The sequence below is a fragment of the Varanus komodoensis genome, unplaced genomic scaffold, assembly GCF_004798865.1.
Source record: "Varanus komodoensis strain SLA01 unplaced genomic scaffold, ASM479886v1 scaffold12, whole genome shotgun sequence".
In the NCBI taxonomy this organism is placed as follows: Eukaryota; Metazoa; Chordata; class Lepidosauria; order Squamata; family Varanidae; genus Varanus; species Varanus komodoensis.
In genome coordinates, this window is record NW_025335349.1 from 24,837,891 (window position 1) to 24,909,174 (window position 71,284).

The 71,284-nt window shown below is 42.8% G+C and overlaps 3 protein-coding genes and 1 non-coding gene across 16 annotated transcripts in view; 2 read left to right on the forward strand and 2 right to left on the reverse strand.

Moving 5' to 3' along the window:
• Nucleotides 1-1,638, forward strand: part of LOC123019233 (myosin light polypeptide 6) — a 15,062-nt gene extending 13,424 nt beyond the window's left edge. Inside the window, exon 6 of one of the 2 annotated variants that reach the window (XM_044421948.1) lies at nt 1,333-1,638. In XM_044421948.1, coding sequence (XP_044277883.1) covers nt 1,333-1,361 — 29 coding nt within the window. In that variant the 3' untranslated portion in view covers nt 1,362-1,638. The remainder of the gene's footprint in view (nt 1-1,332) is intronic. The other variant, XM_044421949.1, reaches the window with a different exon arrangement.
• A 4,568-nt stretch (nt 1,639-6,206) lies between these two features.
• Nucleotides 6,207-39,228, reverse strand: SMARCC2 (SWI/SNF related, matrix associated, actin dependent regulator of chromatin subfamily c member 2). 5 transcript variants are annotated; one of them, XM_044421902.1, is made up of 29 exons: nt 39,064-39,228; nt 34,604-34,723; nt 32,387-32,472; nt 32,152-32,233; nt 31,967-32,059; nt 30,165-30,234; nt 28,741-28,810; nt 25,147-25,222; nt 24,781-24,912; nt 24,196-24,311; nt 23,477-23,601; nt 22,940-22,999; nt 20,935-20,972; nt 20,219-20,349; nt 20,058-20,129; nt 19,687-19,800; nt 19,202-19,355; nt 18,696-18,788; nt 17,969-18,088; nt 17,826-17,888; nt 15,802-16,060; nt 14,623-14,784; nt 13,930-13,985; nt 12,991-13,120; nt 12,387-12,553; nt 11,444-11,578; nt 10,627-11,005; nt 8,093-8,461; nt 6,207-6,696 (listed from the first exon to the last, which is right to left on the reverse strand). In XM_044421902.1, exons 1-29 carry the CDS (start codon nt 39,172-39,174, stop codon nt 6,620-6,622), a joined length of 3,660 nt encoding a protein of 1,219 aa, XP_044277837.1. In that variant the 5' UTR covers nt 39,175-39,228; the 3' UTR covers nt 6,207-6,619. The 5 variants fall into 5 exon arrangements, with proteins under 5 accessions (XP_044277837.1, XP_044277838.1, XP_044277836.1 ...); XM_044421903.1 differs by having other exon boundaries at nt 8,378-8,461; nt 13,930-13,988; XM_044421901.1 differs by having other exon boundaries at nt 13,930-13,988.
• Nucleotides 39,229-44,705: 5,477 nt separating this feature from the next.
• On the forward strand, nt 44,706-44,787 carry TRNAS-CGA. Its single transcript has one exon. It is a non-coding gene; the product is annotated as a tRNA-Ser (tRNA).
• Nucleotides 44,788-54,102: 9,315 nt separating this feature from the next.
• RNF41 (ring finger protein 41) overlaps nt 54,103-71,284 on the reverse strand; it is a 32,997-nt gene continuing 15,815 nt past the window's right edge. For 4 of the 8 annotated variants that reach the window (XM_044421931.1, XM_044421927.1, XM_044421929.1 and 1 more), the window contains 5 exons: nt 68,442-68,554; nt 59,394-59,665; nt 58,850-58,985; nt 57,487-57,590; nt 54,103-55,696 (listed from right to left, as the gene is read on the reverse strand). In XM_044421931.1, coding sequence (XP_044277866.1) covers nt 55,345-55,696; nt 57,487-57,590; nt 58,850-58,985; nt 59,394-59,665; nt 68,442-68,531 — 954 coding nt within the window. In that variant the 5' untranslated portion in view covers nt 68,532-68,554 and the 3' untranslated portion in view covers nt 54,103-55,344. Of the gene's footprint in view, nt 55,697-57,486; nt 57,591-58,849; nt 58,986-59,393; nt 59,666-61,346; nt 61,478-68,441; nt 68,555-70,703; nt 70,846-71,284 lie in introns of those variants that run through there. The other 4 variants (XM_044421930.1, XM_044421928.1, XM_044421933.1 and 1 more) reach the window with 3 other exon arrangements.

Sequence of the window (71,284 nt, forward strand, 5' to 3'; positions counted from 1 at the left end):
GGAAAACCATTGTGCAATTGCTTGTTTTTCTCCTTATACTTAACCTAGAGTCATTTGAGTGCATGCATTCAAAGTAGTTTGCAGTAGGATTAAGATACCAGAGGTGAAAAGGGGGGAATTCATGCAGAAACTGGTATACAAATCAAATATTAGGTGAGCAAGTAGAAGGAAGCCAGAGACCCTTTCCATTATATAACTTCTCCCTTTCTTGCAACAGGAATTTCTAGCATTTTGGTTTCTAAACCTTCAGACTTTCCAGATGCAAAGTCTGTCAGAATATAAGTTACCTTCAACAGAAACACACTTTTTCCCTGACAATGTTAATGTTAAAACAGAATTGGTTCTGTGCCATGCCACAACAAGTTGCAGTGAAAGTTTTGAGACTGGAATCCAATAGCTGCTGGCAAAGCTGCTGAGGAATATAGGGAAGATGGCAACAGGCCAGGTCTCATAGCCCTCATCCTGTCATCCACTGAACTATTCTACCTGAACTGAAGGTTAATCAGACAGTCTTTCTTTAGGGCCTGTGCTATGGCTGCTGCCTGCCTGCCTTCCCCCTTCCCTTCTCTTTACTAGGTAGGCTCAGTTGAAGAGCTGAGTCCCTTCTTTGCTGTAGCTGAGTGTCTCTCCAACTACTTTTCTTCTCTGCAAAAAGCAGAGCATCTTCATAGGATCAGCTCCAGAACTTTAATGCCTGGCAATTAGTATAGAAACAGCCATAATCCCTTCTGCCAATTTTGCATTCTTACTTCCTTGTTGCTTTAGTTTTGACTTGTGCTATGTTGGAGGGTATGTTTTTTTGTTTTAAATGGATGTGGTTGGGACGTCTGTGGGTGGGGGTTGTAGGTAGAACCCCTTGGATACTGGTGGAGGGCGACATGCTATGTGATCTGTAGCACTGGATTTGAGAGGCTACGGCTTAATCCTACCTATTGGGGCAGTGGGGAGAATAAGCTTTTAGTTTTGGTTGGCCATTCTTTTGGGAACCAAAGGCACTCTTCTGCACTCAAAGATTTTGTAATGTTTTGGCACTGATTGGCATTGGAACAGTGCTATGTTGCCTACAGCACAGCCAGTAGGAAAAAAAAATGAGACTTGGGTTCTGTTCCTCCATAGCGCTTGTCTACAATGCAGTAGATTACTATAGAAGTAATTACACAATGATGCTGCTTTTGGGCAGTCAAGACCACCCACTGTCAAAACATAAGTCTCTTGCTCACCCTGATTTCCCATGTTCTGGGCAGGTCCTGTTTCCCCCAAGCAGAATTAGCCTGGCTGAAGGGGTTGGACCCTGACACTGGCTCTTCTCACCCATCTTTCTTCTCTCCACAGAGTTGGTGCGGATGGTTCTGAGCGGCTGAAGATCATTTCTAGCTTCTCTTGTGAAAACCTCTTCCAGTTTATCCTTAAAATGTTTGTGCCTTTTTTATCTGTGTATGAAATGACTTTTGATTCCCTCTTTTCCTTGGAGGACGAGGAAGAGAAAAATTGGCAAAGGGTGCACCTGAATTTAAGTAGTAACTGAGGGGAGCCAACCTATGGCTAGCTGGCTTGCTTGTCTCACCTCACTTTATTTTCAGAAGTGTTCATTCAGCTCTTTCTCCCTCTCAACTGCTTTAATAAACTGTTTGAAAAGTATCTTGCTAGTGCTGTGTGGTTTCTTTTCTTCAAACTTTTAAATTATTTTAAATTTCTTTAAAAACCAGCAAGCTTTCTGGCATTGAGATAGCTATAGGGATTATTCTTGTGGCCATATACCAGCAAATAAGTGATTCATTTTAATCATTGCTGAGGAAAGATGTAAAGGATGTCTTGGGCACTAAATGAATGTTGTACAAGTATGAAAGGTGTCATGCTAGTTGTGTCTATACAACTGGCTTAGGAGCTACATATTTTACTATTACCATCCATTAAAAGTGGTACCTGATTCATATAATCAAACTTTTTCCTTAGTGTAGTATTCACAGTTTCAGATATGCAGCCTAACTTATTACTACAGTACTATATTTTTCACTGTATTTATGCCTCAGTCTTACACTGTTTCTCCTTAGGAACAATTCTGCAGGACTACAATCCAAACTCTTTGTGAATTGCCAGAACAGGGCTCCTATTTAAGATGTTACGAGTACATAGGCGTGAGAATTAGGAGTGGATTAGTGAGGGTAAAGAAGGGGTTATTATGGTTGAAAAAAATAACTATCAAGAGTGGAATATTTTTGCCTTTTTACAGTAGTGTTGCAATACTAATGCAAGTTTCAATTAAGGAAAATCCCTGACACAACTTAATCACATCAGTTGAATGGAATAGTTGGCTGGAAAGGGCATTTAAATTAACACAATTGTTTAAATGTCAAAACAACTGCAAAACTAGGAAATGTGTTAACCCTAACCCTTATAAATTGGTTACAAAGATTGTTATGTTGAAGCCAATAGGATTGGAGTTTCGGTGTTTGTAGACACTAATATGCATGTGGACAGCGCTTAATGCCTCCTTGGCTCTTTGCCCATCCAATTTTTAAAAATGTTTGCCTTCTAGGAAATTGATGTTTTGCGATCACCCAGGCCCACTATGGAAGTCCATTTATGAATGGACAGACAACACTGCCTACCCCTGTGATTGCCATTTTGCTGATGGCACATACACAAATATGTCCACCACAGAAAAAAGCTGGGGGCCCTGCCATAGGCCTACTTGTAATAATCTCTAGATCAGGCTTCCCTCATTCAGGGCCAATGATTGATGATTAGTAAACTGCTAAAAGCCATCCAGAGGAGGAGCTGTGGTTTTATAATTCCAAGTTAGTATTACTTGAGCTTGTGCAACAGAAATTTCCTTCTTGTCCCTCTTGCATGACCCATAAGATGTGCTCTAGAGGATCCCCTAGCCCTCTGGAGCAGGTTCAGAGGGCCGCACTATGGAAGTGAAAGTAACTATCTACTGGCTACTGCTGAGAAAAGAGCACTCTTGAATACAACCAATATTAATGTCAAGACAAAACAAAAATGATCACTCCACACAGAAACTTGAGTCTCTGCAAAGCAGCTTTCCCAGTTTTCCTTCTGCCACTCAGCAAGTCTTGTGAGCAGCTGCTTGTTGGAGTAGATGGAGCATTCAGCCATGGCCTGGCCTGTGCAGACTGTCCAAACTGGTTCATTCACAGCGGAGGGCCCTGCTTGTGAAAACTGAATGTTACATCACATGTGGGTTAAAGAAAATGCCGTTGTATCAATACTCCTATTTAAGTATATTCTCCTTCTCTTTTGATGCTTTCAGAACTTGTGAAAATAATCATATTTGATTTTCTTCAGAAAATAATAAACTGTTAGTTTTTACATTAACAGTTCCTTGGAGCACAGTGTTGAACCCACAGGAGATTCCCTGTGTCAGTAAAAATAGTACATGAGGGCTCTTTCCGTACCAGAGGGGAACCCCAAAACCTCACTCACCTTTCATGGAAAGTGTGCTTTTTCTCCCTCTCCCCAAATAGATTCTTTTTTAAATAGTTTGACAAGAATGCAAAAGAGGTCTGGAGGTTTTTATAACCCTTTCTAGATTAGGCCTCACTGTCAAAACGTACCTGTGTATTCTTCAGGAGCAACTGAAAAGTGCACTTCTATATAGGGTCTATAATCAGTCTAATATGCAAGAGAAAACATGACAATTCAACTGTCACACAACAGTGTTTAGTAAATATGGGGATGGGTTTAGTAATTTGAAAGAAAAAAACCTGCAAATTCCACTGCCCAATAACCGTAATTGCGGCCCTGTGCTGTTCAGACTGCATTCTGGGGCTCCACATCCTAATGTATTATTGTAAGCTGCCTTGAGACTATGGTAGTAGGCGGCATATAAATGAACGTATATATAAATAAATAAATGGCTGGCAGGCCTCCCTGACAGGGTGGCTTGTCTACCCCAGAGGTAAAGTGTATGAGGTAGTGGTACAGTCTGGAGAGCACTCTGTGAAAATAGAAGCGAGCAATAGTCATACTTTATTTTCTTCAATATTCTTTTAGGCCATAGTAATATTAAAGTAGAACCGTTTCAGGGCACACAGAAAAACTGAAATTAAGGCCAATTCCATTTTCAAAAAATAGGTATATACGCTTGACCCCTGCATGGACTTTTGAAGCAGCAGTTGTGCAGAGCACATCACAATTCCAGCTTCCAGTTATTGTGGTGACAAGCAACTGAAAACTCTGCAGCTGATTCCAGCCATAACAGTGCAACTGACATGCAAGTTTCAGGCTCAACACTATTTTTCTGAGTGCTAATTTGCTGTATCGTTAATTCAAAGACTACATCCCAGCTTCCATAGCTTTAATTTTATTATATGTAATAGTAGAATACCAAGTATGTAAATATTTAGCAATTATCTAGTTCATTTCCTAGAAGGAAACATATTCCAGCTATGACTTCATAAAGTTGGTACAACTTTTTTCAGTAACTTCCAAGTAGGCATTCCATCAAACTGTAAGTTCTTCCATGTTAACAATTGCTCCAATTGCCCTTCCCAGGCAGCATCTAGGAGGCAATAGGACTCTTCTGAGCCCTGGTTCAAAGGATAGAGGCAGAGCTCCAACCTTGGATCTGGTTATCCCACTCGGATCCCTCTCGCAGCTGATGTGAGGAGAGCTCCTGCTTTCTCCTTGGGAAAGTAACCTCAGGGAATGGGGAAAGGGGTGGTGGGAGGGGAAGAGGCCAGAGCCATCATGTGGCACTCCAGTCTCTTTCTCTTCCTGCCGGATGCACCACGGCTACTTGGCCAAAATCAGCCATCCAGCCAACCTGCAGAATGTGAGAGTAGAGGGCAGGCAGCATCTCCTCCACCTCCCCCACACTTTGGAGGATGCATATTCAGAGGCATGTGAGTGTTGAGGCTGCCACCTTAACTGTAGGGATTGTGCCCTAAAGTACTCTTGAGACTAACAAGGTGATTACAGCATAAGCACTGTGGTGGTCAAGGAACGTCGCATTCTGATATAGAGCAACACTGCCATCTATAGCAGCCATGGGGAGGCTGGGCAGCCAGCCAGGTACGAGGGACATCCAGTCCACCAACTTTCTCTCCAGGCAGGGCAGCCTCTTTCCCCAGGCAATAGCCAATTGGAGATTTTCCTCTGCTGCTGTCCTCCCTATGCTGAATTCAGGCTTTAAAAGAATTGATGGCAATAGAGCCTTAAAAAAAATCCAAGCATTGCACTGAGGGAATTTTTAGGAGGGTCTGCTACTTCTTCCTCAAATTAGATACACCCAGGTATTAATCATGCCTAATTACCATGGGGAAGGCATCTTTTGGAGAGGTGGTGGTCATTGTGTGTGTGTGTAAATGAATGAGATTGGCACTATGTCAGGGGCCACATACCTCCAATGGGGTAGCACCATGCTTTGCTGGCATTCAGCCCCATATGTTTGTGTGGAGCCAATTCAACCCTTGGGCCAAAAAAAAGATTTCCTCCTCTGCAACTGAACATTTGAGATTCCAGCACCTTGAAGACCACTGTGTACAATAAAGATCCTTGGGTTTATTTCCAATTCAAGTTCTCATTTTAATTCCCCCTTTTTAAAAGCATCACTCAATTTCATCTGGACTGGCTAGCTGTTTTATTCTGGAAGTCCAGACTGTTAGTTGAAAATATGCCCTAAACTGGTGACTATTTTTTATTAATACTTACAAATTCTTAGACCACCTACACTAAAGATGGAACTTATTTCACCATTGGTTCAAACTACACTTAATATAAAGGAGCCAGTCACCTTGCAGTGGTCTTACTCTCTCCTAAATATGTGGTCTTGGTCTCCCTTTGGGGCTTTGCAAATCAGGGGACCAGAGATGCTCTGCAATGGACTAATGCTCCTTCAGCCCATCTTTTCTACAAGGAACTTGAGCCATACTCTAAGTTCCAAGACTCTACACAGGTAGGCAAAATATAACAGTTATGCTGTGCAACTAATGCCATACTTTGCACTTTTCAAAAGGAGGAACCTGCCCTCAGCTGTGCTCCTGCCTATTTTGAAGTAATTAGGATCTAGCTGCAAACAAGGTTTATCTCTGTCTTTTTTGGAAGGTATATAGAAGTATTTTTTCCTGAATAAGCAGCAACATACAAAAAATCCTCAAGCACAACACTACAACATTGTCCACACAGGCTGCAATACCTTCTTTTCTCTAACACCCCCACCCCCACCTGAGAGACAGGAAACATTTGTTGTAGTTTTTCTTTATTGTTTTAAAAAAAAGAGCGAGACAGACACATACAAGGGGGAGTTAAACTCCTTTTCAACCAGGTTTAAAATCAAAGCCCTCTATAAATAGCAGTGGCTGTTTGGAGACAGATTCTTGTCTACCCGCCTCCACCAATTAGAAACACCTTTAAATAAAAAGTCTTGGTACGACTGGATACAAAAAAAAAGCATTGGGGGACATGGGATGCAGCAGAGAAACACAGGGGAAGGGAGTCAATAGAGCCAAATCTTCTTCCGCCTTTGATCACTGTTTTTAAGCCTTTTAAAAACCCACCCAAACAGAATCCATGTTTAACACGATTTGGGGTTGCTTGTCCTTCCTAGTGGTGAGGGCTCATTCCAGAGGCAACAAGAAGAGCAGCTCACAGCTTCTCACTGTGTAGGTGGGACTGGTGTGGCCGTGTTGGGGCTAGGAGTGATAGGATCCGACTGCAGTGAAGGTCCTTGATCTGAGTTGAAGGAAAGACAAATGGGAGAGGTTAGAGTAGGTTTGGGTAGAATACTGGACCTTACTGTCATTATTTTTCTTTGTGTGATCAATATAGGCATTCTGATATAGTTCTGATGTTTTGGGCTGCTTTATTAACAAGACTGAGAGAAAAGCCTGTGAAAAGGATTGTGGTCAACAGCAGCCTTTGTGCTGGAAGGACAGAAAAGTAGGCTCCCCTCTTAAATGCCTAGTGGAATACAAATGGAAAGGAAGGGAAAGCATGGCTCACCATCATGGTGTCTATGGCTCTAGTGAATTTAACTGAACAAATCAAGTTGGCTCAAACAAGCAAGTCATCCCACACAATACACAGCAGTGGGATTTTCAAGTACCAGCTCACTGATCTCAACTTTGTGTGTCTGATGCTTCAGGGGAAATAGCTTTTTAAGAACCCTTATTGAACAGGCCTTCTATGTACACAATATGAAATACTGAAAATCTACTATAAATCTCAGAATATCATCATCATCATCATCATCATCATCAGAAAACCAAATTTCTACTTGCCGAGATTATGGAGAAAAATGTATTATTTACACAGTACCATCAATGCACATAGCAGCCTAGAATTTCATGGGGAGTTCCCTGACACCCTGAAAATTAGGAAACTTCTGTTAAAAGCTTAGGAAAGCAAATAGGTAATTTCAGTATTTTGCAGGTAAGACTTCTTCCTGTCCTATGACCCCTAAGCATCATTCCTCCCAATCCAGCTGCAAGGGGCCCCTCTGACAGGTGCTTGGCCTAAGGAAGAACACAACATTCCAAGTCCAGGGAACAGTCTTGCAACTGCCACTGTTAAAGTGCCCAAATGAAGTTAGTTGCACAGAGATTTGCCTATCACGCATTCATCCCAACTGCGCAAGACAGATGGAGTGGGAGGAACAACCCATGCCTGGATCTGAACCAGATGCATGGCTAACTATGTGCTTTTAAATGCAAAGGGTGCCTGAATATGCTTGAATACAAAATAAGCTGGGGCCCCTACTCTTTCCTAAGGAAGCTTGTGATGGGGACAGGGGCTGCCTTTCAGTTCACATAGCCACTTTATCAATTCATAGCTTATGTGTAGTTTGCTGCTGATGTACAACAGGCTGGAAGGCCTCTTCACACATGACATTTCTCCAGCAAAGGCAATATCTCCAGGTTTGGGAAGAACAAATCAGTGTAGACCATCCATTTGTGAAGAATCATGCACTGACTGTGCCATGAAGCCCAGGCTGTACTGCCTCTGTGACATGTCCACAGAGGCAGCCCTGAGACCACGGATCCCACATGGCATCTGGGCAATGAACGGGCAATGTGAAACAATGCTTCTCCCTCTCCCACCCCACCACCAACTCTGGGTCAATTCTCACCTGATCCAAGACCAGCATTTGGAAGGAGGCTGCCCTGCATTGCAGCCACAATAGCTGGGCTCTGGGCAGCTGCGGAACCATGCGGCAGTGGGGCGGCAGCAGGGTGCAGGGTGCTAGAGACGTTGATGATGGGCGGATTAGCCATGCTGCACGCAAGGTTACCATGCACTGGATGGATGGGCATGTTAGCAGGGAAGTTAATGCCGATGGAGTCTGTTACGTTACTAGCCATGCTAAGTGGGATGGAGGCAGGCATTCCAAAAGGCAGAGTCGAGGGGATATTACCAGCCATGGCCGGGTGAACGGTTGCTGGGACTGCCCCGGGAAGAATCTGGGATGATGGCTGCTGGCTAGGGAACGGAGGCTGGGCTTCAGAGAGAAAGAGAAAGACAAAGAGCTGAGTGTGACAGCTATTTAGGCAAGCAAAGACTTAACATAACTTATCAGCATTTACTGGTGTTTTAAAATTTCACAGCTTTGGGCTCCTCAGCATGTGATCACTAAATGAGTTCCCCACACTTCCTCTTTTAGAAACACAGAACAGACAACAGGTGGATGAAAATCAGAAGGATTTTCATAATTCAGCCCCCCAGATCCCACCGGGTTTGTACGGAATCACTATGATGAGAGTCTAGCTAGCTAATGGGTTCTGTCTTAAAGACAGGCCACAATTTCTGCATTTGAAAAAAGCTAAGGAAAATTGCAGAAATCATATGAATGGCAGCTGTAGAGAAATCTGTCAAACTCAAGAAATCTGGATTTCCCAGCTTCAACACAGAACCTCTGATACATCCAGCTTTATGCTAAGTTGGGAACAGCATCTAATGCTTCAAAGCCACGTGTGTGATTCACAAAAGATTTACTGATGCATGGTATCTCATCTGATCTGACAGCATCATCCTAACATCTACTGTAGCGACTTTCCACCAGAATGCAAAACGTTGGACCTCATAAAAATGTGGAAGCTTTCTGAAGAAATGAAAATGTCTAGTTTTATAAGGAGGCTGCAACTTACAGAATTCTTGCTACCTCCACATTTTAAATACCCACTTCAACATACAGCTCAGGCCTAACTTATGCATTAAATGCTTAGAGGTATTTTAATTAATTGGTATATAAATATTATTTCTCATAGAGTATTAATAATTCATACACTACTGAAGAAACAAGATGAGGCAGATATCCAGCAAAATTTGTACTGAACAAATTGTTTCATTCTTATGCAAATACAACGTGGGAACAGGCCATGAGGAGGTATGAACTGGGCCTTAAACTTCCATATTAATCCCCATGATCTTCTGGGAGGTGGGGTGCCTAGCATTATGCTCGTATTGCAGACAGACTGAAAGACACAGATGCTCAGCATTATCAGGCCAACATGGTGCAACCCATCCTTCTCCCACTTCTTCCAGAGCAAAGGTTTTTCTTCTGCCCTTTAGAGAAGAGCCACATAATTTACTTGTTTGTGCAGTCACTAAAGCTGTATCCATACTAACACTATCCTCAAATACCTACACTTAAGCAATACATGGATGGGAATGGAATAGTGCCAATTGTACCCAACCACATCCTTGATGTCCATGTATTCAGTAGGAAGCCTTAAAGCAGGAAAAGCAATTATGGGTTGAGCTGGCTCTGTCTTTGTAGGGAGCCATTGTGATGCAGAGGTTAACAGTGTTCGTCTGTGACTCTAGCAGTTTGGGTTCTAGTCCCCGCTCAGCCATGGAGCCAACTGCGTGACTCTGGGCTCAGTCACAGACTCAGCCCAACCTACCTCACAGGGCTGTTGTGGGAATAAGAATGAGAACAGGAGGAAGAGAATGCTGTATACTGCTTTGAGTTCTCAAAAAAAAAAGAAAGAAAAAAGGCGGGATATAATAGATAATCTAATAGATACATAAATAAAATTGTAGGGATTCTGTTCCCCCCTCTCAGAAGCAGACATGATCTGCTGCCAGGATAGCAGCCTATGTGAAGGTGGAATCAGAAGTGAAGAGGGGGGTACAAGACACCTCCAGTCAGAGGCCTGGAGATAAGGTTCCTGGCATAACCAAGTAGAGCCTTCATGGCCATCCTCAAATTCTTCTCTTCCCAGGAAGAATTTCAAAAGAGAGCCCTGGAAGTTCTATGGCAGGGGAGAGGGGATCTCCTGCAGCTGTCATGCCGAGCCACAATCTTGACAGCATTGTGTTCTTTATACACAAGCTCAGTGATGTTTCATCATTTTTGCTGTTCCTAAGGCAGGAAACATCACAAAAGGCATGTTCTGTTAGGCATTCACTCATGGGCAGTTTCAAAATCAATGTACCTATGAAGCTAACTTAGACGGAGTCCCATTTTGAGTCTCTCTGCCCCAGTACTGTCTATTCTGGCTGGCCTGGTTCTCCGAGGCCTTTCAGCTCATGCTTCCCAGCCCTGCTTCGTAAAGAACCAAGAGACTGATCATGGATCCTTCAGCATGGAACACACAGGCCCTAGCACTGCGCTGGAGTCTCCGTCCTCTGCAGGCCATGGGGACAGCTGCTCTGACTTACCATGGGAACCTGTGGGTGGCTGTCCAGTTTGGCCCGGGCCAGTTGGTGGTGCTCCAGCTGCTGTCTGCTGTGGCTGCACTGCCACGGGCTGCCCAATCTGCTCTGTCTGAGCCATACTGCTGGGCTGTCCTATGGTACTGGCAGCTGGCACCGATGTCTGGCTGATGGGAATGGAGTGAGCAGCTGATGCCAGGGGAGCCCCTGAAGAAGGGAGAGGCTGGGAGCCCCCAGGGAGAGAGGGTGGTGGCGGCGGCGGCGGCTGCTGCTGCTGGTGCATCTGCTGGAAATGCTGCTGGCGAGCTCGCATCTCGGCGTACTTGAGCTGCTCCATGTGGAAAGCCTGACGGTCAGCCAGGAGCTGCTGCCTCTGGTACTCAAGCTAAAGAGAGGTCAACAAAGAGTTGTGCAAGGCAGTTTTTCCTCACTCAAAACTCCTCAACACGTTTCCTGCTCTTTTCTTTCTGAACAGAACCACTGGAGCCCAAATTCTTGTGCCATTGCTTCATTAAATCTAAATAAGGATCAGGTTCCCAAGCACTGATCAGGCCCAATCCTAGTTAGATTTATCATGAAATGGCAGTATATGCCTTCGGACCTTTCTCTGGGTCTGCAACAGGAACTGCTACTGGCTACAGGTGAGACAAACTGTCAGATGGTCAGATTGCATAGTTGGACTGAGGTGGCCCTAGGTTCAAGTAAGAGTTCCCATAATAACCAATTAGAAAGAGAAATAAGACACAAACACACAAAATTACACCTCAGCACAAGGATCATCAAGTCAGTGATATGAACGTGGAAATGACACAACTGTACTCACTGCCTCACGTTCCCGATCCATGATGGTCTCTAGCTCCTCAAAGTGCCGTAACTTAATCTCAAGCTTCTTCATCTGTGTTTCCACCAACAAGGCAACCAGTGACTTGATTTTACGCTCTTCCACTGCAGCCAAGTGCTGAAAAGAAAATGCAGGAGAGCAATTCTCTTAAAAGCTAATGCAAATGCTTTGCTGGGTGCTTAAAGTGTCTCACACTATCTCATTAGCACCTTGTAACTCAAGGCACATCTATATTGTTTTGTTCATAATGCAGATGAAGGGCTGAGGTGGAAAGCGTCATTGGGTGGGTTTGACTGCAGTGGGAAAGTAATCTATGGTGGCTTGTCTTTCCTCCCTGCACAAGTCAGCTGTGAGCTATGCAATTATCTTCACTGGGCACGGGTTGTTGTGATATCTGAAGCAGAAGATGTGGATGGCGTACTGACAACATATCAGGATAGTCTATCAACTACAATAGCTACCTACCCTCACCAGGCATGACATCCTGCACCTGGCAAGGGTAATTATGCATGCCAGCTTGCAAACAAGCCACCAAGACTTATTTTCCCTCAGAGATGGTGCAAACTTAGGCAATAACTTCCCTAAAGAGATGGCATGAACTCATGACTAAGGATGTAAAACTGGGGACCTCCTGATTCAAACCAGTTTACATCAGGCATCAAGATTTCAGAAATCTTCATGTTATTTATTTTCATTATATTAATTTTGAGCTTCATTATTTTGGTTTCAGTGCCTGTTTTTGAATTATGCTGTTGGAACCTTGTGAGCCACTATAAGAAAGCAGTCTACTAGTTAAAACAACAACAACAAGTGATTTACTTGCCCTGTTCTTTTCAGGAAAAAACCCAAACTAGAGCTCCAGTGCTGCACTCTTCCACCTGCCCTATAAATACAGCAGAACCCAGTGACTCCACTGACCACTCACCTTTGCTTTCACTGCTGCAGCAGCCAAAGCAGCAGCAGCTGCAGTGGAGAGGTTACCTTCGCCGATGTCTCTCTCCACCTTGGTCTTTCGCTCACCCTCCGTCTCTGCAAGGTCCTTGGGTCCCTCCTCCTGACCATCCTTGGGTTCCTTTTCCTTTTCTCCATCAGCTGAGACACAGGAGGACACATTACAAGAAGGGAAACAGTCTCTTGTGCTATTGTTGCTTGAAGGTGATAGAATATGCACCAGTGCTCAGAGTTTATAATTTCATATTTGTTCACATATGCAGAGGCTGACTGTACTCCAAAGGGAAGGTTGGCCAGAAACTTATAAAGTTTCTCTCTCAGCATCGACGAAGACAGCTGCCCTGTTAATTCTCTCCCAAGGATCTACATACCCACCAGTGAAACTGATTTCAGGATCTAATTCTGGGGTGGGTAGAGTGCTGTAATCTCTAAGAGGCAAGCAGTCTACTACACATCCCTGCAGTCCAGAATATCACTAACGGAGACTTTAGGGTGATGTAGTCACAGCATCCCAACTCAGCCTCCTAGTTAACTAGTCACAGCATGAGCTGTGCAATTTCCAGGAAGAAGGTGCTCACCCATCGTGTCCCCATCACTTTTGTCCATCTCCTTCTCGCCATCAGCCTCTTTGTTTTTGTCTTCCTCCTTCCTAGGCACCTCTCCAAGTTTCTCCTTCACTTCCTCCTCCAGGGATCCTTCTCTTTGTTCCTACATTGAAAAAAGGACTTGCTAGAACCTCTGAATGATTCTTCCCGCAGTCCAGTATCAACAGCTTGGAGCTATAGCAGACCTAGCTGGAAAACTTTCAGAACTTAGGCATAGATATTCTGGTGGCCAGGACAGTACACCAGGAAATAATTTACTAGAAGTGATCAAATTTGAAGAAAATGTAAGAAGTTAGAGGATAGTGTTTCTATCACTCTGTTTAGACCTGGGCACTCCTCTTTAAGGAGGATATCGACAAGTTGAAGCAAGTTACAGATGAAGAACCAGGATGATGAGAGGTTGGGAAAGTAAGTCCTGGGAGGAACAGTTGAAAGAGACAATTATGTTTGGCTTGGAGAAGAGAAGTTTAAGGAGATAGCTTAAAGGCTGCCATGTAGAAAATGAAGCAGACACGCTCTCTGATGCTCCAGAGGGCAGGGCTAAAACTAGTGGGTGGAAATTGCAGGAAAGCAGATTTCAGCTAAAGAAGATCAGAAACCTCTGAAGAATGAGAGCTGTTCTTCACTAGAGGTATTTAAGCAGAAACTGGATGACTATCTCTCCAAGATGTAGCTGCACCCTGCACTGCAATGCCTACAGTGAGTATGGGGTTGGACTAAATTATCTCTGAGGCACCTTCCAGTTCTATTATTCAATGGTGCAATCTGATTCCTCACATATGGCCAGTTTCCTGTGAGGAAATCCCTCGGTCCCCCCACCCATCTATGTATCCCCCCAAAACCCTGCTTCAGAGCTTGAATTAGACTCATTGCTGCAGAATGGTTTATCCAGCCCCAGCCCTCACTTTTTACCTCTTTCTTCTCCTCAGATGGAGGTGGTTCTGCCCGGTTTTCATCTGTGCAGCTTTCTTCTAAGTAAGGAGCGGAAATATAGGACAAGGCAAGAAAGAGCAATATTAGCATCTCCATGTAAGGCTCCCACCCACACCCTAAAGCAGAAAAAGTGTTGAAATAATGAATTAGGGTGGGGAATGCATTAAAAAGCCAAGATTTGAGGAATTCTGTCTCAAGCACTATTACAAAGAATGAATGCTTCAGGACAAACTGGACTGAGGCACTTACAAGCTCTTTTGAGATTGCTGGATTTCAAGAACTGAGGAGGGATCAGGACTGGGGCCCTTCAGAGAGAAGATAATCCCACTGCCAGTCTCTACTTTCCCTCATCACTTACGTTTAAAAGCAGAGGTTCTCTGAGAGGGAAGGCCCCAGAACCCATTCTCTAACTCACTGGAAAGCCAATATCCTTGGCCACCTACCCCAACCCTCATACAACCCAGTCTGACAGGGTTGCGGGTGGTTAGTCAGAGTAACCTTGGGGATCCCTTATGCAGCACCAGGTGACTGAGTGAAAAGTCCAGGTCAGAAACAGCCAGCTCTGGTCTCCTGTGCCTCGCACCCTTCTTAGTCACCACCACATGCTGACTGCAGTTCAGTGAGGACACACTGCAGACTGAAGCATGGAAGGAACCCCATTCGCCCCCTCACCTATTCTCTCCAGCTCATCAGAGGTGGTCCCTGCAATTCCACTGCTCTCCAGACCAAATGCTGGGTCTGCCTTGCCTGTCACCTTGGCAGCTTCCTCCACCTTGCGAACATGCGCTTCAACCAAGGCTGTGGGCACCTCCTCCTTCATCTTGGAGAACTCCTCTAGAGAAGACAACCTCAGAATCAGACAAAAGGCTCTGTTCACAGCAATGGATGACAAATTGGTGTGGGCAACATGAATATAGACAAAGGGATGGAATGGGTATACAGAAGATGCTGCAGCCAGAGGGAGCTGAGAGAGACCAAAGCTGCAGGTGGGCAGGGGACTCCTGAAGACTCAGAAACAACAGAATTGTAGAAGCTGTGGCAATTAAATGAACACCCATCACATCTTAACTGGGCCCAATGACTTAAGTGCCAGTGGATGCACCTTCCAAGTTTCTCCATTGGGACAACCTACATTAAGCTGCACCATATATTCAGATTTTAAAACTCCCACGCTAAAATATTATCATATAATATTTGCAAGCAAGCATTTTGATAGGAATGCATGCTTGCATGGAGCTTCTGATCGACAATTTGAAGAGCAGCGGCTAGGCTTTGACAAAGTCAAAAACTTGAGAAACATCCAACCAAATGTTTATGGTAAGGGAGGCTTATGATAAAGCCAAACAACCAGAGTATGCTTTGGAGTCTCTGATCTCAGTTCAGTCCGTGCAATAACTTCCTATATAACAGCAGAAAATTCTTACTAGTTCCCTGGATGCTGGCTCAGAATGTGGCATCCTGAGATCCCCAGCTTTCATTTTTAAAAACTCCAAGATTTTAGTCCTTACAGTTGTAAAGAAAAGCTTAGTAACACACAGACATTGCACTATGAAGTATCAGAAGATGCAAAGAATTTCCAGAAGTGATACGATACCCTGCATCTTGTACTTTTTCCCATGGTGGCTGGAACCTGCCCAATAATTCTATCCATTCTGTATTAAAATCCTTCCCTCCCCAAAGTCATTAACCCCCCGCCAAAAAAAAAAAGACTATGATTCTGCAAAAGCCATAATCTTGGAAAGAGAATAAATGGCTTAATTTATGTAAAATAACATGCTTACAAAATCAAGCTCCAATCTATGAGTGGTGGGGGAAGCATACAGCCCACTCCTGGGAGTCCCTGTTAATTACCTAGAGCTGACTTGGCTGCTGCGGATGCTACACGGGGGTCCACCACAGAAGCCAGGAAGGCCACAGTGCTCATAACAGGATTGCCCGACTGGCTGAAGGGAATGGGTTGGTAGGCTAGGGGTCCAAGTGAGGCCTCAGAGTCCTCCAGGTAGGGGTCCTCAATGGGAAGACGCAAGAAGTGCAGAATGCACTCATCCTGGGTGCGGCTGCCAACATGCTCAGAAACCTTGTTCCAATCGTCTTTGTACATCTCCAGTGCCTAGAAGACAGTTTGGAAAATACTGACATGTACATGTCTAAAGCTATTAGGGACTTGGCCTCAGCATCCTCTTCTGAGGTGCTTGGTCTAGCCTACTATGTCCAACTTTAGAGCACTTCTAAATCAATTTAGTCTAAATTTTGAATATCTGACATTTGTTTGCATTTGTGAACTACAGTTTCAGAAAGAATACAGTGAGGTATGCAATGCCTTATTTCATGAGGTATGGCAGGAAAGACACATCCAAACATGCCCACAGCCCTGAAGGCACTTCAACCCCTCAACTCACTATACTGTTTTAGGAATTTTTATGGAAAAACTGGTCAAATTTCAAACGACAGCAACTCTCAGCTCTGCTCTCCAGCTGACTATAACCTGCAGAGCTGAAGCATGCATATTAGCAAGTGAGGACAAGCAGGAGGGAGAGGAGGATGGAGCCAGAAGGTTGCTGGAAGGGACTAAAAGGAGTGTTTATTAGAAGCTATCAGTGGCAAGACTGTACAAAAGATGGAAAAAATATCCAAGACCATTTCCCTTTGAATAACCAGGTCAGGGTAGACATAACAGTTACTTAAAACTAGCTTTCACTGTGGTTTGATTCCATAACCCTGCTGAAGATTCTATAGGCAAATAATGCTTGAGCTTCCAAGACTTGATCTTGGAGAGCATGTATTGTGAAATACCTGTGAGGACCACTGGTCACCTTGCAAGCAGGGAGGCTGGAAACTAACACACTTTGTTCAGTACAAATACTAACCCTCAATTATGGCTAGTGCAAACCATGGTTTCAAGCTCTCTTTAACCCACGGATTAACATGTTGGGTTGTGGCAAGTCATCGGAACAAAGAAGTTGTCTTGTGCCAAATCAGATGACTGCCTATCTAGCTCAGCACTGCCTGCACAAAAGGTGGGCAAACACTGGGCTGCCAGGATCTTTGCCTTTTACAAGAGCCCTGAAATCCATTTACGGATGCCAGGTGCAAAACGGGGACTGAAAACATGGTCCAAGAACATGGTACCTCTGAGCTTATGTTCAGCCTAGGAATCTGTTTTCAGTACCATACCTAAGCTCACAGTCCCATCTCACAGAAGTCTGCTCCTGGCTTGCTCTGCAGGTCTCTTTCATCTCAGGAGGGGATGGGGTGCAGAAGGTAGGGGTGCTGGGGAGCAGAAAGCCTGCTGATGATTCTGCGAGTTAGAAACCCAGTAATATACCAGCAGACCCCCATCCACTTTCTGCCCATTCCTGGCCTCTACTGACTTGAAGCAGCTCTCCAGGATTAGGAGAAGCAGCCTTTTCTAGTCCTGTCTAGATAAATGTACATATAAAGCATGTGGTCTACCCACTAAGCCACATGCAATGTGACCCTTAACCATGTTCTGTTTTCAATAACCACAGTTAAGGGGTCTGTCGGCAGAGACCCTCAGTGTCCAAGCTGAGACTTTTCCGAAAAAAACAGCACAGAACTCTAGATACAAACACTGTTATCTGGATGCTGGTGCTATACACATTCAGGTGTGATGGCTTGAGAAGCCAGAAACCTACCAACTCACTATTTTTATTCAATAAATACATTCCATATAGTAGTGACAAAAACTTGATTCCAAGGAAGGTTTAGCTGACAAAAATGGAAACAAGTTGGGGATTTCATAGTAAAATGCATGAAAGGTAGGCATCCCTAAACCAAAAAAAAAAAAAAAACTCACAAATGAGAGAAGCCAATTTAGTATCTACCATTAATCAAGAGCTTCTCTGTCCACTCACCTCCAGCAATAACAATGTCTCCTGCTCTGTCCACTCACGGGTAGCACTCGCAGCAGCTTTGCTCTGTATGGAGAGATCAGACATTAGAACTGATACCTCCTGAATGAACTTGTAAAAAAATCCACCCTGTCCCCAACCTTTACCTTGGAAGGAGCATTTTTCTTAGTGTACATGTCAGTGCGAAGTCCAAAGTTTTGCATATCTGGTGGTTTTTCTTTGCTCTTGTCAGGGAAGTTCAGCATCTGCTGAGAAGCTGTGGTTTGCTGCAAATGGAGAACAGACTTCATGTGATGCAAAGAAAGCCGTAAACTCAAATCCTCTGAAGTACAACTTGAAAGTTCACAGCCATCTGTAATATACATACCCACAAAACTCTGGCTCTTATTTGTGACCAATTTGGAGCATAGCAACCTTACAGATGTGGTGTTGTTGTTGCTATAAGCTGTCAAGTCATCTCTGACTTATGGCAGCCCTATGTATTAAAGCTCTATGGATGTAATATAGAGGTACTGTGAAGCTATATAGACCAAACATCTGAGGTAGTATGCTGTTCATGTTCTGGTTTGGTCTAAATTGTCCATGACAGGTATCTGCAGACGTCTGCCTTAAGCTTTGTTTAAATACTAACCATGAAGCCACACAGTGTTACACAGGTTATGATGACATGATATTCAGTAACATCTAACAAACCTCTAATGAAGTGGGAGATGTGACAACTCCCCTCCCCTCTAAGAAGCTCAACAGGCTGGCCTAGACCACCTCTGGCTGCATGGAGTTCCACAGTTTTCCATAAGCAGCAGCCCAGGTAGGTCTCCTCTTCTGGGAGCCACAAGCAGTGACAATTTACATTCCCCACAGCAGCTTTCCTACCATCTCTGGTTTCCCCTTCACTGTGTCTGTGACGAGATCTTCAATCTCCTTGCTCTTCCGTCCAGTTTTGGTGTCACTATCACTCTGACGACCCTAAAGAGTAAGAAAGTTACTTCAAGTTTGCATCCATTTAGATCAACATTTTTAATTGGGGAAAACACAAGAATAAAGCATTTTCCATGAACACAGAAACAACGTGAAGATAACAAAAAGATCCTAGCATGCACAACTGTAGAATTCTTCCTGATTTTAAAACTCCAGGCCAAGGTAGCTGTTCCCTAGGTTTTAAGATTGTCCCCAATACAATTTAATCCCATTTCTGCGGCTTGAAGTAATGCGCGACTAATTCAGTTTTATCAAGTATTTTTAAATCTTTTGAATGTTTTTATGTTACTTTCAGTATGTTTGGTAAGCGACCCCTTGAAGATATTGAGTGATAAAGATGTGAATAAATGAAATATGTCACTTTATTTTTCTGAGGTTGTTAAAAAAAAATCCTGTTCTACCTGGGGAGTTTTGGGTTGCAATGGCACCAATCCTGAAGGAGTGTCAGCCAAAACATGGAAATGTGATGTAGGTGGTGGTCCCATTGGGGTTGGCCGGCTCTCTGCATCCACCTGGTAGTTAATCAGTCCCCACTGCTCCAGAAAGGCATGGACTCTGTAAAAGAGGATCAGAGTTGGATCTGGAGCACAAAATCAATTTCAAGAACTTGACAAATTGTCTGCTTTTGAGGGAGGATACAGCTTTGGACAAAATACACAATTTTCTGTTGATTAGCTATATTACAGAAGACCGATTTTTTCAAGCCAGATGATGCACAATCCACAATTTTTGTTCTTTGATGTTGTTTGTCTACACTGACTCTAGTGCCAACTAAGAAACAAGACAGATTTCCTGTTGCTGTTTAACAAAATAAAAGTGCAGCAGCCAGACTCTGTCCCATAGAAATTCCTTCTGTTTTGCTCAACAATTCCGTCCCTCTGCACACCTCATGATGGCACAGACATCCCCTGCCAGATTCCGGCGGCAAGCAGTTGAGGTTAGATACTCCTGTGGATTCAGTCGGTAGGTATCAATCATGAAATTGCGGTATGCCAAGTATCTAGAATATGGCCAAGAGAAAAAAGAAATACTCAGAACCATGCATTTCACACTATCAAGCATTCCCATGTGATCAAGTCTATTCTTTGTCACCAGTAAGATGCCCACAAGGTCCAGTTCCCAAGCTTTATTTCTATTCAGTGTGAGCATGTGACTAAGTAGCAAAGAAGAACGCCCAACTCTCTTCTTACCAGGAGACAAAGGATTCCACATTTGCTATCCCAGAACAGATGCCACTATTCATAAGAGCAGTCTTACATTTCCGGAGTCTTTGACTTGTTTTTGCCATTGAAAAACTCAGGCAGGGCTCTCCGCTCGATGGCGTGGACGCTGGGGAGGAAGCACAGCGACGCATTAGAACAGGCTGGGAGGAGAGAGGAGCCGAGGAGAGAAGTGCCACCCCTCCCCCCCTGCAGTACCTGTTATAGTCAAACCAGGCTGCATAGCTGGGGATGATAATGTGGTGAGTCTGCTCTGTCACATTGTCCTCGTGCAGATCTGGGTTTTTTGTCTGCTCCCCTTTGTTCCCAGCATTGTTCTCCTCTTCATCCTGAAACCAGAAGTTTCTTGAGAAGTCAGTACAGATGTCCATGACTTTCTTATGCCTGTTGTTCCTGAAGTACATTTTAAGAGAAGGCTATGATGAAATTGCTCATTCAGGGGGCTTTCAAAAAACCTGAGTATTTTAACTGACGAGCTCACAGTCCAGTCTATATACAGCTCAAGAGGATGCTGGACATGCTAATTACTCAAAGATGAGGGAAGAATCAAGGTAGATTTGCAATATGAGAGAGCAGCTAATGCATATGGTGATCCTCAATGGGTGAATTCACGCATCTGCCTAACCCACCCCATGAATAGTGGTGAGCAGTCTGCTTGTTGAACAATCCACAGTGTACCTGGCAGATTACTCTGTTGTGTACTGTCTCCCTCAACCTTCTCCCTTGGTCCTGTACACCAACAACAAGTGGGCCACAAAATGCGCTGTGGGTTAAACTGGGTGTGCAGAAGGTAGCCCTCCGGATAGCAGGAATGCCAGGCTGAAGCCCAGTGCATCTGGAGACCCACAATCTCCCTGCTCCTGAGATAAGAGAATGACAAAATTCAATGGAGTGCAACTATCCTGCCTACTCACTTTGCCTGTTGTCTCCATGCTCTCATCCTCTGGCTCATCTGGAAAACAAAACAAAACAAAAAGGACAGATAACGCCAGTCAGAAAAAGAAACTGCTGTGCTCACCATTTGCCCATTAATGCCCATCCAACAGAAGACAGTGAGAACAAAGTTAGGTTGAGCTGTGTATTTATGAGATTACTATCCAAGTGCCCACTTAAATGAGTATCAAGTCCATTATGGTGGAAGAGAAATACAAAAGATTGGGTTTTATTTGTTCTCTACTGTAAAACATGTAGTCTGTTTTTATTTATTATTGATATCCTTTTCTCTGAGTCCTTCTATTAATTAATGGGAACTTGAACCCCTGAAAATATGCTGGTTAAAAGATAACTTTGACTAAAATACTACACCCCATTCTAAGCATATGGCTTAGAAGGGAGTTATAAATATGTGTACAAATATACCTAAATGCTAAAAACTCTGATATCCTCCTTTTTTATATATTGCTATCTATTTTGTACACTGCAACAAGTATTTTTAAACAAGGTATGCAACTAATAAATTTATATAGTAAATTAATAAAATGAACCTAAATGCTGAATTCCAAATGGACACAAGTGGCTTGCACCATCACAACATTTTTTCCCTTCCTTAAATAGAACAGCAGAGGTTAAAGGGGCCAGGGGGGCACTGGGTTCAAGGCCCTGATCAGTGCAGGACACCAACTTAAACCATCCCTCTCAAATGTCTGTCCTGCTGCATCTTGAATTCCTCCACTGTGGGAGAGCCCAGAATCTTCCTAAGTAACTGGTTCCATTGCCATACTGCTCCAACAGTCAGGAAGTTCTTCCTGATGTTCAGCTGGCTCAAAAATAGTTGATACCATCGCACAGGAGGCTGTCATTTGAGGAAAAACAATTCTTAAAGCCTCCTTGGGCTTACATAACTGGCTATTATGTTGTTTTGGATTCTGGCCAACAAGCCTATGGCTTCTTGTAGACTCCCTCCAGAATATCTGGATGACTACACCAGTTTAACAGATTTTATTGTTTATTGGAGATAAGCAGGCCTAATAGGCTAGTACTACTTAAACTGACAGTTTAGTTGATTTACACATAAATCTGACTCACAACAGCTCAGCCTGGTTAAAAGAAGTACAGCAACTGCTTCTCAAGTGTCTATCTTACCTAGTTTGTGCCTGTTGTGAAGATGCAAAGGTAGTTTTTTCCAAACAAGCACACATATGACATTACAAACTTTTATTTTGTCTTTACACATAATAATGGGTTCTAAGTCTCTTTCCAGAGAAAATACCACTTATGAATATGTACAACATGCCAACATACTTGTTACAAGTCCCTCTAAGTCAGACCAGTTTCAATATTCACATGAAGGGATTTTCATGAACTGTTCAGGGCCTGTGAAATTGTGATTTGCTTCCCTCTCATGATTCTTTCTCAGTTACGAAGAGAAACAATTCCAAATCCCCTATAACCTCTCATTCCAGGAAAAATTGAATAAAAAAATAAAAATGTGCACACATTTGATATGCCCAAATTTCTTCATCAGATGAAACAATTTGGTTGGCAGGGGGTAAGAAAAAGGAGAGACGGGGAAAAATCGTACTGGTATGTTGAAGTTATGAAGTCTGCATGATCACTCTCTTGAGAGAGGAGAAGGAAGACTCTGTAGATGTTCAAATAAGGCTCATGCAGAGAGCATGACCTCCAACATTAAGCCAGATACTTGTAGCCAATGTGCTTTTTATAACATCTTGCCTAATAGAGAGATCTGGAGAGCTTAAAAACGTGCATGTTTCAGGTAATCTTTCGGCTGGCCTCATAATGGTATTGCACTAATATGGATTGTTGAATTTTGCTTATGTCCAACACAGCTCCTTTTGCTTTTTTTGTGCAACAAAGGAAAAAAATCTTAATATTATTGCCCAGTGGTCATGGAGACTGAGGCACAAGTCTTCATTCCCTTACCAAGAGGAGAATTACAAAGATTACAAATTTGCTTACCCAAATCAGTCATGGTGCCACCCTTCACAGGAGCAGATTCAGAGTCTTTCTTGGTGTTGACTATGGAAGAGACAGCAAGGAAGGAATGCTTTACTGGGAAAACCTCTCAAAGGCTCTTCTCCACTACCCTGCCACTGAAGATTTATTATTTGTTTTATTTATTTTTCGATTTATATCCTGCCTTTTTCCTACAAAGGGCTCAAGGCAGCTTACATCATTCTCCTCCTCCATCTTATCCCAGCAACAACCCTGTGAGGTAGGTTGGGCTGAGAGTCTGTGACTGGCCCAAAGTCACCCAGTTGGCTCCATGGCTGAGCAGGGACTAGAACCCAGATTGTCCGAGTCTCAGTCCCATGCTCTTAACCACCACACCACACTGGCTCTCATCTGGCTATGACAGAAGTATATCCTTAAAACTCAGATTTCACAGTACTGCATCTGCCTAACTCATCAAGCGAGTACAGTGAAGTAGCACTACTTGTGATGAAGGCTCCAGGGGGTACAACCTTGATGTATGGAATATAGGAAAAGGCTAACCTGTTTTTGGTAGTGTGACTTCTTCAACATTGGGGACGGGAGAAGGCTCATCCATGTCTTTCGTAAGGTCTTCTTGCTCCTCCTCACGATGGCCGCGCTTGGACTTTGTGTAGGGAGTGGAAGGCCTAAGGAGGAAGGGGAGAGAGCCAGTAAGGTATGATAGTGGCACCCCAGCATAAACAAAAACCCCTGGCTCTTTTGCAGGGATTTCTGAAGATTTCATTTATTCTTGGTTAGCATTCAGGTATTATCAAACTTTACTGATCAACATTGTTTACCTGAAAGGAAGAACAGTTCCTTTTCCAGCTTAAGTGCTAGTACTGGTAAGGAAGCATCTGGGTACTAATTCTACAGTTAATAAAAACAAAAGTGCTGATGTGAAGATAAATTCATGTGACCAATCCACAGAGACACATAAGGAGTGGAGTCAGGAGTACTGGCTAAACCAGCACCTGGAATGGACATGATAAAGGCATGGCCTCTAAATATGGAATGTGCTCTTGGCTATTCCAGGCCAGCCTCTCCCTGTAACTTGGGCCCTCAGGACTTTCATAAGAGGAGGGCTGACTGCAAAAAAGTTGTCCTGGCTTTTGTAAGCTCTTGTCTTCCTAAAGAGACCAGGCAGACAAAAAAGGAGGACAAAAAGTCCACAAATACACAGAATCACTCTTGGCTGCAGCTGTTTCATATCCAAGCAGAAAAGAAAAGCTCATCCTCACCCTTTCTTGGCATTCTTTTTCTTAGCTTCTGGAGTAGGTGAAGGAGAGGGAGAACGCTTCCTTTTCTTATAGTTTCCCCCCTTCTTGTCCCTTCGGTCCGAGTCTGGACTGTTAACCTAAAGATGAAAGGTGGCAATTCTGTTAGCAGCAAGTAGCAGTGATCAGTCTCCGCTGAGGGAGCAGAAAGCGGACATTTATCAGGGTTCTACTCCTGTCCTTCAATAATAATTATTTTACGGCTGGAAAATACATTACCAAGATCTCAGCAGTCAAAGAGACACAGCACAGTAAACAGCCTCTTATCATGCATCTGTTGCTGGATTGTACCACACTTGATTGCAAGAGTGACTTGCCTCCTTCACTGAATGACAAAACACTTTATATATCCAAAAGAAGTCTTGGGTGGGGGAAGTGTAGCTTAGCTTTCTTCCTTACAAGTTAGCTTTCTCTGTTCAGGGAAGTATTCTTTATTTAGCTGGAGGAACTCTCAGACTTCAGTTTCCCACTTTGTCCTGGACCCTTTTAAATACTAGACACAATGCTCTTGCAGAATAAGAACCCACAGTGTCTCCAAAAGTGGCATACCTCATCGGTGAGAGTCTTGGCAGATATTTTCTTCCTACGGGACACAGGGCTCTTCTCATCATTTACCTCGTAGTCTTCTTCATTCATCCACTCGTTGAAAGTATCTGTGTCCAGGATCCATTTAGCATGAACCTGGGTGTTGAGAAAAGAGAGGCCCATCACTGGGCACCTTGAAATGAGAAGAGAAAAAAATCTATTTCCCTGTCCTAAGCTGCAGTCACAGAAACAGAACCAAATGATGTTTCTGGCACAGAGGATATAATCTAGTCAGAGAAGATTTACAGTACCTTTCTATAATAGCTGCTAGGAATGATCTAATCCCAAACTCCAGCTATACTCAGTCACCAAATGAAGACAACCCTTTACCTTACGGGGTTTCTCTGGTGTGGGGGCATCCTCCACAGGGGCTTCAATTTCACTTGCTGGGATCCAGGTGTCATAACTATGAAGGAAAGCAAATACTGATTAAGGAATGAATTCCAAAACTCACCTGCACACTAAAACTCATCTCAAGATATGGGCACAGAGAGCAAACCACAAATCTATCTATATTGCACTATCACAGAAAGGGAAAACCTACGCTCAAGCAATTCAGATTCTAGAGACTTGTATTTGGCTATAACAGAGAATATACATTAGAAGCATGAACTATAATTCACAAAAGTTACCAGAAGAAATATGGCTCTTCTTACACCAAGCGCCATGCTGCCGCTTATGTTTCCTGGGGAGCGCACGGGTGCCGCCATTGAGGTGGTTATGGGCAGGGGACGTAACAGCGTTGGGAGCTTAACGTGTCCGCATAGAAGAAGGAGGGACAGATTGCTGACACCTGTCCCTACTTCTGGTTTTGCTCCCAGCCAGAGGGTGCCAGGGAGTCTCGTCAGTCGCCCCTCCGGCCTGACGGTGCTGTTGCTTAATGCCAGGTCGGTCAATAACAAATCTGCCCTCATCCAGGACCTGATTGTGGATGAGGGGGCCGACCTGGTCTGCATAACGGAGACCTGGGCGGGAGAGGGGGGGGATGTTGCCCTCTCCCAAGTGTGCCCGCCCGGGTATCTGGTCCAGCACTGCTCACGGCCGGAGGGGAGGGGAGGGGGGGTCGCTTTGGTTTACCGAGCCTCCATCTCCCTCACGGGACTTCCGGTCCCTTCGAGACCAGGGCTGGAGTGTCTCTACTTGGTGTTGGGCGACCGAGACAGATTGGGGATTCTGTTGGTGTACCGTGCACCCTTCTGCCCAACAGTCTCCCTGCCTGAGCTGACGGAGACTGTCTCGGACCTGGTGTTGAGGACCCCCAGGATGTTGGTCCTGGGGGACTTCAATCTCCATGCCGAGGCTAGTCTGACCGGGGCGGCTCAGGACTTCATGGCCTCCATGACGGCCATGGGGCTGTCTCAACATGTCACCGGCCCCACCCATGAACGGGGACACACTCTGGACCTGGTTTTCTCGACGGGACAGGAAGAGGGTGGTCTGAGGGTGAGTAACTTATGCTTGACTCCCCTGTCATGGTCAGATCACTTCCTGGTGAGGTTTATGCTCGAGAGCGACTTCTCCCTCTGTAAGGGTGCGGACCCGATTATGTGGGTCCGCCCCCGGAGCCGGATGGATCCAGAAGGATTCCTGAAGGCCCTGGGGGAGTTTCCGGCTGACAAGACGGGTGCTCCTGTCGAGGCTCTGGTCGAACTGTGGAATGGGGAGATGACCAGGGCTGTAGACACGATCGCTCCTAAGCGTCCTCTCCCACCGGGCAGAGCCCGCTCTTCCCCTTGGTATACTCCTGAATTGAGGGCGATGAAGCAGGTTGGGAGACGACTAGAGCGTAGGTGGAGGAAATCACGAGATGAATCTGACCGAACACACTTAAGAGCCCACTATCGGGCCTATGCTGTGGCGGTGAGGGCGGCAAAAAAGAGATTCTTTTCCGCTTCCATTGCCTCCTCACAATGCCGTCCAGCGGAGCTCTTTCGAGTGGTGCAAGGCCTGGTCCGTCCAGGTCCAAAGGAAGACCTGATTCCACCCTCAAAGGCCCGCTGTGACGACTTTGCCAGGCATTTCAGGGAGAAAATCGCTCAGATTCGTCACGAGCTGGACACCACTATTGATTCAGAGGTTTCAAAGGAGACACCAACGCTGCCGTCTGGTCCAGATTTATTGGATGAATTTCAGTTACTGCGGCCCGATGATGTGGACAAGGTGCTTGGGCGAGTACATCCAACCACTTGCCTTTTGGACCCTTGCCCGTCTTGGTTAATAAATGATTCCAAGCACGGGATTGGAACCTGGATCTTGGAAGTGGTTAACGCTTCTCTGAGGGAGGGTCGGGTGCCTGCCCCTTTGAAGGAGGCGGTAGTCCGACCGGTCCTGAAGAAGGCGTCACTGGATCCAGAGATGGCCACTAATTATAGACCAGTGGCCAACATCCCGTTTCTGGGCAAGGTGTTAGAGCGAGTGGTGGCGGGACAACTCCAAGCACTCTTGGATGAAACTGATTATCTGGACCCATTGCAGTCCGGCTTCAGACCCGGGTATGGTACTGAATCTGCCTTGGTCGCCCTGTATGATGACCTGTGCAGGGAGGACAGGGGGAGTGCGTCCCTGTTGGTTCTGCTGGACCTCTCAGCGGCTTTCGATACCATCGACCATGGTATCCTTCTGGATAGGCTTGCGGGATTGGGGGTTGGAGGCACTGCTTTGCAGTGGTTCCGCTCCTATCTCAATGGCCGGTTCCAGAAGGTGGTGCTGGGGGACTATGGCTCTGCGCCATGGCAGCTATGCCATGGAGTACCGCAGGGGTCCATTTTGTCCCCTTTGCTGTTCAACATATACATGAAACCGCTGGGAGAGGTCATCAGGAGGTGTGGGCTGCGGAACCATCAGTACGCTGATGATACCCAGCTCTACCTCTCATTTTCCACCAATCCAGGTGAGGCAGTGGCTGTGCTGAACCGGTGCCTGGCCGAGGTAATGGGCTGGATGAGGGCCAATAAACTGAAGCTCAATCCAGACAAGACGGAGGTCCTGTTGGTTGGTGGATCGAGCTTCGGAGAGGGTGAATTGAACCTTGTCCTGAATGGGGTTGCACTCCCTCTTAGGGACAAGGTTCGCAGCTTGGGAGTGCTCCTCGACCCAGAGCTTTCACTGGAAGCTCAGGTAACAGCAGTGGCGAGGAGCGCTTTCCTCCAGCTTCGGCTAATTCATCAGCTGCGCCCCTATCTGGAGAATGACTGCCTTGCGACAGTGACACATGCGTTGGTGACTTCCCGTCTGGACTTCTGTAACGCGCTCTACGTGGGGCTACCCTTGAAGACGGTCCGGATACTTCAATTGGTCCAAAATAGAGCTGCCAGGCTGCTGACGGGGACTGGACGTTATGTTCACATGACTCCAGTTCTCCGTCAGCTTCACTGGCTTCCCATTGAAGTCCGGGCCCAATTCAAGGTGTTGGTAATGACCTATAAAGCCCTAAACGGCTTGGGTCCTGGTTACCTGAAGGAGCGCTTACATCCTTATATGCCCAGCCGCCCCCTGAGATCGGCGGGAGAGGCCCTTCTCCAGGAGCCCTCCATGGAAGAAGTTAGGAGGGTGGTTACTCGGAGGAGGGCTTTCTCAGCGGTGGCGCCTAAGTTATGGAATGCGCTCCCCAGAGAGGTCCGCCTGGCGCCGTCGTTATTTGTTTTTCGGCGCCAGGCGAAGACCTTTTTATTTAAGCAGTATTTTAAATGTTAATATTATTGAATTTTATTTGGCCAGGGCGGCTTGTTTTATAGTGTATGTTTTATATTATATATTTGTATTTTATTGTATATATTTTAAAATGTTATTTTAATCTTTTTGTTGTAAGCCGCCCCGAGGCTTCGGCGAATGGGGCGGCATAAAAATGTTTTAATAAATAAATAAATAAATAATAAATAATAAGACTGAGAACAGCATAGAGGACTGAAGCAAAATCCTGCTCACCTGTCAGGATAGTAGCCCCAGTGCAGGAGGACTTGCTTGTCTCTCTTCATAATAGGCCGAACCCATTCTTCTACAAGGAAAAGTGCATACATTATTATCCAAGAATCAGTGTAAACTGACAATGCTTATTTCACGTCAGTAAGCTCCTTTGAGTTCCAGTAAACTAAGTAGAATATGATCTTCTAAACAGGAAAGAATGGCTACACGCATATTAACTTGCCTATGCCCTGAAATCATGTTCAGAGGCTCCCCCCTGGACAAACCCATCATCTGAAGCAAGTCAGGTAGCAACTGGAAGCATGGTCCTCTTGTTAGTGGAGTTCTGTTTGTGGAATTCCCTCCCCAGGCAACATTAACTATCACTTGCACTGATATCCTTTCAGGCAACCGTTCTGTTATTGTCAGGCTTTTCAAGTCTGTTTTTTAAACTACTGCTTGCATTGCTTTGGGTTTTATGTCTACTATATTTTGATTTTTATACTATTTTAAGTGGGGGAAATGGTTAGAGGGCAGAATATTCAGTTTTAAATAAATTAAAATGAAGTAATGATGTAGCACATAGTGGGCATTTAGGCAGTCAGCCACAGTTAGATGAGCAGAGAAATATTCATTCGGTTAATGCTCATGTGAGTGCCACAAGACACGAGGACAGAACTATCTAATTCTATGTGTTTCTCATTTTCAACTAACAGATTTTTGGATAATACAAGCAGGAATGCCTAGATGCAATACAAAAGGAAGTATTTCTAAGCTTTATGAGCAAATGATCAAAACCTTCCTCTCACTAACCGACACGGGTTCAAATAAACTACACAGAGTGCTACAGACGTAAGGATGGTATTATCAATGAACTCCAGTTTCCTAGGGAGACCTATGAAGTACCATCTGCATAATCACCACCAGCACTACACCACCAAAGTACCCTGAGCTCCAGGCACTTTCAAAGTATAAAACCACAGACAGACCCTGTCTGCAAGATGAATTGCCTAACAAAACAGAAAGGTTGAGAAATATCTCAAGAAAGAGAAGGACCATTGTAATACAGACAATGCATTCTGTCTGAGACTGATATATTTTGGGATTTGCAAAGCAACAACTGTACAGTATTCTGAACATGAAAATGTGCTATAGAAATATTTTATATTTTTACAACTGTGTACATCCCTCCTTTCCTTCACTGCTACAACTCAGTCCCTCCCTCTTTTATTAACAAGCTCCTTTGCTGTTTTAAACACAATCTCTTTCACTCTGGTCATACATGTGCCACTTCCCTATAAAGCTACCAGGAAAAGTCCACACAGAACCTTCAATGAACAGCACTGCATTCTGTCAAACTGTTCAGCAGGACAGCCAAATGCAATCCCAAGTGGCATAATCTAAAATACCACAATAGTGCTGGCCCAAAATATAGACTGAAGTCTCACCTTCCTCTAGGCTACTAGGAACAGGGAAGACGATATGGGAAGCATTGTTCTTATCTTCAGTTACCGTTCCCTGAAAAGGGATCAAAAGGTCATACAGAACATCCAACCTCTGGGAGGGCATGCCTCATTAGACAGCAGTTGAGGGAATCAAAGGTGTCCAGAAAAGCTTGCTTAGTTAAATCCCACCCTACATCAAGATGCTGATAAATTAAGACTGCTATCCTTATTACTAGATCAGGAGCACTTAGGTCTGACAAAGGCATCTCATTCAGTAATCAGTCATCTTCGTCAGTCAGTCCTGACTCTGGTCCATGCATTCTCCTTTGCTTGATCTTTGATTTGGGACTTCCCCTTGGAACTCCTGTGACATACCACTTCTCCCCACAAACCAAAATCATCTTGCCTTTTCCACATACCATTCCCCCCACCCCCAGCTGCAACAGAGACTTTCAACGCATAACCGCAAATCGTTACCCTGATTCCTTTATATCCCTTGCTCCATCTCAGTATTCAGGCTGCAATCTCCTTGGGGTAGGAGCCTATCCTTTTTTCTTTTACTGCATGACACTAATGTATACATGCGATGCAATGCATGAGAGTGCAATATTACTAGTAGTTAATAACCTGCACTTAAGTATCAGTGGTGTTTTAACTCTAAGCGCCCGTCCTTGTTTTGGCACCTTCTGCTCAGCTGAAGATCCACGCTGAGTGCAGTCCATGCTGCACTGACATACTGAAACCACACTCACATGTTTGATCTTTTAAATAACATACTGAGGCTGCAATTGTATGAAGGTTCACCTCAGAGCAAGTACCACTTACAGAGTAAGTAAATACGGAACAGAATGAACCTCACTTCTAAATAAACATAGAACTGGGCTCCAAGGGCTCTGTATATATGAACATGTTTTAACTATGAGAATATCCTATTCTGCAGTTAATCATGTATTGCTCTTCAGTATAGTGATGTGAAACTGTGTAGATCCAAACAGCAGCTATAGTGCTAGACACCTAAACAAGAGTTTTAAATGCTGCCATCCTTATAATTCATCAGCAGAAGGGAGCTGATTAATTTATCATAGACAATTTTAAGAGCTAGGTTTATTAACTTTAATGTATTTTTAAGAACAATTAGAGCAGCGGTTCCCAAACTGTGTTCTATGGAACCTTAGGGTTCCACAAAAAATCTCAAAAATCAAATTTAAAACGGATTTTAAAATGAAACCACACAAAGCCAACTATTCAATTGTCAGTTGGCACTCAAGCAGCAAACAAGGAAATGCATCATGTCACATGGTTCCTAGGACTCTATTACGTAGTGTTGGGAATAACTGAAAAAATTCATTTGGGATATTATCATATAATAGCCCTATTTGTTTGTTATGCTTAAAATATTTTCTCTTTATTTCCAAACCTACTACATTATGCAAAGCATTCAGGTAATAGGAGCAGATGAAAGAAGGAAGAATGTTGTGGGTTCACACTGCTTAGTAAAAAATCAGGGACAGAGTTGGGTTCCATGGGGAAAAAATTGTCTTCAAAGAGGTTCCATGACCAAAAAAGTTTGGGAACTGCTGAATTAGAGAACTATCCTCTGGAGCCCTTCCTTGGAAACAAATTATCTGAGTGAATACTGTTTATAGAGCGACTGTAAGTCATTTTGCAAAACAAACAGATATGAAGCTATATTATACTTAATCTCAAAGTAAATACGCGTGCAACCAGCTCCAATCTTTCACCAAACAAACCTCCCTGTATAGTTTTGCAATACCAAGCAATGGCTATTCTGCAGTCTCACCCACCTGGTGTCGTTTGATTATATCTTTCAGTTTGGCCTGCAATTTAGGGTCAATGTCTGGATGCAAATAGATGTTAGGTCGGGAAAGGCAATTGTTCTGTGAAAGAAACACATAGGGCAAATTAACACCTGGCACCAAGAAGAAATGCTTCCTTTGTAAGGCGGAGAAAAGGAAGGAAGCCACTTTACCTGCACCAAAGATTTTTCAATGGTCATGAACATTTCCACATTGCGATCCATTCGTGATGGATTCTGGAAATCGAAACGCCGCCTTATTGGAAGAAAAGAGCAACCTTCATAAAAGTTCACATTTCAGAATTTAAAAAAAATCTGTAAGGAGGATAAGACAGGGAAACCTGATATCCGAACCAAGAACTGCTGTTCTTTCATGGGACGTGGTGAGAACAGTAAAGTGAGAGCTTACCATCCCTGGTCACTCTTGAATTTATAAGCTGCTGCAAGGATCTGACACAAGGCACCCCCAGCTTTGAAATCTAAGAAGCATTTAATCTGTAAGAGACACAGCCAAGTAAGGAGTTATATCACCTGCACCTACTTTAGACATCTACCTTCTCAATGACTACCATCATGACTTCCCCAGCTGTTTGGAGCACCTTGGAGAACAGATCTGATACTTTCTGTGAAAGACCAAAATACAACTACTGGAACTTCCTTTTGTATCAAACAAGAGGAAGTGAGTAAAATTTTTATTATTATATTTCTCTATCACCCAATAGCCAAAGCTCTCTGGGTGGGTAATAACAAATAAACTATAATGTAAGTGAAATTGAATTATATTTGCATTGCATATTGTGTAACTGTGAAGATATGATCTTTGTGGTTGTTTCTCTGCTAATCTGTATCAAACAATGGGTATGAAATAAACAGAAGTTATAAAACCTCACCTCTGGTCCCAATGAAATTGGGGGAGGCTTTTTTCCTTAAGGTTACTTACTGGGGGTGCAGTGGTAGGGAAACATTTTAGGGTTTAATGCAGCCTTGAACTAGATCCAAAGGTTCAACAGGCAACATATTAATCCACACTTTGGTGGAAATGTTGGTTGATTAAATGTTGTGTTACATAGTTTTATATAAGGTTTAAAATGGGTAGGCAACATTTCCTTTTCATGGCTGTTTATGTAGTCCTCACCTGGTCCCTGCCACAACTTTTGAATTCCCATGTATTCTGCTGAGAAATAAGGCTTATGGAGATGGTATATGTGCTTTCTCTCTCTGCAGAATGTTCCCTGCATCCCTTGTAGCACAGCAGAATTGCTGAAAACTCAGAAGTTGCCCATCCTGGCTTAAAAAACCATCCAAAATATACCAGAAGCAATTTCAGTGCACATTAGCTTAGTTCAAGACCTGTTAAAACTGCGTTTCTAGAGAAATTGATGTTTATTGTATTCTTCCCCTAAACATTAATTATTTTGAGGGATCCTACCAACATGGCACCGCATAATCATATGGGCAAGTAGGTGCCACGCAGTTCTTCAAAGAACTACAACCTGCTAAAGCATAAACTTTGTGTGTAAAATCACCAAGTTCTCCAGTTACAGGATCTCAGAACTGTTTCATACATTACATAGAATTAGATGTTACATTGTGGTGGTAAATTCTGGACATTATCCCATCAGGTTACAGTCAAGGGTTCTTTACCATTTTTTAATGCTTCCCTAAATAAAATGTTCTCCATGTGTATTAAAATGCCATATCATATCAAGCCACCTTGAGACTTTGGTAGTAAGTGGGATATAAATGGAAGTATATATAAATAAATACATACATATATACATAAACAAGAAAGATTTAGAACAGTCCTTTTCCTGTACTCAAGGAATATTTTACACAAGGAAGCAATTAAAATAACTCTACACCTGCAGTCTGTAGTGATAAAGTCCAGAATTCTAATACCTCAACTTCAGAATGTAACACTGGAAAATTAATTCCATCTGAGTGCGACTGACTGGCAATACAGTTATGACCCAATGACCAAAAGTCTGCCAAGTCGGGAAAGAGGTCAGCTCTTGCAAAACTGCTCAAAATATTTCCAAAAATGTGAAGCTGAGATGTATGCATATCTACTGCAATTTGCCCAAATCAAGATTCTAGATGTTGCTGTTGGTCTTGCTGCAGTATTTAACATTAGAAGCCTCCTCGTCTCACTGCATATGCACTCATTCAACTTTAGCCACCTTGAATTTTCTGACACTTCATCACAAGCTTGTGCAAACTGCAAAACAGAGGGCTAAATTTTCTCCAGATTTCCCTGCTTTCAAAAATATACAAATCATCGCCTGTTTCAAAAATGAAAGTCTGCATGCTGGCTCAGATAGTCTGCAACAGTGTGAAGCTGATGGAATGGAATATGTGGGGCCGAGTCAAGAAAATCCACTGGATTTTCACCCTGCTATCAAATTGCTCACACATCCCTATATTAGCTTATTAGCTCATTCTGTATAAGGTAGAACAGTTCTTAGAGAGAATGACAGGAAAGATTTCCAGCAAAGAGACTGAGCCAGGTGACCCTACCAGGCTAGATGGCCACTGTTCTGATTAAACCAGCTTCTGATACAATCAAGTCTAATGAGAGCTTTTTCTTCCTCTATCACATAGAGATCAAGACAGTTGTGGTACTCACTGGTAACTTTGTTAGTGGTGCATTGCTGACATGTTTCCCAAATACCTCCTCTTGGAACTGAAGCAGCTGCACAACTAGACTGGACAATGACTTATTGGTAGGTGGCTCTGCTTGGATATACTGTGGGAAGAAAGATTGAGAATTTAGAACAATACTGCCCAGAATCTCCTACCAGGAGCTCTTTGAAACCACAACCAAACACAACTACCCTAAAGTATCCTAAAGTGAATTACACTGGGAGCACCAGCACCACTTTTTTTCTTTAATTTTTCTATTACATTTCTATACCGCTCCATTGTTGAAGCTCCCTGGACAACAACTGAAGCCATAAAATAAAAATATAACAAAATATAATATAAAAGCTTAAAACCGCAGTATAAAACCAAAATGAAAAATTAAGACCAAAATAAAAATCTAGCAGCAGTGTAAAGATTTAAACACAAAAATATTTAAAAACAAGAAAAACTGAAATACTAACTGCTTCAAAAGCTATTAGTTTTTACTTTTTCTAGAAGGAAAAGAAAAAAGGCAATGGGAAAAGAAAGGGAAAAGGTGTGCTTGTACAGAAAAATATTAAAAATGGATCTTATGTTGCAAACTACTGTTAAGAGAAGATTTCCAGTCTCAGTGAAAGAGATGCTTCAACAAACAACATGCCTACAGAAATCTAGCTCCCCAACACAAAGACATATTCTATCATTTATATGCATCAGATGCCATTCCAAACACATTTACAAGGGAGTAAACCCTACTGCACCATAAGGGAGGCTGAGCGCCGAAGAATTGAGGCCTTTGAATTGTGGTGCTGGAGAAGACTCCCACGAGTCCCTTGGACAGCAAGGCGATCAAACCAGTCAGTCTTAGAGAAGATCAACCCTGACTGCTCTTTAGAAGGCCAGATACTGAAGATGAAACTCAAATACTTTGGCCACCTAATGAGAAGGAAGGACTCCCTGGAGAAGAGCCTAATGCTAGGAACAATTGATGGCAAAAGAAGGAGGGGACGGCAGAGAATGAGGTGGCTGAGCTTAAGTGGACTCCAGGGATGGTGGAGGACAGGAAGGCCTGTGGGAATGTTGTTCATGGGGTCTTGATGGGTCAGATGCGACTTCAAGGCTAACAACAACAACAAACCCTATTGGACACAATGGAACTTACTTCTAAGTAAACACATATACATAATAAACATGCATACATCGTGCTGATAAGCAGTGTTTAATTTCTACAAGAAGCATAGTGCTAAACAAAGCTGTTTCCAGCTTCCAAAAATGTGCAACCAAAATAGAGAACTCTGAAAACTATGTTGGAATCTCTCTAGCAAAACAGAACTCTACCTACCTTTAACACTAACAATTTCTCTTCATTTCCAATTTGTTTTGTTTATGCCATGAGCAATTTAGATACTTTGCAAACATATCATTTTCCATGTTTGCATTTTCCAATAACAATTTAAAAACACGGACAATGAGACTCTCAGTTCCAAAGTATCACAGTCGTTTTGGATGCTAACTACGTATCAGTTCTGGAGCACACATAAAAGACTGCCATCAATATTCTTTAACCATTCTGCAGTTATGTTGTAGTACCTTTTAGTCCACATTCCTGCCTGGGAATATTTTCATAAAGTACACTTGTCAGTGATGTTCTCATACAACACAATTACCACTGATCTGACCTTGTTCGTAGTGTTACTTGTTGAATATTTCAAGTCTCAAAAATTATGTTCCCAGAAAAAACTTCACTGGGGTCTCAACAATCAGAACTCCAGGACATGAGATAATTATACAATTATAAGCTTCTATACACAAAGTTTCTATGAAATACATGGTGTGGAAGAACTGCAGAGTTCTGGCACTCCGGTTTTTAGACTGTTTCTTCTTAGTTGCCTTGTCTATTGTCCTGACCCTTGAAACTTGTATCCTCTATATGTGATGAGACACTGAAGTTATCTTTCTGCTATAGAAGGGCAGGGGCACCATTTCAGATTTGGGAGCATTGAGGAAGAGTCTTAACAAAAGTCTGATCTTGGACATATTCATAATGAACAATACAATCATGCTATATGTGCAACACATTTACTCAGAAGTAATTCTCACTGTGCTCAGAGATACTCATAGATAAGGGTGCACTGGAATGCAGCCTGTTTAAAAAACAATGTATTTAAAGCACATTTATTGTGATTACTTTTTATATCTTATAAACAGCAACATACATTATTGTATTTATACTCCATCTTTCTTCCTCTTGCAAGAAACCCATGGCTTGTACGAGTCTCCTTCTCCTCATTCTAACCTACATCTAAAACAACCTTGTGAGGCAGGTTAGGCTGAGAGTCTGTGACTGGTCCAAAAATCACCCAGTGAGCTTCCAGGATGAATGAGGGCTAGAACCATGGTCTCCCAACTCCCAGTCCAGTGCTATTAATTACTGTACCACACTGGCTCTCATATAGCAGCCTTCTCCAACCTAGTACACTTCAGATGTTTTGAATTACAACTCCTACTGGTTATGCTGCTGGGGTTAATGAAACTTGTAGTCCAAAACATCTGGAAGCCACCAGCTTGGGGAAAGCTGTTATAATCCAAACTGGATCAGTCACTCTTTTTTAAGAAAAGCGATTTGTGTTTAAGCATCACTCCCACCCTCCCTAAAGTGCACCCCTATAAAGCTCCTTCTCAATTTGCCTCACATAAAAGTACTAGCTAGGTATATGTAAACACTGATTTTGCTTCTGCGCCTGGATAATGTTAACTATGTCTAAAAACAAACAGATAAAATAAAAAGTAAGTTGTACACTGCTAGCAAGCTTCCAATATCATGGGGCGCAGAAATAAGGCCCATTAGCATTGGTTTTCTTCAGTTTTCATTGCAGACAGCAGGGGACTGGCAAGAGATTTGAACTTGCAGGGACACAGTGTACATCAGGTCACATGCTGTCACTCCATACACAGAGGGCTGTCTGGTGACTCAGCCACTCTCTCACTCAAAAGTTCAAAGGTAAGAGCCTGGGAACGAAGGCCCATGCTTCCTGCAGAAAAGATACAGCCGGCTCTGCTCCACGTGCCTTCCTTGGAGAATGCTCCACATGTCCCATCTCCCATAGGCCATTCCCATTATACATACACAGACACCAGCATCTAGCCTCCTGTATGCGGCAGAGAGGGGGACAGAAATCTATAGGAAAAATTCTCAGTTCATCTCAGTTTCTAGGCTTTTGGCCCTACTCAGTGACCAGAGACCTAAGAGATCAAAGCTGAAAAGAGCAGGAGACCTAATATGCACATGACACTGGCAGAGGCAACACAACCATCTGAGTTCTGGGGGAGTGGGGGGGGGTCGAGATGCAGAATCCCTTCTCGAATATTGCTTGCTGTATGATTGAAGTTGAGAGATTAAACTGCAGCAGACAAAGCATTTCCTATTTCTGTTGACAGGAATCCACATTAGAACCAATGCATGGAAGCAAGTAGGGCACCCAAAGATTAACAGGGTGGCAGAGAATCTCTCCAGGGGAAATACCAACAGAACCCAACCTCCACAATACATCCTACTTCCAGAAGGCACGCACCTCACTTCCCGTACATTTTGGCAGGCCAAAGACCACTGTTACAACAGGTTGGAAGAGTATTGAGGTCAATTGTGGATGAGCAATTCCTAAAGAACTAATACACAAGCATGAAAGGTCAGTTAATGTATCTATAAATGTAAGTCTCAATAACCAGAAAGAGAAGAATCTGTGCATAAAAACTGGCTAGAAATGGAAGAAATGCTTAGTGAGATGTAGGAAGGGAGACAATAGGGCATGCATAGGGCAGCAGGTGAAACCAGCAAGACACCGAGGTCAAAAAGGAAGTCAGCCTCCCCTCGGATGTTGAAGAAAAACAGTCTGAGCCACCAGAGTTGTCAAATTCGGGCTTTGCTTTTCCAGAAGGCGACAGTGAGTTCCGGAGGGGCAAACGAGGGAACTTAAATGGTTTGCGATTTATTTAGGCTGAAAGGAGAACCCAGCGCTAGGCGACGGAATCCGTGGGGTGAAAGGGAGAGTTTCATACGCGAGAGGGCGGCTCTCGGTCGCACTTAGAGACCCCTCCAGCAGTTCCACTGACCCCACCCCATCCCACCTCTCGGGGAGAGGGGGAAGAAGCCAAGCTGCATCTCTTCGGTCTGCGTGTCCCCGTCCCTTCCAATTCTGTAATTCCTTCGCCCCCACCTCACCTAACCCCGCCCCGCCCCGCCGCCCCTGCTGAACCCAGGCCGTGGTGTGGGAAACAGGGCGACGTGTGCAATGCACCGTGGGGTGGCTGCTGAGCACATTTCCGACGGCGAGGTCACTGCAGAAGAGAGCCGGCGGGGCAGGCGAGGAGATTAAGCGCCCTTTCCCTCCCTTGGGAGCTTCCCAAAGGTGTCGCCCAAACGGCAGGGTGGAGCAAAGGCAGGCCCAGGCCTGGGCAGGCCGGTACCTTTTTGTAGTTCTTGCCCAACCAGACGCGCGCGCTGTCGAACTGGCTAACGGTGTCTGAGGCCTCGTAGTACTTGACGTTAGGGCCGCCGTCCTTCTTCCGCACCGCCATTTTCCCAGCGCCGCCGGCCTGGGCCGCGTCGCTTCGCCCCTCTCACGCTCCCTGGAACGCCGCCGCGGCTGCGAGGCCCTCGTGGCGCCCTCTGCCGGCCCCTTGCGATTCGGCGCTCTGCCGCTGCTCGCAGGCGCAGCGACCCCTGCTGGCAGGAAAAATGCTCTCGCCTCGGCCGCCTCGCCTGCTCCCTGCCGCCGAAAAGCCGCAACTACCGAGTGGCTTCCCGGGGAATGGTGGGGAGAGCGGGAGGGGAGATGCCCGAACGGGCCTACACAAGGACCCTCCGCTAACGGAAATCGTAATCGTGATCATCATCATAAGTAGCAATAGTAGTACTACCATGAGTCATCATCTTATATGATAAGTAGTAATTTAATGTATTGTTAGGTATTTTTTCTCCTTGTCTCATAATGCTAGAACTGGAGACCACCCCGTGAAACTGACTCATGGGAGATTCAGGTAAAAGGAAGGGCTTTTTCACACTGCGCATGGTTAACCGGTGGAATTCACTTCCACGCGATGCAGTGATGGCTACCAATTTGGATGGCTTTGAAAGGAGACTGGACACTGTTATGGGGAATAAGGCTATCAATGGTTACCAGTCTGAACAGCTACACACTCCCTCTAGTATCAGAGGCTGTATGCCCATGTGTACCAATTGTGGGGAATATGGGCGAGAGGGTATTGTTGCACTCCCATCCTGTTTGTGGGGTTCCCCTGAGCAGCTGCTTTGCTGCTATGTGAGCAGAATGGAGGCCTAGAAAGGCTAAAAGCATCTGCTAGGTGCTATGAATATTCAGGCACACCTAGGATTCTGAAACAAAGAAGCAAAATGCTGCCCCTCATTTCTGAACATAAAAGCTGGCTGTTATCCGTAAGAAAAAAATTACTGTGAGGGATGCAGTGGAAAAACACTAGGCAGGTGAGGGCTAGCTATTAACATCTCCTTCAGGATTCCAAATTGGCCCATCACAAAATTACTTTTCTTACGGCAAGCAGCCTTCCACATTTTAATATATGCATTTCAGTATGCCATGTACCTTGGCTCTCAGACTTTCATGATATCAGAATCAGTTCACATGTTGCAAGGCAGTCATATTTCACTGCTCATACAATCATGTTTGCCTGACTGCATACCAAATGCATAAAAAATAGGTGTGCACCCCAACCGTGGCGACTTCTTTTCTTTTATAACTTCTCTTATATCTTTTATATTTTTTATTTATTTTATATTGTTAATTTTAATTTTATATTGTTGTTTTTGTATTGTATTGTATTTTATTGTGTTGTAAGCCGCCCCGAGGCTTCGGCAAGGGGCGGCATAGAAATGTTCTAATAAATAAATAAATAAATAAAATAAACCGTGCACTGGACATGTGTCATGGTGCCATGGCCAATCATTGTTCTACTGCGTGTGAGCCAGAAGATATATTTCCAGAAGTTTTAGGATATATTTCCTAGAAGTTCCTGCCAGCATAGCCACTGATCGAGAATGCTGGGACCTGAAGCATCTTGGAGATCTGCTTCTGCCCACCCCTGACCTAAGCAGATTCCATGTTCAAAATCTCAATATGTCCATTTCACTGACAGGATATCTAAAAGCTAAAAGCAACAAAAAAGCCTTCTTCAGGTATGTCCAGAGTAAAAGACAGAGAAAAAAAAGGGGGTTCAACTATTCAGTGTGGATAGCAAAATGATAACAGATGACAAAGAAAAGGCAGAAGTGCTCAGTTCCTACTTAGACTCAGTTTTCTCCCAAAAGAAGATCTATGACCTTCCTAAGGAAGGGGAAATACAAGCTGCAGGAGAAGGATGGTAGCTCAAGATTGATAAGCAAATAGTCAAGGATCATCTAATTGGGTTGAATGATGTCAAATTTCCAGGGACCAATGAACTCCACCCTAGAGTCATCAAGGAGCTGGTGGAAGAACTCTCAGAATCACTATCCATTATGTTTGAGAAATCATGGAGGACAGAAGAAGTGTCAGTTGACTAGAGAAGGGCTAATATTGTCCCATCTTCAAGAAAGGAAAAAAAGAGCAGCCTGGGAAACTGCTGACCAGTCGGTCTGACATCAATCCCTGGGAAAATTCTGGAGCAGATTATGGAACAGTCAGTCTGCAACACCTTGAAAACAATGCACTGATTACTAAGAGCCAAAATGGATTTGTCAAGAACAAACCCTGCCAGAATAATCTGATTTTGTTTTTTGACTGGGTAACCTCCCTGATGGACTGTGGGAATGCTGCAGGCATAATTGATCCTGACTTTAGCAAAGCTTTTGATAAAGTGCCGCATGATATCCTGATTAGCAAACTAACAAAAAGTGGTCCACATGGAGCAGCAACCGTCAGGTGGATCCACAGTTGGCTACAGAATTGGACTCAAAGAGTGCTCATCAATGGCACCTGCTCAAACTGAAGAGAGGCAACAAGTGGGGTTCTGCAGGGTTCAGTTCTCTTCAAGATTTTTAGTAATGATTTGGATAAGGAAGTGCAGAGAATGCTTATCATATTTGCAGATGACACAGACCTGGATGGGATAGCTAATACCCTGGAAGACAAGATTCAAATGATCTTGATAGGTTGAAATACTGGGCTGAAGACAACAGAATGAACTTCAATCAGGACGAATACGTGGTTCTACATCGAGGAAAAGAAACCAAATGTATTGTTACAAAATGTGGAATACTTGGCTCAACAATACTGCAAGTGAGGATGATTGGAATCATTGTAGATCACAAGCTGAATATGAGTCAACAATGTGATATGGCTGCAAAAAAGGGCAAATGCTATTTTAGGTTGCATTAGTAGAAATATCACTTCCAAATCACATGAAGTACTAGTTTCCCTTTACTCAGCATTTGCTTAGGCCTCATCTGGAATACTCTGTCCAGTTCTGGGCAACACCGCTTAAGAAAGATGCATACATGCTGGAAAACATTCAGAGGAGGGTAACAAGGATGATCCAGGGACTGGAAGCACTCTCTTTGCCCTGTGAAGAGAGACTGAAATAACTGGGCAGGTTTAGGCTCAAGAATAAAAGACTAAGGGGAGATATGATAGCATTCTCCAAGTACTTGAAAGGCTGGCACAAAGAGGAAGGACAGGATCTCTTCTCTGTCATCCCAGAGTGCACGACATGGAATAACCAGTTCAAGTGACAGCCAGCCAGGTTCCAGGTGAGTGTCAAGAAGAACTTCCTGACTGTTATAGTAGTATGACAGTTACTTAGGGAGCCAGTTACTTAGGGATGTTGTGGGCCCTCCCACATTAGAGGCAACTGGAAAGCGATCCAAGAGGGATGGTTGACCTTAGAGTCCTGCACCGAGTGGGGGTGGGGTGGGGGGTTAGACCCAGTGGTCCTCTGGCCCCTTCCAACTCTGCTGTTCTATGATTCTATGAAACTGATTCATAACATAATATTTTATTCAGCAATAAGAAAGAACCCCTAGCTGTACTTGTTGCTGGAAATAACAGGAGAAGTGTCCCCGATTCATTCACTGCAAAGAAAAGAAGAAAGCAGCTAGAAAATAACAAGTTGCAGCTCCAATTTGATCAGGTGGTAGTGGGGTGTTGTTCAGAGAATTCAGGGTGTAGAGAGCTCCTTGGGGAGCTGTGAGTCACTAAGGCCACTCTGTTGGGTTTTTTGGGGGGACAAACTGCCATTTAACTCCTGTCCCCAAACTGTTTCCCACTGAGGTAATTCCACCTGGCATTTCTGTGATTTTTTGAAAAGTTTATGCCTGAATCTGATTGTTTTCCTGTCCCTTCTCCATTCTTTCTTCCCATAGTATCACATCTATTAGACCGTAAACCTGCAGGAATTGGCTGTGTATTTTTTTTCTTTCTAGAGCACTTTGAAAACTTAAGCTGTTTCACAAACTCCTCTCTTCTCCCTTGGTGCTTGCTCAGGCTAAGGAACTGATAACCCAACCCAAATCTCTATTTAGGGTCAGTAGTTTTAGACTCCATGATCTTGCAGCCTTGAGTTCAGGCACTTTCCATACCACAGAATTGCTTCCTTCCTGCTTAAGATTATTTAATGTACATAAATTACCCCCTAACACAGTTTAGCTGATTCCCTTTAACCTTTTCATTGCATCATTATGGATGAACATTTTAAGCCATTTCTTGTATATGCCTGTTCAGATGTACATCCCAGATTTCAGCTGCCAGGGAAGTGAGCATGTAGCTTAAAGGTGCAATCCTATGGTTGGGGAGGGAGGATGTCCTACAATCCCCCATACCTCAAACACGTGGCTATCTGAGGCATGTTGGGAGGTTGAGGTGTTTTACCCATCTAAACATGCAAGGGATTGTGACCTTAATTAATCTGGAGTACTTAACAAGGATCGTGAATGTGTCCTATTAGCCAGATAACGTAAGATACAAGAGTAGCATCACATATCATCAGAAGGATTTAGAATGATTTGCAATTATTATATTTCATAATTATATAACTATTAAAATTGTAATATAAGGAGCCATTTTTGTTAAGAGGTGGCATAGAAATCTAACAAACAAATGTAGAGGATTTATCTCTATTCTGGCATGTATAAATAATATTAAGAGGAACCACCTCTGAGAAGGTGTGGAATAAAATTCCCATAGGCAGTTCTTCTGGGGCACCACAACATCCCATCACATATTAGGAAAGAGCTGTTTCAGCCAGAGAAGGGTGGCATTTTTGTTCTTAGCAAATGAAATCTTGTACTTGAAGGATGTAGAGAGGCAGGTGATGCTTCAGCATTCTTGAGTAATGCATCCAGAGGGGTGTCTGTGTGTGGTGGATTATGATATTCTCGAGGATGTGTGTGCATGGATGAGGGTATAATTTCCAAACAAGGGCATTTTAGGCTTACTGCAGAGCTTGGCCTCAGTAGAAACTTTTCCCATACCTGTAGATGTCGAGGCAGGGGGCAACAAAAGACGTAGCAAATTGCCCACGATTTAATGTATGCTTTTTTAAAAATTCCGGTTTTGAGGGAGAGAACTCTGTACATGTGCTGGAGCTCTTTTCTAGCATCTCTTCACAGGGCCATCGAGGAGATTTCATAGATCTGCAAACCCGTAATTCAAAGCAAGCTCCACTGAGAGAGACAATTCAAAGCAAGCTCCACTGAGAGAGACAAAATCAAGACCTGTGTGGAGGGAAGAGATCAGTCCAGAATAGGGAGGAACGAGGGAGCTGAAAGAATGAAAATAAAAAGGCGGGCAGTGGAGAAGTTAGAAAATGGAGTCTGCGTTGCAAGGCTACGGCGAGGAGTTTCCTCGGAGGTTCCAGCGAAAGATCTCGGGCAGGGGAAGAGGAAAGGAAACATCGAGGAGGAAGGGATGGGGAAAGGCTACCGCTGCGTTGCTTTTGGCTACCGGCGGAGCTCGGCTGGAAGCCGAGACTTCGCCTCCGGCACTCCCCCTCCTCGGAAAGACACCCGCAGCTTCTTTGCGCCTTTCCCCGCCTTTTTTGATTGTCCAGCTGTTAGAAGAAGCTGTCTAGCTGAAGCTCGGCTCAGTCTTGGCCCGGGAGTCACGGTGGCCGAGTGGTTAAGGCGTTGGACTCGAAATCCAATGGGGTTTCCCCGCACAGGTTCGAATCCTGTTCGTGACGACTGGTCCGCTTTTTATGGCGAACGCAGCCCCCTACTTTTAACTAACGCTCCGCTGAGAGGAAAAGGATTAAAAACGGCGCGGTATGCGTGTTAAGGCAGAATCCTCGCCCTGTTAAATGAGCTCGGCAGCGGCGGCAGCAGCAGGAGGCGAGAAACACCCGACAATCTCGCGGCTTGAGAAAGAAAGGGAGGATCTCTCTCGGGGAGTTGACCAGCTAGGCGGAGCTTCCGCTCTCAGATAGCTGAACTGCGGATCACGCACTCGCGAAGGTCCTTATTAAACTACTTTAGACCTGGGGTCCATGCAAAATTATTGGGCCGGCGAGGTGACTTCTCGCTTGGGCGGCCAGCGACTCTTTGCTTTGCGCTCTAGGAAATGCGGGCTGGCTGGGGAATGCTGGGAGTTGTAGGATTTTTTTCTGTCTACCCGTGCATAGGATTGCACCCTTAGTTTCTTGTGCATTAGTGCCGGCGTATATGCAGGCAGTAAAAATGTGGAAAACCGAGTTGTGATAGCTGGTCGACGTTAGAATTTGGAAGTTGGCCTTAGCAAAGCAGCTGACTCATCGCAGCTGACTGGGGAATGCCCAAGCAGAATAGTTTCATAGAGCTATGGCTTCCATTCTTTATCTTGGTAAATAAAAAGTAAATAACATCAGATCATCAGTTGCACAGATACCACTTTGGAGGGACGTAAAGTCTTAAGGCATTTTAGTGCATAGTTCTTGAACTTTCTGATACATATTTGTTTATTACATAGACTTTGCAGTGAGCAATCAAAGAGATTTATTAAAATCTTTTATCGAGGTTTTGTCCTTACATTTTATGCTTTTATCAAAGAATCACCTGTCAACAATAAACATACTGGCTGGTTCACCCTTCGGGGAAAGCCCACCTGGAGAGGTTTTGTTTAACTGTGTATTGGAAAAAATATTTAAAATACAGCAACAACAATGCTAGTGCACAGCAAGGGTAGGCCTCAGGGCAGGCAGAAAAATGCACTTGCCGCCCTCGCACCCGCGTTCTGCTATGCTGAGGGGCCTGGACAGCCCACGTGACTGGAGCTCTAACCAAGAGCGTTCCTCTTCGGGCAGGTGTAGGAAACCTTAGGCCTGCAGGCTGAGACTCCCCAGCCAGCCAGCCATCCTCCCAGCCTTCTTCTTAGGCTCCAAGCCACTCTTTCGGACGCTCCCTTTTTGCTGCCTTCCTGTGCCACACAGTAGCAAAGGGAGACCATCTCCCCCACAGGCTGTGATATGCAGCCTGCTCTGCTTATCAGAGAGAACTCCCCAGGACTGCTCATGGTGAGCTAAGGGCTCCCTTTCTCACTGCGCTGCACTGAAAAGTTGTTATCTCCCATCAGCTGCCATCAGAGAGAACAGCCTGTCCAGTGCTGCAAGGTGACAAAGCGGTTACTTTTGTCCCTGCACAGCATGGAAGAACACTGAATTGTTCATACAGGGGGAGGTGGCTTTATTCCTTCCTGGGCAGTTTGTTTTCTTTCTGTACTATGTAGCATTTTGTCACCCCACAGCATAGAGATTTTGTGATAGCCTTTCAGGTACTAATAATGTGATATCATGTCCCCCCCTCGGTCTTCTCTTTTCAAGGCTGAACATACCCAGTTCTCTCAGTCTCTCCTCACAGGACAATTTTTACAATCCTTGGATCATTTCTTGTTACCCTTCTCTGAACCCCTTCTAGTTTTTCTGCATTTTTCTTAAATCTTGGTGCCCAGAACTGGACACAGTATTCTGGATGAGGTCTGACCAGTGAAGAGTGTAGGGGCACTATTACTTCTTGTGATTTGGAAGTAATACTTCTGTTAATGCATCCCAAAATAGCATTTGCCCTTTTTGCAGCTGCATCACATTGCTGGCTCATATTTAGCCTGTTGTTCACAATTACTCCAAGTTATTTTTCCTTTTCAGTTTGGTTGAGCCACATATTCCTCCTCTTCTATCAATGCATTTGGTTTCTTTTTCCTAGGTGGAGGACTTGTCCTTATTGTCCTCATTCTGTTGCTTTCAACCCAGTGTTCAAGTTTATCAAGATCGCCTGGATCTTCATTTTGTCTTCTAGGGGTTTGCTATTCCACCCAGTTTTGTGTTATCTGCAAATCTGATTATCTTTCCTTGTGCTTCCTCAGCTAAATCATTAATAAAGATGTTGAAGAGCACTGGGCCCAGGACTGAACCCTTTGGCACCCCAATAGTTACCAATCTCTTAATCTTATCCCCACAACAACAACTCTGTGAAGTAGGTTGGGCTGAAAGTCTATGACTGGCCCATAGTCATCCAGTTGGCTCCTTGGCTGAGCGGGGATCAGAACTAGTATAGAAATCACTTTATTACAGCCTGTGCCAGGATGGCTGTACTATTAGCATTAGTTAAGCAAGCAGTGGCCTCTGCTGTTCTGCTTCTCTACTGTTCTGTTCACACTGCTGCTGTTGCCTGAGCAAACGTGGAACATGGGTGAAGTAGTTCTCAGTGGTGAGGAAGATGAGTGGGACTGGGTTCCTGACAGTCTGCCCTCTCCTGGGGTGGGGGTGCGGGGGTGGTTCCTCAAGCTGGGCCTAACCATGCTTGAGCCTAACGCTCCTGCTGCAATATTAGTAATGAATGTGAAACCTTGTGGGTGGTTGGCACTTGACTTAAATTTACTACATCTCCTTCATAGTTGTGCCCCAGACCTCCCATTTTTTGTTTATATCATTACAAGAAAGGCAGTGTAGTGCAGTGGTGAGAGTGTAGGACTGGGATCCGGGAGATCCAGATCCTAGTCCCCACTTGGGGACAAAGCTCGCTGAGTGACTTTGGTCCAGTCATGGATGCTCAGTCTAGCCTGCCTTACAGAGTTGGTGAGAGGATAGGATTGAGATGGGGAGAAGGGTTATGTAAGCTGCCTTGAGTTCTTTGAAAGAAAAAAAGTGTGATATCAATACAATAAATAGATAGATAAATGACCAGCAATGAGGTTTGTGCAGGGGAGGGTTCACATACACTTTTAAAATACAGGGAAAACACATATATCACTGGCAAAATCCCTCCCTCATTCCCTACTATTTTTCTCGCCTTCCTGCAATCCTTTGCACCATAACCTTCTTTTCTGGCTTGATGAGCATACTTCAAACCAAAGCACTAGGCTTCAGGCTCCCTACCATTGTTATTTTCTAAGAATGCATTTGGAATCCATATGGCATCCAAGGGTATTCTTGATGGTACTGGAGGCTGGCACTTTTGTCTGCAGCAAGCCTGGCTCCCATTTAGATAAATAAGCAAATAATTAAGCAGGAGGAGAGCAGGAAGCCTTGCAGTTCTTCAGGCACACTGGGGCAAGCAGAAAAGAAAGGGATTGTGCTAAATTGCTCTCTGAAATATAATTGCTAGTTGTGTTTAATTTAATTGGAGAGTAGGAAGAAAAGAGCTGTTCTACACACATTGAGCAGAGCTCAGAGGGAACGCCCTTCCATAAGTTTCTCACTATCAGTGTATCCACTCATTAATTTTTCCTCCTTCAGGTTTGACCCCAAGCATGCTTTTATCAGCAGTGCAGTTTCAATAGAATCTAGCATTGCCAGCAGCAGAAAAACAGGTCAGACCCCTATAACAGAAAACAATGGTTTTATCTAGATACAACTCATCTGGCACCTGCTTTCTAAACTCCCTCAAAGCAGCTGACATGCCAAATACCTATGGCAGCAAAATAGCTGATAACAATGTTGAACTTGGCTCAAAAATGCAGGGACTTTGTTTCTTTGTTACTGTTGTCTAGCTTAGATAAAACACTTCTTTTGTACTACCTGTTTCCAACTGTGTCCTCATCTATCTTCTCCTTGTTTTTTTAATAAAGGTTCTTAACTTTGGATCAGCTGGGGTGGACTCCAGTTCTCCCTCTGATCTGAAGTAATTGTGAACGCACTGGGGTGCCCCTGGGTTGTGGGAGAAAGGAGACAGTAGCAGTGCTGGGGAGACACTGGCTACCTGTGGTGTGACAGCAGGCAGGCATCTCTACACTTCTGTTTTACAAGGATACTCATCCATGTCAATGCAAAAAAAGAACCAAATAGCTGTGCAGAGTTTTCATGCAAGATGCAGCAACTATAGAATTTGAAAGAAATCATGTTTTAGTGTAGACAGCACCAGAGCTGGACATCAAGGGGAAGAAATTTTGTTTTCAAGAGAAAAAAAGTGAAGAGACACAGTTACTAGGCTGGATTAGTTCTGGAGCAACAGGAACTGGCTTAGAAATTATGTCCAACCAATGGATTCCCTTCCAAAATATGTCATGTCACTGACACGAACACAGGCACAACCCATTCCCATCCCCAAAAAGTGAGCCAGTCTATCCTTTGGAGCACATTCCAGGTGTATTAAAAATATGCTTTAGAAAATTCATGCATGAACTGATAAACCAAGACAACACTGGAAAGTGTGCCAGAGACAAATCATTTCCTTTGAGCATGGTGCCCAGAAGCAAAAGTAGCATGCCAGCAAAGATTAGAACAAAAAGAGGAAATAGTAAAACCTACCAAACAGGTTTCCAAAAGAGTAAAGGCCACCTAACCTAATAACGGTTGCAGATTCAGTCTCCAAAGCACAAGCATTTCCCACAGTACAGAACTTGAAACAGCATTTGTTTGATGAATATTCAAGATCATAAGCAAAGCTAAGTTGCATTAATCATGCACTTTGTTTATGACAATACCACTTTCTTGTAGTATTTGCACTGATTGTGAAGTCTGCCCTGCTTCAGGGTGCTTATACTGACATATAAAGCCCTGAATGGTTTAGGACCTGGATATCTGATGGAATCTCCTCCCATACATGCCTGCCTGGACCCTCAGGTCATTAGAGGACCTTCTCCAGGAGCCACCTGTAAAAGATATAAGGAAGGTGACTAATAAGAAACAGGACTTTTCAGCTGTGGAGCCCTGTTTGTGGAACTAGCAAATTGGAGCACTGATGCTCTACACCTTTTGGAACTAGATGTAGAGGCTAAAACTTTTTTATTTCCCCAGTATTCTAATTGTTGAAATTTTATATCTTATTTTATTTTTGTGGTACTGTGGATTAATTTTAATTATTTTTTACTGGTTTCATATTTTTGTTACCGTTACTCGTTATTTTTTATTGCTTATGACTGTAAATCGTTCTTGTTTTCATCTTATTGTGATGTTGGGGTTTTATATTTTAAATGTTGGTAAATGGTCCAGAGAACTGACTGGCTAGAGGCACAGTATAGAAAAGTTTAAAAAGCATAAGAGCCCTACACATGTAGAATTTTACCCTAAACTGCCTGGGCCCTGGAGGTATCAGACTACCTTCTCTCATAAACAATCTACCAGTACATTATGATTCAGTTCAATATTCTCAAAGATCCTGCTCCAACATTTGAGCTTTCTTCTCCTACCTGGTCCCCTATGGTTATTTTGGACTCTATCTCCCAGGATATCTAACCATAAACTATGCTGTCTAGGGCTAATGAAAACGAGGCTGACCTGCCGTATAGCAAGACTGGCTTCACAGCTACTACACAGACTGTATGACCCACCTGCCTCACCCTTGTTGGCTCTTTGATAATAATCACAGCTATTTTATTCAGGAGACTTTTGGAGCATATTTTAAGATTGCTGCTTAATTAACTTCAACAGCTCTATTTTGGCTATTTAGCGTTTTGGCTGTTGTATTTTGTAATCATTTTAGTTTGAAACTTATTGGTATTTTGTTAGCTGACTTGTGAATTTGCATCGAAGGGTGGGATTTAAAAACTTTTAAATAAATACAAATGAAGTGCACTGAATACAATTGCCAACAGGGGACACCAGTACACTTATGTTTAGACTGACACACTAACTAGAGCATGACCTCAGACCGCTTCCTCCTATCCATTCAAATGCTTTTGTGAGGGCAGACTGACTATATACAAGAACAGGCATTTGTAAAAGCAGAGATAACCTACTAAAGAAGTTATACATGAAGCACTTTTGAACTGTCTATAAAGCACATTAATACTTAACAATTAAGCCTTCCTGAAGGTATGCATTGCATTACTGAAAACTGTTCATTAAAAATGTATGGAGACCAGCAAGGTAATAAAACAGACTCACTAATTTAGTGTTTTGCAAATGTATAGTACTTCCCATTTATTTTCCTCAATTGGCTCCCAGAAAATGGGCAAGCATCTGCTTTGCAACCTAATTAAATACTGCTTCTTGCACTCTTGGTTATTCAATTAGGGCTAAACCATGGGACTATGCAGACACAGAAATGTTACTTGGATTCCCCTCTCCCCACAGTACTGCTAGCTGCATGAAAGAAACCAAAGCTGTCAAAGAACCCAAAATCTTGGGATGGTCACTGCTCATAGGCTGACAAGGAGGAAAAACATGTTTCCACTGGCACGTGATTACCTCACAATGCAGCATCTCTCATGGGGCACTAGCAGGCCTCAGATCACTGCTTAGAAAATGTGGCTGTTATCACTAACTCATGCACCAGAGTTTTCTTGCTTTCAGCTAAATTTACTTGCAAAACATTTATATATAGGTCATGATTTCTTAGGGAAGGCCACATGAAGGAGCCTGCTGCAGGCATGGAAGTAAAGATAGGAAGCAGAAAATAAGGAGGTCACAGGAGCAAGATACGTGGCCTTTTAAAAGAACTTGGGAGTTCGTGCTTTTTAAACTGGGGCTTGGTAGCAACTGACTCAGGCAACCCAAGCAGCCAGGGTCAGGCTTTTTTTTCAGGTAATGACCTAGTGATGACTCTTATTACATTTCCCCTTTTCTGAGAGTTAAGAAAGCAATTCTGAATATGCCATTAGGAACTACAGCAAGATGATGTTGGAGTCACACATTCTAAAAACTTACTGATGTTTCACCCAATCAAGGGGTTACAGACCTGATTTTTAAGCAGAAGCTTCAAGTTTGGTTTGGGGCAGGCAGGTAATAAATCTAGCTGGTAGAATTAATATAATGGTGGAGTGGGGGAAGAAAAGTGACGAAAGCTCACAGGGAATGCCCTATAGGTCTTTCATTATTAATGTATCCACTATTTCAATTTTTCTCCTTTGAAGAAGCATGGTTTGTCAGCAAAACCTTTTCAATAGAACCTAGAAATGTCAGCAGCAGAAAAACAGGTCACACTCCAATAACACAAAACAATTGGTTTATCAAGACATGATTTGCTTGGACTCACTCCACTTGCTTTAACTCCATAATAGCAGCTGACAGAGCAATAACAATTTCAGTTAATGGCTGGTAAGGGTAAAGTGCGACTCGAAAATGCATGCAGGGAATGTCATCTAGTTCTTAGGATGTTGCTACATCTAACACACCTAGAGCTGAGAAGCCCTTATTCTTAGGGTGTCTCACTTTAGCACACCATTGTTAAATAATCCAAGAGGAAGGCTTGGCACCATCTGCATATCTATTGTACCCCATGAAACTGATAAGAAACCTTAGATCAGCTTCCTCAAATGAGTGCCATCCAAATGTTTTGATCTATAACATCTAGAAGTCTAGCCACCATGTCCAAAGATCAAAAATACCGGCTTTTGTAATCTAAAACATTTGGAAAGCAACAGCTTGGAGAAGACTGCCTTTAAAAAGTACTCTGTCAGGAAGAAACTGAAGCACCCATCCTATTCTCACCTCTTGCTGTGGTGCCACCAATTCACTGTCTGGGAGGGAAAAGAAATGTTGGCAGAGCTGGGGACTCACAGACTGGACTCGCAAACTAGCTGTGATGTGACAGCAGCCGTGCATTTCTAGATCAATGGTTTATCCCAACACATTACTAAGAAATCCAACCAGTTTAATGCAAAAAAGAACCAAGAAGTTGTATAAAGTTTTCATGCGGATGCAGCACAATACAGAATTTGAAGAAAGCATGAAAAGGAGTCAGGAAAAAGGCCATTTATTAGTGCAGTCAACACAACTGAACAGCAAAACACAAAATGCAGTCAGCAACTTGCATACTGGCAGGAGACAGGACAAATTCTGTGGCATATTTCAGAGCACAAGGAACAGCGACAGCAGGACATTAAGGGAGAAAAAGGTGTGTTAGGAGAAGAAAGTGAAGAGATACGGTTATTAGGTTGGATTTAGCAGCTTTTTCAAATTCCTGAGCAACAGGGACTTGGCTAGAACCTATTACTAACCAACAGATCCCCTTTCAAAACATGTCATGTCACTGACATGAATACAAGCACAACCCATTCCATCCCTAAAACTGATCCGACCTTTGAAGTAAATTCCAGGCATTTTAAAAACATGACTTAGAAAACAGAAGTACTCCTGGATGAACTGTGAGGTTACTTCAAGAAGTAGCTCTACAGTTAGAGGTGTAAAAGATATAGGACCACTGGAAACAGTATTGGGGTATGTTGGGGGAGAAGCATAAAGCAGTGTGCTGGCAAAGTTTAGAACTGATGGAGAGAACAATACTAAAACCTACTAAACAGGTTTGCAAAAAAACAGTAAAGGCCACCAAACTGAGTAACTGTTGCAGATTCAGAGTCTCCAAAGCACAAGCATGTCCCACAGAACTGAACTTGAAACAGCATTTGCCTGCTGAATATTCAAGATAATAAGCAAAGCTAAGCTGCATTGATCATGCATGTTATTCATGGGAATGATGGAAGTTCTGCAAGAACGATGGGAATTTTATTATTATGACTGATGTTTAAAGACCGCATTTCCCTACAATGCCCTCTCTGCAAAAGGGCCAGGTTGCTGGCTACCAATTGCTGTGACAGCCCATCCCCAGAAGTATATTCTCTACTATAGGACCAGGCCGCTTAACTGTAATTCATGACAAGAAGATCATGCGTTGTATTCGTTTGTAGTGTGGCAACGCAGAAAGTATTCTTCTGGCAGCCAGCATTCTTGCTGATAGTTTCCAGATGCTTCTTTGTTGTAGCCATTTGAGGAGGCAACTGTTTGTGGCCCAAAGTTTAAACTAGAAGCAGTTGCTACAGCCAACTGCTGTGGACCATCCCTTATGGCAAAATGGTAACAGCAACCATTTTTTCAAGCACCAGCAGCACAATATAAAGGGAATCGAACCTTGTTTAAAAGTCTCTGCCCTTTTGAAGATATTCAGGGAGCCTAAGAGAGGAGAGCTGTTCAAAGGGATTGTACTGTTGAATGTTTTGACTAGAGCAAGTCCAACTACTCCTTTAATGATGCATTTATTCCTTGCTCCACCAACTCCAGTACAAATGCTTAAAGGAAACAAGAAATATTCAAAACACAAAGAAAGTTGTAAAAAAGACTGCAAATAAATTAAATTGGACAGGTAAACAAAAATTGGACTTGAAGACACTCCTGGCCACTGTATTTAAAATAAAATAAGGGAAACATACAAAGGCAAAAGTATTACAAAAATACTGAACACAATCATCAAGATGCCCCCACCCCCATTACACACAGATTTATCAAAACAGCCAACATATATGACAAGACAGTTTCATCCAGGTTATTGTTTTTTCTTCCATTTTCTTAATAAGGTTATGAAACTGAGACAACTTTAAATGGCACACACAATTCAGAGGAGCTTGTTTCTGATCAGACTGTGTGAAGTGTCTGCTTGAAGGCTTCTATCCTATGAAGGAGGACTGGTCAGCAAAGCACCTGACATCAGCGGCACTTCAAGAGTACAAGGAAGATGATGAAATCTGAGCTCTGATGAGAATTCCATTTCACTCTGCAGAGGTGGCAGCAACAGTACAATGCTAAGAATGATATTTCCGGTTGAAAAGGAACGGGTGCCTTGTGGACAACATAAGGCCATGCATCCCCAGTGAGTTGCAGAGATTGTCCTCTTGACAGATCAGCATTTTGGTTCTGCATCACTTTTTATGCCAACAATGTCACTACTGGTATGTGTATTATATTTGGCATTATCTGCACCCCAGTTTGGCATCTGCCTTCTCATATCTGTACCCTTCCCAACCAACCCCCATTCTTCCCTAGACAAAGTTTGCAAAGCTTTGTTTTAAAGGTACTTTGTGAGAGCCAGATACTATAGGCCGTGATGGACAAGTGTGTGGCCTGCACATAAACCTTAAAGAATAACAGGAGAAATCAGATGCATATGTGTGTGTATGTGCAGGGTAGGGTGAGGAGGAGAGTCTTTAGAATAAATTTTAGCTCTGAAAAATTTTAAAGTCAGAATTCACAAGCCTGTCATATGCCAGAACTGGAATCAAGCTATCTGAATCAATGCAGTTATGTCAGGACATCAAAGACTTCTTATGATAGAAGCCCACTGCTCCTTCTGGAGCACAGAGGAATTTTGTGCTTTTACATGGATGTTTGGAAACCTGTGTCAATACCAGAAGAGGGGTAAGTTATCACAAGGGTGAGGGAATGCAGCATGGCATTTTGCATAAGTTGCTGGGCACCCGCCCAGTATAATTAGGGAGTGGCATTTTACATCGACTGAGAGAAGAATAATGCCCTGACACAGCGTAGCAGGGCAGGATCAGTGGGTTTGGACATGGTATATTTTTCTTTCAAGCACATTGTTTTATCATCTCTGTTAAGTCTTTATATTTCCTCCACTCCGTGTGCAAATATCATTACCAGGCCTGGCTCTAGCACCATCTCCTCACCCATGTGCTGATTCTCACAGGCCATCACAACCACAGCCTGCTTGCCTGGGATGCGCTTGGCCACATAGTTTTCATAAAAGCGCCGATTCATCTGGCGAGTTTCTAGGGTGGCCAGACCCTGTGGCCAGTTCCGTTCGTGGGCATTTTCAATCAGCTCATTGATGATAGATGTGGGGCAACCACTCTCAACCAGCGAACGCTTGATTACAGCCTGAAGTACAGCATCTGGTGTAGAGATCATACCACCCCACCGCGTCACCCGGGCCGGCTGCAAGGAGTTCACCCACCTAGAAACCAATGAAAAACAATGTCACATATTTAGGAAAGGCAGTGTTTCAATAATACATAAAATCCGGAAGTGCTGCAGTGCAAACCTGGAGCAAAGAACTTGACTGTATTTCTGGTATTTACGAAGTCGCAACCCTGTGTGAGAGAACAATTGGTGGAACAGGATGAGGCAGGGACACTTGGCTCAATGGTTTGCAATTGGTCCACCTTTAAAGAACACTTTTCCCATTGGCATGGCCACCTCTTGTACATTATACAACATTCTGTGGCATTCCAAAATGTCCATTCAGTTCACACAGAACGCTGGTTAGGCCTACTGGTCTGCCTGTTGCCTTGCATGAGCTCTTTCCCAGAACACATCAGAAGATCAATGGGGATAAGAAGTTTTTCAAGCAGCCCATCTGTCATTACTGATCTTCTCTTTGAAGAACCTCAGATAAGCTCCCAAGGAGCCCCAGCGCTTTTGAAAATCACAAGTTCTGAAATTTAATATTTGGGACTCAGACACAGGAGGTCAGTTTCCAGCTCTGACACCAATTCCATTATTTTAAAATCATTTTGAAATGAAAATGTTGAGGCCTCAAGGCTTGATAATTAAAAAGCACTCTGCCAAAGAAGACTATGTGGAGGTTATAGCTAGTTCAGATGTTTAGCAGATGATTTTCTGCTGGATAAGACTTGAAGAAGATACTGCTGCCTACAGCCTGCATTAGAATTGAAACAGGTGAATCTGAGGACTTTAGGAAATCTAGAATTCCAAAAGGTAAAAGAGTTACTCTAAATACATTCATTGTTTATTTTATCTAAAATAAATCATACTCATACTGCAAACCAAAGGGAAGACAATGTCCTTAATCTTTAAAGCCTAGGGTTCCATCTACCTTCCTTACCTCTTTCCTTTTGTTACAGAATAAACTGATAGTACACATATGGTACTATGTTCAAAAAGAAAGAACATAGAAGAGATATACTGTATAATCATGAGATTCCCTTTCCTTGAGACATTTTCCTCAAAAAAGCCCATTTTACCATTTTTAGGGGCAGTATAAGATTTTATCTTCCCCATTTGGGCCTGGAGTTTGACAGCTATGGCCTCAGACTAGTTGGGAGTTGATTTAATGTATTATTTCAAATGTTGCTCTGAATATGATATCTGATGTGACCCTCTGAAATATAAATTTAAAGCGGTATCCATTTCTCTTCCACCAATTCTATATACATTGGCCAGCCAGTAAATGGTCAAGTGGCTGTATAGCCTGGGAACCGACTAACTTAAAGAAAGAAAAAAACCTTAGGACATGCTTTAAAAAGACTTAAAATTTCATATTCAACAACTGAGTCATTAGATTGTGTTGCAAAACTCTTCTTGAAAATGCTTGTTTTTAAAGTAGCAACCATTATGTAACTAGGTCACTTGTTTCTTAAAAAATAAAAAATATACATTCATAACCAACCAACTTCACTTTCAGTTTCATGGTTTTTGTTATTCTCAGTGAAGCCCTGCAATGAGGGCGGGGGGAGGTTTACATATTCCTTAACCAGCAAAAGCTGGTATAAAAGAAGATATTAGCTTGCCTTCTCTACATATTGTTTTATCCCCCAAAAATGAGCCTATATTTGCAGTGTAAGACATACAGTGATTTCTAGCAAGTGACACACTTTCTGCTTGCTTTTCAGTCATATTTCCCAAGACTATCAGTTCTTGGCTGATATTAAGCTTGCCCATTTCTGAACTGTCATCATGTTGCCCCATTTCTTATCCAACTACAATCAAGCACACAACACTTACTCTAGGATTTCATTATATTCAATAGTCTCTTCCAAATTCTGCAGGTTGGGGTTGACACTACGTATTGCTCGCATATATGCTTTCAACAGCTGAATGTCACGTTTCTGCAAAAATGAGAAAACAGTACAGCAATTAAACAAGATAGGCCAGATGGAACAAATGGCAAGCAAGATAGCACATTTCATGGAGTCAGGTTGATAATACCTAATCTATAGAGACTGCAAAAAATGACAACTCCTCCATCTTTGCACCTGTAACATATTGGCTCCCTATGCAGCTGGGAATGGGCAATTTTTCAGTTTCTCTCATGACTATGCAATTGGAAAGCTTTATACTTCTACTGAAGTCAGTGCAATAAAAGACTATCGCTTTACTACTGACCTTTAGAAAAGTCTATAGTCAATAAAAATTAAGGGAAAAGGCTCACATATTGTGACATGCTGAAAATACAAGCCACACATATATGGATTCTGAAATTAAAACATTTCTTTAAATATTCATGGGTACTAAATGTACCTCTACCAAGACTGAATTTCTAAAATCCATTCTGTTCTTCTCATCCAGTACAATTCAACAGCAACTATCAATTACAATACAATAATTAGAGTCTGTGTCTTCACTGTTAGGTCATCCAACCATAGCTGAAAAAGGATACACATTCTGCCAATCCAACTTCTAATGGGAGTTAAAAAACACCGTTGTACTAAAAGCCTTGGGCCATACGTGTACACAAAGGAGATGGATTCACGCTGGATTATGCTTTGCCTGATTCACACCTTAGTTGAAGCAATACTTGTATATGGCTAGTCCGTGAATCTTGACAGCTGCATATTTTCAGCACTTAAAAGACTCGCCAAGATCCTTGCTAGCAGGTAGCTTTGCTGCAGGGATACTTTTAAGAGGGAGCAGGTGCGCCAGGTATGCACTCCATGCTCCAATACACAGCATGCTGCAAAGTTTCATTGCCACAGAGACTGTTCATTCATATCCCTTTTAGTCTCTCGGAAAGACTGTGTGTGTGGTAACAGGGGAGGCCCCAGCATCACTCAAGAAGCCAGGCTTGGCACAGGAGTTGCCAGTCGCTGCCTGATTGCTGCTCTAAAAATGAGTCTCAGTAGCTCAGCCAAAAGGATCCAGAGACCTTACCACTGCAACGACAGCAGCACACTACAAATAATTTAACTCACTTTGTTTATGCACAACACTGTATACACATTCAAGAACTATTTGGTGCCTGCCATGTCTTTGCCTCAGTACTATAAGAACCAATTAAAATATATCACGTAACAAATGAATCCTGACAATCTCTGGTAAAAACAAGAAGTAGTCTGGCATATGAGACAGCTTCAAAGGGGGCTGTTACCTGCTCTGCCAACTGGTGCTTATGTTCTGCTGAAGTCTTTTCCAAATCAGCTATTCTTGACTGTTGCTGCTGCACCACTGACCGCAAGTGTTTGATGCAATTATGATTCGGCATCTCATCTTTGGGCATTTCCAAGCTGCACAGAAAAGTAACAGCAGAACTGAGGAGATGCTGCATATTACAAATGCAAATAGGCGAGTACCTTCCAACAGAAACGCATGTTCTGCAACCCAAGGACTATACTCTAAGCAAACTGAGGACTGAAATCAGTAGCCCCAGGTTACCAGCTGCAAGTACTGTGCAATTCCATTACACCTCACGCATCATAAATGCCCTCTCATGTTGAGTTTGACCAGGTGCATCACAAAACCAATGAGTCTCTCTTAAATAATTTCAGATTACACTGACACAGAGACAAAGCACTTCTGGGCTATGTGTAAGTCTGAGACTAAGCAATACATTATTGCTTGTTATTGGGTGGATTAAAATATTATGATGTCACAGTATCTTAGGATCACACCTGGCTCCGTCAGGCAGTACTCACCCACATCCCTGTTCACAAGTCACAGGCCGCTTTGGATTGTGTTCGCAGTCGTTGAGGTGAGACATCAGGTTGTCGAGTCGTACCACAGCAGTACAGCCAAAAACAGCGTTGTCACAAGTGATCTGCAGCTTAGACAGCATGTTACGCATGATCCGGGGAACAGGGCGCAGGTGAGCCACAGTTACAACGCTTCGATCCACAGGGCAAGTCTGCTGTTGGGAGAACCACTGGGTGATACAGGCATTGCAGAAGGCGTGCTCGCAATGAGGAGCCTGTGCAGAGAACGGAGCAAAACATGCCAGTTCAGGTTACATCATGTTCTCGTTACTGGATTGCTGCCTGTGTTCACATGGGCTTTTGTCCATTTTCCATGCAGTGTCTTTCACTGAATGCTTTGCACTAACAGAAGGGAAGAACATCCACTAATAATTTAAGCCTGCCCAAGCGACTAGTGGTAGATGGAGATGCTAGCTTATCCTGACTGTAACTTAGCAGGCTCTGAAGCAGAGAGGCAAAAGAACTGCCATCACTGAAGAGATCTGAAAAGAAGCTAGCACAGCTATTCATCTCAAGGCAGGAATCTCTGTATTTTAGCAGTCCTACTACAGATAAATTCTTGTTATTCCATTTCTGAAGTAATGCAAGAAGGTGCGCATTGACCCCCATGCAATGTGTTCAGCCTGAGAACAGATCGTTAAAATAACCCTGAAAGCTCAAACCCAGGGAAGTAGCATTTCAAGCCATTTGTACATCCAGTTTCTTGTGCAATTCCATTAATCCTACACTCCAAAACTGTTCATAATCACTGTCAATTTTATAGTTTGTATGTATTTTAATGCAAAAACCTGTATTGATACTTCCCAGTGTTCTATCAATTAATATGTGGTTCTCTAATTCTCACTATGCTTTCAGTCTCCTTAAAATGTCCCCGTAGTTTCTTTTTGTGTGCTCTAAGGGGCTTCCTGGATATATCGGGTGTACTGGGTATTTCAACATTCAGCCTGTATCACAGGGGTGGCCAAACTGGGGCTTGGGAGCCCCATGCAGCTCTTTGAGTTTACTTTGTGGCTTGCTGCTTGCTGCCACATCCTGCCCCCGGAGACACCAGCTTGCCACCTGACACTGTGGCCCACTTGCAGCTCTCAAACATGACATTTACCGTATGTGGCTCTTCCATTGAGCAAGTCTGGCCACCCCTATCATACACTCTCAACTGAGCCAGTCATCTAGCCAGTGATGGGCAATCCACTTAAGCATAGAAGGCTATAGCAGGTTTATCACACTGCAGCTGAATTGACAAAATATTTACTAATTAAGTATTCATTTTCAGTTAAAGAAAATGTTTAGCTACATTTGAACCAGGAGAACAGCACTGGTGGAAGAGATATAACTCATTAGGTTACAAGACTCTCCTATCTTTTGGGAAAGAGACTCCCGACATTTAGCACAGAAGGAAGTACTGGTAGTCCACAGATTAAGAATGAGTTCCATTCCTCAGAATGTCTTCAAGTCGAATTTGTAAGTAAGTCGGATCACTTGGGTAAATCAAATGTTCATCATATATACGTATCACCTTTCTATGTGTATAGGATACTTAAGAAATGCTTCCATATTCACTAAAACATCTTAAACACAATAAAGTACTACATATATTGAAGAGAGAGAATGTGTCTGTAGGTATACAATATTGTAAAAAATTCTTAAGTTTAGAACATTCTTTCAAATCAGAGTTTGACAGAGTTAAGCTAGCTCACTATCATTCTTACACAGATTATAAGACCACAAATATGAAGCATTTTGAGCACTTTAAAGTACTGTATGTTGTTTGTTTTTTGTTTGTTCATTTTCTGAATATATTTCTGAGTTGCCCTGCTAATTTACAATAAACCAGAAGAATAATAAAATGCCACAAAACTATACCTAAAACAAAACATAAAAATATTCAGAACGTACTTTCTTTTTATGGAATTGGGTAATATTTGCAGGCCTGCGGCCACTTTGGAGGGGATCAAGACTTCCACATTCCACTCAGGTGCGTGCATGCTCGCTCTCTCTCTGCTGTCAATTCAGCATCATTTCGCCATCTGTAGTATGGGCATATGCTAATAATGAGCTAGTTCCCCTTTATCCAGGCCCTCAACTGCTACAAGGTCATTTATGATAAAAAAAAGAACATGGCTGTACAAGCAACCTTTGATGCCTACTGCAAGAAAGTGACTTCAGTGGTAACCCCCCTCTCCAAAGCAGCACAATCAGACCCTGACTGTTCAGCATAGCTCCATCTCCATCAGCTAATGTTAGGCTTAATGTCACCTCATGGATTAGGAAGTTATGAATAAAAACAGGATTTCAAGCTTTACAACAACAACAGAGGAATAGGGAGAAGTTATCTGGGCACTTCTGCCCTCTCCAGAAACTGTTTTGCTGTGGTTCAGCTTCATTCTTGACGCCCTACGCATGTAACCTGAAATACCTCAGCAGATGCTTCAGCAGATACTGCAGAACAAAAAGCCAGGAATCCTGTACCCCTGGGGAACTAGGCAGCCACTGATGACATGATGTTGTCAAATGCATCATGTAGTTCCCTAGAAATAGCCGCAACTACTGTATCACTGGGGAACTATGTGGCCACTGATGACGCATTGCCAAATGCGTTATGTAATTCCCTAGAGATATTCAGGGCTTTTTTCTAGGGAGATTCATACAGGGTTTATGGCAGTCTGTGCATTCATAATTATGGGTTGTTTGTAACCAGGACGTTCCTAACCTGTGGATTACCGGTAAAGTTACTGCCTTACCATTCACATCATAAGGTGTTTTAAATAACTGAGAGAAGTATAAGCACATTCCTATGGCTTTACTAGTTATGTTTTGCTCTGAAAGCAAAACAAAAACAGGACCACATTTTGAACTGAGCAAGAATGGAGGGGCGAAAAATGTCACACTGGAGGTCACACTGAAATGCCAGTGTGGATAGTTGGATATCCCTACTTTAGATATTAGGAAGGAAGCTGCCTTTGTGAGGTACAGGATATTTTTATCTGCCAACTATGAAATTTTGTGTCTTCTCCACAAGCAGTTTTAATGCTTGTTAAATGGGATGTGGGGATGATGCCATCTGCTAATTCAAACCCAAATAAATTATGTCTACTCTCCAGGCTTCCAGCTTGAAATTCTTGAATTATAGCTCTTCAGCATATTTTATAAAATTGTTCTAGAAATTTTACTTCTAGTTTATACGCAGTATGACGGAAAGCACTGTGACAAGCCACACAAGTCAGTTTTACAGCATATGGAAATATTTATTTTGGCTTTCACCTTCAAACACTTTCCACTGAGTGAGGAATTAGTAATTCTGCTTGCCCTTATGGTTATACATATCAAGCATCAGCTGCCAACCCTCATCCATTTCATCGGTTAAAAAATTACTTCTACAAAGCATATTATCCACCTTGCAAAGCATGTAATTTTGCAAAGCGTAATTGCTTATTAAAGTAGTTTTTAAAATGTCTTATCTCTTATGATCTCATTCTCTAGCACCTAAGCAATCATAACAGTAGTTAGGGAAACAAACTTTTCCCTCATGAGGATTGAGTCAACTGGACGAAAATCCATGCTAGCCAGAACAATGTTTTACTACACATTCAAATCCCCAGCAAAGTTATTAATGGACTTTGCAAGTTTATTTAGCTCTTTTCTGGGAGTAATTGAAGGATTCCATTTTATAGAGGCAGCTGTCAACTGCATTATTTCAATTAACCTCAGAGTGCACAGTTCTTAGAAAGCACCGAACAAACAATTTTTGGATTAGTAAAATTCATGTTGTTGCTGTGTGCTCTGACTTATGGTGGCCCTATGAATGAATGCCCTCCAAAATGTCTTGTCCTTTGCAGACATTAAAAAACTAAGGTAAACTCCAGAATTCAAGGGCTCAGCAGAGTAACACTTTATAGGAGGATGTAACAGAAAATGATTCCTGTGTTCTTATATACCCTTTCATCCTGCGCCTTTCTTGGATTTTAGCCAATATAACTAATCATACAGGAATATGCAGCTACATATGCCTAAATTCGTAGACTCTGGAATTCACTCCCCAGGGATATATGGCTGGTGCCAACTCAGCTTTTAGATGCCAGGTGAAAACTTTCTTATTTAAACATGTTTTTGGTTAATTTAATTTAAAATAATTTTATACTTTTATATTTTGTTATGGATTATTTTAATTACTTTAATTTACTTTTTGCTACTTTATTGGCTGAATTTATTATGGTGTGTGTGGCTATATTGTATCATGAGATGTTATTATTTAATTGTTGTATTTTTATCTGATTGTTTCATTGTATGTATTTTATGCTGTTTTAGCATTTGAAAGCCACCCAGAGAAACTTTGGGTTATGGGGCAGCATAGAAATGGAAGTAAGTAAGTAAGTAAATGCACTATTTTTTGCAATCTGCTTGGTTATAAGGCAGCTACTCTAAGGAAACTATTCAACTACAATTCTGTGACTGGGTTCAGAACATCCTTGAGGCCAGAAAGACCATCTATGCCTGTAATAAGTGAACCTTATCCCAGAGTACCTAGGTGTGTCTAAGTAAAATACTAGCATACCGAGATAAATTAAAGTTTTTTGTAAACTAAAAGTTTCACCATTACATCTCTGCATGAGTCCTTGTGCTCATCACTTTCTATCTAGCTTTACTGAGCATACATTCCATATATTCCTTCACTGCCCATCTCTGCATCAAACACAATTGGATAGTTCCAACCATTCTTAGGGTAGAAACACTGCAGAATTACTCATCTACACAGCAGGCTTGCCTGTTGCATCTCTGCATGATCATTCACTCTGGGCTTATCTCCTGCTCTGAAGACCCAAGGACTGGGTTCACACAAGACAACAGTACATCATAGTGACAAGCCACTCTGAGTTGTCATGTCATGTGAACTCAAACCACTTTCTTCAGCATGGTATGAGTGCAACAAGCTATCCTGCCAGTGCACAGCATTCTTTAGGGGTTGCTGTACCCACAATATGTTGCTGCATTGTTCAAAGTCAGAAGATCACAGCAAAGTCAGAAGATCACGGCTTCGGCGAATGGGGCGGCATAAAAATGTTTTAATAAATAAATAAATAAATAAAAATAAGTGAACCACCCAGCAAAAATTGCAAAATATTCTGTCACTCTTGCTAAACTCCTATGGGCCGCTACAAGTGCCAGCCACCCCAAATGATATTAAAGTAACATCATGGAGTGACCATAACTGGCTCAATGTCTCTTTCCATGATGGCAAGCCACTTTTTCCAGAGATTACGCTTTGTGATCTCTGACTTGACAGCCCATCCAAAGTGACAAATACATTTGAGTGACTGCCACTGATTTGCCCCCTCAAACACAAAAAATTTGAGCAAGTTATTTTATCGATTAAAACATATTTAGTTGGACTTGCAAAAGTGCAGAGGTGTGTACACATGAGGGTCGAAAACAGGAAGCATTGCCCAGGCCATGTCCTGAAAGATGTCAAAGCACAGCAGGCATCAATCATGGGCACTATCCCAAAAAAGCTGCAGATAGGTCCAGTTTGTTTTTTTTTAATTTGCAGTCTCCTGACATGGGTCGAAACATGAGTTGTCAAGGAAAAGAAAAGACCCCAATAAACTTTGCTTGGATTGGGGTTGGTGGTCAGTATATCACCCTCACTGCAAGATGCTCTGGCTTTTTTGGTTGGTAAATGGCATTCACAGGAGCATGGAACTCTGATAGCTGTCAAAGCTGGGACTTCCTTTTAAATGGATTTTTTGACAGGGCTAATCCCATCTTTTTAAACAGGAATACATGTATATATGTGCGTGTGCATGTCCCTGTTAAAAATCCTTGCATGACCTTGCTTTCAAAGTAAATTTCAACAGCTCCTGCACATGGGATGGTTTGCATTTTTTTTTTACTTTCCCAAGCTCCCAGTGTGTCAGGAAAGACTGAAATGTTTGAGGACACTCTTCTATTAAACAAAGATCATTAGTGAGTTTGCTTTTGCTAAGCAATTCACTTTCTGACAGGTGTCCAATCTGGTATCCAATATACAAAACAATTTTTGTTCTGGAGCGTTACTTCTCAGTTCTTACTGTTACCCCTTTAAGATCTTTCATGACCTCACAATTCCGGAGTATGCCTGCTGTTTATTTGGATGGGAGATCCAGCAACATGCCAACTTATCAATGATTCTGTATTTGTGAGTTAGGTGACACTGAGGATACTGAATACTATATACTTCACTGCCCATTGCACAAGTCCCTAAGGTATAGATTTCATCATCATATTCTCAGCTCTCTAGCAAATAGATCTGTGCTGGACAAATTTGTATACTGCTTGTGGGCAATGATATATACATTCTGACCCAAGTTGCAAAGTTTGCCCTAGCTGCTAGAAAAGAGCTAGGCTGTACCCTGTGGTTTTATACTAAATCATGGACAAATATTATTTTACTTGTTTCCCATGGAATGGATGTTTGATTCTAATCATGCCATTTTAATTATATATTTTACTATACTTTTCTATGTTTTTACTGGTTTGTAACTTTATTGTATTTTACTACATCCTATTGCTTTGTTCTTTGAATCTGTGGTAGCTATGACTATGAGCAAGAAAGACTGGCACATAAATAAATAATAAATGAAAATGGATGAGCATGTGAATTTTCTTGCACTTCTACATTTCTAAAAGGAGATGAACCAGCAACAGGCCCTGCACTATGCCACTTATTTTGAAGGAGCTGTTACTGGTTGTCGACTCAGAAATTGTGAAGAGCAATCTCTTGGAAAGAAGCGGGGAGGAGGAAAGCCATGGGAGACAAAGGAAGAGACAAGGCAGCGACCAGGAAAGCAAACAAAGCCTCTAGGATAAGAGGCAGTTCGCCCAGTCATCTGTCAGGTGCATGTGGGATGTTTAGCAAACAATGCAACTGCTGATTATTTGCAGGGTGGCTTAGCAAGAAGTGTGAATACAGACACTGAGATGAGTGACTCAGGCAGACACACACAAAAGATGAGTAACTGTTTACTCACTTTAACATGTGCCTCCAAAGGTATGCTCAAACTATCAAAATTTTTCAGCCTACCATCTTACATATTAGAATCCAGCAAGGGACATTTTGCTGATATGTAGGTAAGTTTAACCTGAAGGTTAAGGCTCCTGACAATCACTAAGGTGTGAGAGAACGCATAGGTAGAGGCAATCTTTGATAAGTAATGCACAACATATGCTTAGTTCAACACAAGTCAGGAAAAACCCAGAAGTTTTTGGTCTGCTTCCTTCTTCATCCTCCCCAGCTTAATGGCATCTTGTCCAGTGGGGAAAAAAATCCTGCATTGCACTGATGGTTCTCCCTTTCAAAGAAAGATGGGATAAAAACAGACTAATGCTCATATTTTCACATGGGGCAAGGGACCAAAGCCAGCCAGCCAGCCAGCCAGAAAGGTACTTTTCTTGACAAATGCTTCTTCATGCAGATGTTACATAAGGAGACCAACTAGGACAAGAATAGTGTCTGCTAATTCCCACTGCAAAAATAAACCTATGCTCCAGTAGTTTCAGCCTCTCAAGAAACAGAAGTTTTTGTTCTAAATGTAACGTGACAAGTCCCAGCATACTCAGTTACACAAGTATCTGGAAGGTTCAGCTTCATTTTGGTCAACAACTAGCATGTTGCAGTCATACAGGGGTTTGTTTTCTTCTAACTATGCTTCCCAGCAGCTTTGCTGCCACCAAATAATTTTCTAATATAAAGTCAAGCAATCAGACACTCAGCAGCTGTTTAGCTTAATCCATTTTTTCAAGGATAACTTCCCAAGCAGAGAAATCAATCCCAATTCACTTTCAGCAATATATATAAGTTACTCTTCGCTATTGGTAAGAGAATCAGCAGTCCAATATACCTGGAATTAATTCACATATTGCAAGATCTTGACACAAGAAACAGACTGAAGGTTTACAGTCATAAGTGACTTTTGTGTGCTGGGGAAGGGGTGATGGTGCCAGGTGAATATATGCCTGGAAGGCTTAGCTAATCATGCTTACTAGCAAACACACACCCACAGTAAATGCTCACAGAATGGCCTGGCATGAAGGAATCTTGCAGTGGAAATATTAACTACTGCTTCAGTCAAGAAGTTAATAGCTAGGAAAATTGTATCTCACGCAGAGACTCAGGCACTCACAGCCAGTAATGCTAAGTCTGCACATGAAGAATCTTGCAGATCTTTTTCAAAGGAGAACATAAATTCCTGTAAGATTGCTGCTTAAACTGCAATTTTATAACAGTAGTAAAAGGCTAAAAAATTTTCTGCTAGCCAATGTGTTTTCAGTTCAGGAATGCTTTGGAAAATAGTACTGTAGAATTGCATGTATCAATGGCAAGGTTTTTCAGAAGCTATGTAAGTATGGCTTGCCTATGTAGGGTGTACATAACATATATGTCTGGAATTCATTTACATTTTACAGTGATACACTGGAGACCAAACCACATTTTTTTCTAACATTGCTCATACATACAATGAGCAATGTTACAAACTAGCTCACAAACACAGTTCTACATTTTTACTTTGAAAAAGCCGCCAGGGATTGCAAAGGATGGAAGAGAAACTGTGCCTTGATCATCTATATTAAACTTCCTATCATTGTGTGAACTGCCTTTCATTGGATACAAAATATTGTTAGGTTTTGCATCCTATTCCATTACTTGACATGATACAAAATACTCTGATCAGTGTTCAGTGCTTACATTTGTGCTCAGATCGTGATGTTTAACAGACTTTAGTAGCATTTGCAAAGATTTAACTTTCTTTTAGGAATGGATTTTAAATCACAGAAGTATGATTTTACATTATGATTGTAGAACAGAACCTTAGAAATTAGAAAAGCGAACCTTTCTATGATCCTGTTGCAATGTTTAGCTGTGTGACTGGCAAGGTAAGATCTAGCATAGAATTTCTGTAGATAATCTCCAGTATTCCAATCACACCAAACTACCAAAAAATTTTTAGGCTGACCTACCTGCACTGGCTCCTCCAAGACACCACTGCAAATGGGGCATATAAGATCTTCATCAACATCCCCTTGAAAGCGTGCTACATCATACCCCATTTCTCATCACCGATGCCAAACCCCTGGAATAAGCAGAAGCGGAAAAACAGTGGAAAGATCAGCAGAGAACTTTTGAACTTCTGCCACAAAAGGTACCAACAACGGATCCTGCATATGTCGAGTCAGTTAAAAGTCATTCATTTGGTTAGGCTGCCTATCTACTAACCTAATATACCTGCATTCTAAGCATGTAGATTCACAGACAAGCTCCAAGCGTATGAACAGCAGGGTGTGGTACACAGAGAGACTAACTCAAATCAGCCTCATGCTGTGCACTGAATTACTCCACAATTTACCTGCCTCCTAGCACCAAATTAGACATTTCCCTCTAGAATATGTTATTATTTATCTCTTCAGTTGCATTTTTAGTTCCACGCCTTGGTGTTTTGTTTTGCTTTGTTGTTGTTCTTGGTTCTGTGGAACATCTTTAAAATATGAGTGATGACTGCCTAGATTTTGTACCAAGTTATAGGGCAGGTACTGGGGAAGAACGTTAGCTCTATAGCAAGGTCAGCTGATGGAAGCCTTAAGTGCTTCACACCTGTGTTGTAAGCCTGTGCTGTAACTCAGGTTTCTCCTCTTTGTACTTCTTTATTCTCCAGTGCACTTCCAGTAAGCAAAACCAACCAAATTTCTGAGCATGCACAGAGCAGTCGAACCCAATCTAGCAACTACTTCCAAAGATTCTCCTTTTGAGTACCCCTGGGGCCCCTCCCTCAGGGATGTCCTTTTTTAGAGATGGGCAAGCCGCTTCTCTGTCCATCGCATCTCTAGTTGGTTAGCCCAACTCTCCCAATGTCACATCATGGGGTCAAGAGTTGTGCCAGGCTTGGCTGGCTGCAGGAGTTCTTCTCCCATACTCTCTCTTTGCAGTTGTAAATCCTAACTATTCAACATTTACCTGAACATGGGGAGGGTGCCCTTGAGTAAGCCCTTCTGCTTTTCCCAGTTGAATGTCTGAGAATTCTGATTCCTAGAGCCCCTCACCATCTGACCAGTCTGTATCTGCCTGATCTTGAAAAGTGCACCAAGAATTGCTCCATTCATTTCCAACAATCTGTCTATACAAGCAAGAATCAAGAAGCTATAGGTAGCTTGGAAACCTTGCTGAAAAACAGAGCTGTCTGAACTACTTCCACTCACAAGAAGATTGGACCTCCTTTGAGAGCAGGAAATTAGGGACATAAGAAACTGCCTTATACAGGGTCAGACCACTGGTCCCTCTAGCCCAGCACTGTTAACACTAAGTAGCAGCTATGCCTCTTCAGGTTTCAGCCAGGATTCTTTCCTAGCCCTACCCAGAGATGCCTGGAATTTAACTGAAGGCAAGTATGTGCTCTACCACTAACCTATGACTGCTCCTCTTTGCATTGGGTGAATTGGATCAATCATTCCCAATGTAGAACTAGCATAATTATCTTCTCTCAAGAGGCATTAAGGTCAACCAGACTCACAACAGACATTTAATGTATTATGTTTTAACTCACATGGTTTGGAAATGACTGACACATAGACCTTACAATAATTGGAGCATAAACTCTTGGGACTAACTATACAGCTTGCTTATTGAAATCCACCTTCCACAATGTAACCTCTTAATTCCATGCTAAAATACAAGCTGCCACCTTTTTACACCACTGAAAATAGGTTGCTGTGAGAAAAAGAGAAAGAATGTCCATCTGTCTATCTGCTTAGTTTTACACACTGCCAAATTAGGACATAGGAACTGGATCCCCAATATCTGACAGGAGCCCAAGTTCTATCTAGAGTTGCTAAGATTAAACCTGAGACTGCCTGTACACAAAGCACGTGCTTCTACTACTGCATGGCAGCCTTTGTTCATTAATGGCACAGCTAATCACAGGGTTACCAAGATGAACTTACCTAAAGAATTGCTGTGGGGATATAAAATCTGCCCTGACACTACCCAATAAACCCAGTGATAAACTTGCCAAAATAGATTTCCCAAATCTCTTTCTTTCTCACATACATACTCTACTTCATTTCACCCACAAAAGCTCAATGGCAATCTTTTCCAACAGGTCTATGTGTATTGTGGCTAGTTACAAAAGCACATTTAGACTTCGGAGGCTTTTCTTCATTAAACCATGTACCTTGGCAGAGTACAAGTAAATTTTTAGCTTAAGGGCCAGCATCTATCAGCTTATTTACCTTCTGCAAGGTAAGCATACAGCCATCAATATAAAAGGATTAGTTATCCAGTTTTCTCCAGGCTATTTCAAATGATTTTCAGCAATCTTGGAATATTTCATAATTGGGCTTCACTCATTTCTGTTCACTCAGGAACCACCTCCTAAAATAACACCAAATGTGGAGATGACATTGTCCTCTTAGTTATAAGTGAAGTCAGCTTCCTAGATAGAGCTTTAACTGCTTGAATTATGACATCAGAAGAGTAGTGACTGCTTCCTTTTTAATCATTTGCAAAATGCAGTCCTATTGGCCAAGATGGCTTTCATTTTATTTATTTATTTTATTAAAACATTTCTATGCCGCCCCATTCGCCGAAGCCTCGGGGCGGCTCACAACATAAAATTAAAATATATTACATACAACAAATTAACAATATAAAATAAGTCGCTCTGGCCAGATAAAATAAGCAAATAATATTAACAATTAAAATGACATTTAAATAAAAAGGTCTTCGCCTGGCGCAGAAAAACAAATAACGACGGCACCAGGTGGACCTCTCTGGGGAGTGCATTCCATAGATTGGGCGCCACTGCAGAGAA

Coding starts and splice junctions, on each gene's coding strand:
- SMARCC2 (XM_044421901.1), bottom strand. CDS start 39,174: ATGGCGGTGCGGAAGAAGGACGGCGGCCCTAACGTCAAGTACTACGAG. Junction 20,973..22,939: donor TGGCACCATGACTGATTTGG/GTAAGCAAATTT, acceptor TTTGTTTTCCAG/ATGAGCCAGAGGATGAGAGC. Junction 19,356..19,686: donor GATGTCTGTGCCATCATGAG/GTGTGCAGAGGG, acceptor CCTCTTTTACAG/AGTCCATGCCTTTCTGGAGC.